This window comes from Neoarius graeffei, chromosome 1 (assembly GCF_027579695.1).
Source record: "Neoarius graeffei isolate fNeoGra1 chromosome 1, fNeoGra1.pri, whole genome shotgun sequence".
NCBI classification, from domain to species: Eukaryota; Metazoa; Chordata; class Actinopteri; order Siluriformes; family Ariidae; genus Neoarius; species Neoarius graeffei.
Genome location: NC_083569.1, coordinates 76,820,610 through 76,871,249, shown reverse-complemented (window position 1 = coordinate 76,871,249; position 50,640 = coordinate 76,820,610). Strand labels below are relative to the sequence as shown.

At 42.2% G+C, this 50,640-nt stretch overlaps 1 protein-coding gene across 2 annotated transcripts; it reads right to left on the bottom strand.

Moving 5' to 3' along the window:
• Window positions 1-8,665: 8,665 nt before the first annotated feature.
• sf1 (splicing factor 1) lies at window positions 8,666-43,425 on the bottom strand. 2 transcript variants are annotated; one of them, XM_060928966.1, is made up of 12 exons: window positions 43,023-43,425; window positions 29,860-29,988; window positions 27,176-27,308; window positions 17,794-17,946; window positions 17,599-17,688; window positions 13,053-13,236; window positions 12,828-12,943; window positions 11,660-11,767; window positions 11,352-11,538; window positions 10,932-11,154; window positions 9,563-9,727; window positions 8,666-9,457 (listed from the first exon to the last, which is right to left on the bottom strand). In XM_060928966.1, the coding sequence occupies exons 1-12, from the start codon at window positions 43,252-43,254 to the stop codon at window positions 9,135-9,137; spliced, it is 2,043 nt and encodes a 680-aa protein (XP_060784949.1). In that variant the 5' UTR covers window positions 43,255-43,425; the 3' UTR covers window positions 8,666-9,134. The 2 variants fall into 2 exon arrangements, with proteins under 2 accessions (XP_060784949.1, XP_060785035.1); XM_060929052.1 differs by lacking the exon at window positions 27,176-27,308 and adding an exon at window positions 27,806-27,881 and having other exon boundaries at window positions 43,023-43,424.
• Between the last annotated feature and the right edge of the window lie 7,215 nt (window positions 43,426-50,640).

Below are 50,640 nucleotides of genomic sequence, written 5' to 3'. Positions count from 1 at the left end.
CATGTCTTTGAATTGTGGGGGAAACCGGAGCACCTGGAGGAAACCCACGCAGACACGGGGAGAACATGCAAACTCCACACAGAACCCTCGCCGGCCGCTGGGTTCGAACCTGGAACCTTCTTGCTGTGAGGCGACCATGCTAACCACTACACCACCGTGCCGCCCAAACTGCAGATGAGCAGCAATGTTCTTTTTGGAGAGCAGTGGCTTTCTCCTTGCAACCCTGCCATACACACTATTGTTGCTCAGTGTTCTCCTGATGGTGGACTCATGAACATTAACATTAGCCAATGTGAGAGAGGCCTTCAGTTGCTTAGAAGTTACCCTGGGGTCCTTTGTGACCTCGCCGACTATTACACGCCTTGCTCTTAGAGTGATCTTTGTTGGTCGACCACTCCTGGGGAGGGTAACAATGGTCTTGAATTTCCTCCATTTGTACACAATCTGTCTGACTGTGGATTGGTGGAGTCCAAACTCTTTAGAGATGGTTTTGTAACCTTTTTCAGCCTGATGAGCATCAACAACGCTTTTTCTGAGGTCCTCAGAAATCTCCTTTGCTCGTGCCATGATACACTTCCACAAACATGTGTTGTGAAGATCAGACTTTGATAGATCCCTGTTCTTTAAATAAAACAGGGTGCCCACTCACACCTGATTGTCATCCCATTGATTGAAAACACCTGACTCTAATTTCACCTTCAAATTAACTGCTAATCCTAGAGGTTCACATACTTTTGCCACTCACAGATATGTAATATTGGATCATTTTCCTCAATAAATAAATGACCAAGTATAATATTTTTTGTCTCATTTGTTTAACTGGGTTCTCTTTATCTACTTTTAGGACTTGTGTGAAAATCTGATGATGTTTTAGGTCATATTTATGCAGAAATATAGAAAATTCTAAAGGGTTCACAAACTTTCAAGCACCATTGTAAGACCACTTTGTAGGTCTATAATAATTAACCGTGGCCTATTTGTTGCTATGGGAAGTTTGTCAGCCTCCCAGAAACCTCCCTCAGAGGTGGTCATCAAAGAATCACTACTGACCAAGCAATAATTTAGATTACATTACAGGCATTTCGCAGACGCTCTTCTACAGATCGATGTCCAACGTACCCAGAGCAGTAAAGGTTAGGCACCTTGCTCAAGGGCACTTCAGCCATTCCTGCTGGCCGAGGGAATCGAACCAGCACCCTTTTGGTCCGAAAGCTGCCTCTCTAGCCATTATAGCTTCATAGATCACAGGGTCCCAGCCATGGGCATATATACTTGATCTCTGTGCAATAGCTTGAACATTTGAGTGATACTTGTCGGAACCACGGTCTTTGATTATTGTTTGTTGTTTATTGCACTGAGGCCCACCTCATGTTGTGATGTATATATGCATAACATGATGTAAGCTGTGAAGTACGTACAGTATATTTTGAAAGCACTTTTCATATTCAAGCTACACACTGTAGGTATCATTGCAAACCAGCAACAACTTCATGGTAGCCTATGCACAAGTATATTTAGTCAGTAAATCTGGTTTAGATGATTATTTACAGCATGAGGATGGCTCATAGTGAACTGACATTGGTGTCTCCTAGTGATTATCCTAGAAACAAGAATCAGTCTGCCAACCCTGGCAGAAAGCATCAATAAGAATTGATTCTACCCTAAAAATAGCTTCAGATCACAAAAATTAATATTCATAGCTACCTGTAGATGCCACTATATAGGGCACTGTTCTAGAGGCGAGTTATTTATAATCACACGATCTGTTATCACCCAAGTGAGGATGGGTTCCCTTTTGAGTCTGGTTCCTCTCAAAGTTTCTTCCTCGTGTGGTCTGAGCGAGTTTTTTCCTTGCCACAGGCTCAGGCAGCATGGTGGTGTAGTGGTTAGCACTGTCTCCTCACAGCAAGAAGGTTCCGGGTTCGAACCCAGCGGCCGGCAAGGGCCTTTCTGTGTAGAGTTTGCATGTTCTCCCCGTGTCTGTGTGGATTTCCTCTGGGTACTCTGGTTTCCCCCACAGTCCAAAGACACCTAGTTAGGTTAACGTGGGGCGGCCTTGGACTGAGGTGCCCTTGAGCAAGGTACCTGACCCCTGACTGCTCCCCAGGTGCTCGAGTGTGGCTGCCCACTGCTCTGGATGTGTGTGTTCACTGCTTCAGATGGGTTAAATGCAGAGGATGAATTTCACTGTGCTTCAAGTGTGCATGTGACAAAGATTTCTTCTTCACTCATCAGGGATAAATTAGCTCATGTTTAACGTCTTTAATTTTCTGTAAAGCTGCTTTGCAACAATATCGGTTGTTAAAAGCGTTGTACAAATAAACTTGATGAATCATCTTTTAAATGAACCTGTACTGAACAGAGTTCAGAATGACTGCTTAGTTGTCAAAGGAACGTGAAGACATTGAAGCTTTTGAGAAATTTTGCTTTTAATCACTTGAAAAGTCAGAACCTTTAATATAAACATAAAAATGTTTGCACAGCAGAGTTCCTGTTGCTACCCCAAAGTGGAACCCACTCCCTGTTGACTGTTCTATATTATTTATTATCTATCATTAGTTATCGACCTCAATAGTGCAGTAATAACCAATGCAATATGCACTTTTTTAGGTACTGTTCTATTTTGTGGTCTTGTGTGGGGTCTTTTTTTTTCCTGTTCTATTTAGGTCATCTTGCACTTCAAGGTGAGCTTTTAATTAAGTTGTATTTATTACAATGACAAATTCTGATTTTTTCGTATAAATGCGGAGGTGATAAGAAAACACACACGCCGATTGAGAAACAGTCCAAATTTTTCGATAACCACCTCGAGCGACTTAGCAAAACGGCAGCCAATCGCTTGGCTACCATAAGTACAAATTATGAAAGAAAATGCTGTTCCGAAAAGCACTAAACATGCTACGAAGTTTGGTCTAAAACTATACAAAGGCAAGGAGGAATTGTGATTTATTTTCAGTTTCAAAAGTATTTGAGAGTCGGCATCGATAAGCAACAAGTCTGTGCGCACCTTTATTTAGTGATGCAGTGCTATGCATTGCAAACTATTGACTCCCATATAGGGAGCAAAGCACAGCAAACTCTTGTTCTTCCGTTTTTCATCTTCCATACAAATTTTGATTTTTAATAACCCAATAACCGTACATCGCACACAAACAATACATCAAAACGTGCGGCTCGATCGGACTTGGTATGCTATTTGTTCAGTATTCTACGATTTTTTCGCGACGTAGTCATGAAAAAATCACGCAAAATTTCCCATTAATTTTCTATGGAATTAATTGAAAAACATCGCATATTTTCAACAGTTTTCAAACATCCTCTGCTCTGGCATGCTTTCACCTAGAGACATGATTCAAACTTTAAAACGGAGACAAACATCTCCTGTGTGGATCTGGCATTCAACTTTTTTGCTAGGTTGTATACTTTTTGATCAGTCACAGATCAATCACCATGATCAATTCTGGAGAAATTCAGACTTTATAATGGGTGTCTATGGCGTTACACACCAGTGGAGCTAATTAAGTTAGAGTATAGAGAGCTTGAAAAAATAGCTCAAACTTTCTAATTTAAACTGTGTTTTCAGCCACAAATTTCACTCTCCACACATAATTTTCTCAAAAGTTGGAGTCACACTTGTCTTGATTCACACAATGTGTCTAACTAACAGATAGGATTTAGTTTTTGAATGAGAAGCCTGAAAGTAACAAGAGGACAGGCGCGCTGCCCCATAGACTCCCATTCAAATCCTGACAGCGCTTTTACTACAAAATCAGAAATGTCACTTGTTTTCAACTCGCTCGAGTGTCCACATTTTTTACACTAGGGACAAAAAATTACATCAATGTGTTAATGAGAGCCTTGTAGTGCTCAATGTGAAGGAATTTTGTGAATAGCTCCTTTCGTTTTCGAGTAAATCGTCGTTGTTCGAGGCCTGTTCCTGAGCAGTGGCGTGCACAGACATTTTGGGGGGCAAGTGCTCTGGGGGGAAAAAGGGCACTTTTTTGCGCATGTGGAACACCTTATTATAAAAGTCTGAGATTTAACCCTCCTCTTGTGTTCGGGTCGCCACTGACCCATTTTAGTTTTCAAGGTGTAAAACAACCACTTAACGTTAATTTATTACATCAAGGCTTTTTGACTTTGCCAGGAATCTCTAGTTGAACAAAATAGAAAAAGAAATTTTTGTTTTCCTAAATCTGAAAATGGGTCTAGCAAAAAATATAATACTTACAGTGGTGCTTGAAAGTTTGTGAACCCTTTAGAATTTTCCATATTTCTACATAAATATGACCTAAAATATCATCAGATTTTCACACAAGTCCTAAAAGTAGATGAAGAGAACCCAGTTAAACAAATTAGAGAAAAATATTATACTTGGTCATTTATTTATTGAGGAAAATGATCCAATATTACATATCTGTGAGTGGCAAAAGTATGTGAACCTTTGCTTTCAGTATCTGGTGTGACCTCCTTGTGCGGCAATAACTGCAACTAAACGTTTCCGGTAACTGTTGATCAGTCCTGCACACCGGCTTGGAGGAATTTTAGCCCATTGCTCCATACAGAACAGCTTCAACTCTGGGATGTTGGTGGGTTTCCTCACATGAACTGCTCACTTCAGGTCCTTCCACAACATTTCCATTGGATTAAGGTCAGGACTTTGACTTGGTCATTCAAAAACATTAACTTTATTCTTCTTTAACCATTCTTTGGTAGAACGACTTGTATGCTTAGGGTCGTTGTCTTGCTGCATGACCCACCTTCTCTTGAGATTCAGTTCATGGACAGATGTCCTGACATTTTCCTTTAGAATTCGCTGGTATAATTCAGAATTCATTGTTCCATTAATGATGGCAAGCTGTCCTGGCCCAGATGCAGCAAAACAGGCCCAAACCATGATACTACCACCACCATGTTTCACAGATGGGATAAGGTTCTTATGCTGGAATGCAGTGTTTTCCTTTCTCCAAACATAACGCTTCTCATTTAAACCAAAAACTTCTATTTTGGTCTCATCTGTCCACAAAACATTTTTCCAATAGCCTTCTGGCTTGTCCACGTGATCTTTAGCAAACTGCAGATGAGCAGCAATGTTCTTTTTGGAGAGCGGTGGCTTTCTCCTTGCAACCCTGCCAAGCACACCATTGTTGTTCAGTGTTTTCCTGATGGTGGACTCATGAACATTAACATTAGCCAATGTGAGAGAGGCCTTCAGTTGCTTAGAAGTTGCCCTGGGGTCCTTTGTGACCTTGCTGACTATTACATGCCTTGCTCTTAGAGTGATCTTTGTTGGTCAGCCACTCCTGGGGAGGGTAACAACGGTCTTGAATTTCCTCCATTTGTACACAATCTGCCTGACTGTGGATTGGTGGAGTCCAAACTCTTTAGAGATGGTTTTGTAACCTTTTCCAGCCTGATGAGCATCAACAACGCTTTTTCTGAGGTCCTCAGTAATCTCCTTTGTTCGTGCCATGATACACTTCCACAAACATGTGCTGTGAAGATCAGATTTTGATAGATCCCTGTTCTTGAAATAAAACAGGGGTGCCCACTCACACCTGATTGTCATCCCATTGATTGAAAACACCTGACTCTAATTTCACCTTCAAATTAACTGCTAATCCTAGAGGTTCACATACTTTTGCCACTCACAGATATGTAATATTGGATCATTTTCCTCAATAAATAAATGACCAAGTATAATATTTTTTGTCTCATTTGTTTAACTGGGTTCTCTTTATCTACTTTTAGGACTCGTGTGAAAATCTGATGACGTTTTAGGTCATATTTATGCAGAAATATAGAAAATTCTAAAGGGTTCACAAACTTTCAAGCACCACTGTATGTGCAGTTGTTTCTGTATGCGACGGACTACTTCACGACAAAATAATTACAGCTTGGGCTGAGAGGGCAAACAATACATTTTCACTCGATTCATGTGTTACCTGGCTGGTGGGGCAGGGGAAGAGCTGACTGACTGCCCAATGTGTTGTCTGCGCTACGACAAGGCCGTGGCTTCCAGGACGCTATGCTGCTGCAACCTCACATTGAATGCACTGCACGCTTGTTCATGTGACAGAGCAAGAGAGACAGAGGTCTGGTGTGCGTGCGGAGGGGGCACACATCGGGACATTATTTTCACACACGCTTTTAATGCCGCGGCTTTTCTAAAAGATCATGTCGACATTGGCCTCAGTAAACTGTAAAAAAAAAAAAAAAATTAAAAAGGGGACTTTTTTGGACAGAGGGCAGAGGGCCAGGTGCTTGAGCACCACCTCGTGTCTATCTGTGCACGCCACTGTTCCTGAGCAAAAAATCAGCAAAAAACTGACAAGATCTTGTGTGACTCAGCACACCTACTCAGGACCATCACCATGCCAACTGGGAGCAGTGAGGGAGCAGAGAGGGGAGGGGCTGCTGTCTCAAGCACACACAATCACAGCATTGTAGCATCATAGCAGGTCACACATTCACAGCTAGCTGACATGAGTGACCAAACTTCAAGATACTTCATATGAGGCCTCAGGGCAAGTCCCCACACATATCCGTCCCCTCATCTGAGACCTGCACTTGTCTTTTTCTTGGTTTTCACACATCCTATTTTCCGTCCATAGGCTTCCATTGATTTTTGGCCCCATTCAAATGAATGGAGTGTTAGCACGCTAGCTGTTAGCATGTTAATATGCTAGCTAGCTGTTAGCATGTTAACTAATTATTAGCTTGTTAACATGCTAGCTAGCATGTTAACTTGTTAGCTAGCATGTTAGCATGCTAACTAGCTGTTAACATGTTAGTTAACTGTTAGCATGCTAGCTAGCTGTTAACATCGCAGCCTCATAGCAAGTCACACATTCACACAGTACAACTCTTGCGATAGCGACTGCTATTCACACTGCATCACTGACTATTTCTCACAGGGGAATTGTTCTCTAGTTACATTTGCATGCCACTTTTGAAGTTTGAAAATTTTAAAATATTCACCTGTGCATTTATACGAAAACAATTATTAGACTCCGTGAATAATAACCTCGACTTCACCATTATTCACTTCACCGACTAACAATTATTGTTTTATTTCTTGTTAACTCGGAAGTGTTTTATTCTTTTTGTACTATAATTTAGTAACATTTTCATGAGCAGTTCTTCAGAATTTTCAGTCAGTCAGGTTCAATGCCCAAACTGATAATCTGCAGCAGCAGCTTTTCTTTGGCTAATCAGACACAAGGTACACCACCACTCTTGCCAGAGCAGTTGGAGGTTAGGTGCCTTGCTCAAGGGCACTTAAGGCAGTCTTGCTGGTCCAGGGAATCAAACCAGCAACCTTTTGGTCCCAAAGCGATTTCTCTAACCATTAGGCTATGACTTCAGGCTTTAAGTTTATCCAAGGTTGTGTAATGTGCAATTTTCACATATCACCACCATAAACAGTCATTCCCTCACCAGCGTCACGGTTTTGCCTCTCAAAAATGGAAACAATGCCATGTTACTGAAACTAAAAAGAAGACATCTGTACTAAAGACTCGGCTTTGGCGCATGCGCGCACAAAAAAAAAAAATAAAAAAAAAAAAAAAACTTTACGGACACTGATACTGGGCACAAATGTGAAACATTATTTCCAGAAAGCTTTAGTACATCACTCTTTTACTTTGCTAAAACACGCATTCTTAATCCATTTATTATTAGACTTCATTACTGAATTATACGGCGTGTCCACCTTAAGTCGCCATGGCTTAGTCGTTACTACAGAAACACATGCATTAATATAAATCCATGACTCCAAAAATTAAACACCACCATCAGATTTAAGAATGCAAGAGCATGGAGGTATAAACAGTTTTATAATCGTGTCTGACCGCATGGATGACTGGAGAGCTTTTTATAGTCGCACTACCATAAGTGGCGCATTCCTGTTGAGATCCTTGACAAAAACCAGGACGCTTAAGGTTACTGCAATGACAATTGGTCTCAGCATATTTATATAGTCGTTATTTTTACTCTACCTTCTTAACTTTTAAAGAGAGATCACCATTGTGTTATTTTAATAGAAATGTATAATCCCCTTTATTTTTTTTTTTTTTAAAGAGTACAGGAACATAACATATATTCACTTTGTCCATTTTGTACTGTACATACAATAAAAATTGCTGAGCACTTCAGGACTGGACAGTTGCACACAACCCCCCCCCCCCCCCCAAAAAAAAAAGCAGACAGGGTTAACAAAAATAATAAATGTAGACACGATCAGATCTCAAGCAAACCCAGCGGACAAGGTTCACACATCCGTGAAGGTGAAAAATCCAAGCATGGGTTTGCAGGAAGAACTCATTCCTCAAAAAGACCCGTAGACTTGTTCAATCATTTCAACACATCTTTATCTGTCCTTTTCTCGAGGTGAAAGTTTTAACAGGCTTTCAGCTAGTTAGAGTTGAGTGGCGCTCCACGAAAGACACTACACTGAGAAAAGTGGGGCACAAGAGTAGGATAATGCAGAAGCAGTCAGGAATACAAATGTAGTTCAACTCCTGTTTAACATCGAGAGAGTGAAGTATTTTATGCACACTTGAAACAGTTATTCTAAAATAAATCTCAAAACTAAAGTTGTGTATTTACAAAAGCACAATAAGCAAGCAATATGCCCACCTGCATTTGTTATGACAAACGTGAGGCCGTTTCAACTTTTATTTAGCTGAAGTTACAAAAATATTCAGACGACATTAACAAAATCTTTTTTTTAAGGATACGAATTAACAAAAGCTTTTGGATGCAATACTTTTCAATTCAAGAGGAAACCATTAATTTTCTAACAAATTAAAAAAAAAAAAAAAAATTGGATGCAACAGAATAACTGACCTGGAATGTCATTTCGCACTGAAATTTGGGCCAACCAATGAAATTAAGGCCCTGCAAATATACTATTCCCTGCACATCAAAAAAAAGAACAAAATAAAACCAAAAAGGAACACCATCTATCAACTGACCAGATACTACAATTTTAAAATCAGAAACAAATTAAGTTAAGCAAATTTACATATTTCAACCATGCCTGCCTTTTTCCTCCTGCATTAACATACATCAGGTAGAACAAAGTCATGTCCTCCAGCTTTGACCATGTGGTTGACTGGGTGTGGGTGTGTTTAATTTTGGGGTGGTGGGGGAGGTGGGGCAGGTGGCATCCCAAATGGAGGCATTCCTGGGATTCCCATCATGGTAACAAAGTTGGGGTCCATGGGTGGAGGAGGTGGAGGGGGTGCATACATCATTCCAGCTGAGCCTGGAGGTGGGGGAGGGGGAGGAGGGGGGGCACCAGGGGGCAGTGGGGGTTGAACTCCTGGAGGAGGGGGCACCATGGAGGGGTTTCCCATCGGTGGAGGGGGTTGGGCAGCAGAGGTTGCTGCTGGCTGGGGTTGCTGCCATGGAGGGAGGTTACCCGTAGCTGGGGTGGAAGTGGTAGTGGTGTCTGTAACAGACAAAATCAATTTAATAAGACTCAAAAATAAGTGTCAAGGATGATGGGACAAAAAACACACTCGTCCAAAATACACTGACCATGGTATGTACTTACTCTGTTGCCATGGCAGTGGTGCACTGGTTGCCATGCTGCTGGTAGGTGGCGGGGGTGGGGCCTGCTGTTGCCAAGGTGGCAGAGGTCCGGATGGGGGCGGGGGTGGCTGGTTGTTTGGTGGAGGTGGAGGCGGCGGCATCATACCCATAGGTGGAGGCAACAAACCTGGAAAGTGAAAGAGTTTTAGAGTTCGAGTCAATAGAGATCTTGCAGTCACGTGACCGGAAAGTACACAGCCGCCATCTTGTCGGTAAAAAACACCGCTGAATACTGCTGCACTCGTGTACAAAATGGATAAATTTCAACCGACGGACTACACGGCTCATTTTTCTCATGAACAGATAACGATGTGTGTCTAAAATAAACGACCTACAGATTAGTGACCCTTATGGCTTACCGGACGGAGTTTTCACGACCGTGTCAGTGGATACTGAACTGCCAGCGGAATACCCAGACGTGTATAATTACCTCATAAACTTTCCCTTGCTGTTCAGTGGTGAAGCACTGCGTGCTTATAAATCTCTAGACAGCCATCTTTACAGAAATTCAGGGTTTGTCAGCCGCCCTCAGATGTGGCATCTTGTAAACAAGAAAATAATCCTCATTGGACAGGTAAGTCACTTAAGTATTACTAGTACTGATACTTGATACATCAGTAGTACCTAGTATAGCACTGACCAGCCGATTATAGAATAGAATAAGGTAATTCCAGCTGTAATTCCAAATCGTCCGTCTTGTTTACATGGATCTGACGTTGGAGAGGTAGAGGCTTGGCAGTGGAGATTTGAGTGGCTGTTTTCTGAGCTTAGTCAACAGGCCGGCTCTGCCTGCAGCCTCGCTTTTGCTTCCTCTCCCGACGCCGCCTCCTTCGCCTGCCAGACCCGATAACAATTCACGGAGACCCCGCTGGTCTCGCTATCTCGTCCGGAATGTTGTGCATGCGATGGAAATCGCTACAAACCGTCATTTTCTGCTGGAAACCAATGTCCAGTAAGTCCATACGGTTGTAGTGGATATTGAAGTCCGGTACAGACGAACAACACGCACAAAACACACAAAACACATAAAAAACGTGCACAGGTAGGGAGAGCTCGTAGCTGCAGCCGTTGTAGTAGAATTGTATATAGTAGGGTTTTCCAGAAGAAAAGGTAGAAGTAGAAAGCGGAAATATGGCGTCTGTTACAATCTGGATCGGCTGTGACGTCACATGCAAGATCTCTATAGTTCAAAAATACAAAATCTGGTGTCTCGAGACCGAAGCGAACGGAAATCTGATTGCTGCATTTCATCATACAATTGTCCCTTCTTTTCAATCCCAAATTTGCTTTCTGCATTAACTTAGAGTGAGTTTATCTAATTTGTAACTCACCCATCGGGTGTCCATGAGGAGCCGGGCCCTGGCCCATGGGTGGAGGGGGTGGCTGCATCCACGGTGGAGGCATTCCATTAGGGTTGGGAGGCATGGGTGGCCCACCCATATTGGGCATGGGAGGGGGGAAACTATGGGGACCTCCATGACCACCTGGGCCACCATGCATGCCATGGAAGTTCCTGTTATCAGAAGGGCCAGAATTCATCCACGGAGGACGGTTCTATACAAGGAGATGGGCGAGAGTAAGGAGAAATATGGGCTGAGCAAGGTAGAGGGGTGTTGGCAGGTCATAACAGAAATGAACAAATCATACAACTTTTAAAATAAGGGATGTGCAGTCCTGCTTCTGAAGATAAAGCTGAGAGCCACACTCATCCTACACCTTTGGAGAAACAGAGCAGAACCTTGTGTACTCACTGGAGGTGGTTGGTTGGTGCTTGGTCCAGTTGCTCGAGGGCCACTGGGTGGGGGGTTGTTGGGGGCACCACCGGAAGCAGGAACTGGAGCCTCTCCCAGCTCGGCCATTAGAGACAGATACTCTTTATCCATACGGGCCTTATCCTGAGCTGACTGGGGAGGATCACCTTGCCTCTGGGTATAAGTACTAAAACAGGACGGGATGCTCAATTGAACGGGCAGCGTTCTCAAAACTGGACATCGTTTTGCAATATAGCAGACATGTAAACTGTTCAAATAAAGAGCAAAGCACAGGTTTGGCCTGTTACCTAGTAAACTTGCAGTCAGAGGCGATATGCCCAGCTCCTCCACACTTTGTGCACAGGGTATTGTTGGTAATGCTACGTGGCTCAGTATTTTGCCAAGGGCGCAGAATCCTGAAGAGGGAAACAAGGTTATGAAAATGTGCTTGTGGACAGAGTCCATGGTAAATTGACTTTTTATTAAAAAAAAAAAAAAAAAAAAAAAAAAGTCATTCACATGCCACTGGGACACATTTGATAGCAAATTAGATTAAAACAAAATGCACAAGTTGCCCAATAGTTTATAACACTAAATATTAAGACCATAGTATCAATAGTTTGAGAATGGTTCACTGAATTGAGGTAAAATCTAGAGTCATTACTCTGTAAACAGGAATCAATGACAACCCTCGCTTCAAGCATTAAATAATATAATAGTAAATAATTAGGTTTAAAAAAAAATATATATATATATATATATATATATATATATATATATATATATATATATATATATATATATATATAAAGGTTCAAAAATAAAACCCAGAAAGGTTTTGGATCATGGTAATGGATCATGGTAATGGATTCTTCTGGCCACCTGCAGATTTTGCAAAATTATGAAACTGTACTGAACAGTGCAATCAGTCAAAAAGTAGAGGAAAAGAAAGAAGGGGGGGGAAAGTGACTGCCCAATTATCACAAGAAAAGAAAGATATTCAAAATGTTCAGGCTTTGGATAAATTGTTTTAAATCAGTTCACACCCCCCCCAAAAAATACATTTTCAACAATTTCTGAAATTCACATTCTAGCAGCTGTCAAAATATTTGTATCAAGGTAAAATGCAGAGCAGATTCTGTGAAACAGGAAGGGAAATGGCAAACATCCAAATAGGCAGGGCATTCCCCCACCAATTCATGTTGCCTATAAATTGGAAAAACAACCCCACAGCACACCCAATCTCTGATCGGGCCTTCAGACGAACTGTTTTTTCGGAAGGTCAACATTAAAAGGAAGACAGCCCCTGGAGTGTTATTTGAATTTTGGACTTAAATCATTTTAAAGCACATCACTAAGGTTTGTACATGCATTTGGGAATTTTTATATTGTAATTCTGTAATAAGAGAAGTTTCAAGGAGTATGATCGTACTTGTAGATCTAGGATTGGTCAATATTAAGCTCAAGGGCTGTTACCTGTTATCGTCCTCTCTCAGAGTGCCATTGAGTCGGGCCAGCTCCCTCAGCTGCATCTTCCTCAGGTCATTCTGATCCTCTGGGGTCTCAATACCCTGCTTCAGGATATTACGGATCTAGAAAGACCCCAAAGAGCAAATTCAGCCATAAGCTTCACAAACACTTGGAAAACAAGGTCACTGTATGGCGACCTAAGAAAGGTCCCATGTGTCGGTCATAACTGACCTGCTCGACAGCCTTCTTGACATTCTCCATGGTGTTTGCAGTGACCAAAGCATGTAGAGGCTCGTCCTCTCCTGGGAGCATCTGTCCATCCTTACGACCCACTTTGCCCTCTTTAACAGAACCCTTCCCACGGATCATGATCTTAGCACAGCACTCTTTCTCAATGTTCTTCAGCGTGTTGCCACTGTGGACCATAGAGGAGTAACACGAAGGCAGTCAGTTAAATCTGCATACACCCCGAGACTGTTGGTTTTGTTTAAATAAGTTGAGAACTTTTTTTGGTAATTTTTTTTTCTTTAAATTGGTGCATGGCATTTTCCTATGTTTCTCAAGAACAAGATCATGCAGAGATGTGATCATTTTGATGTGCTGAGTGTCGTTTTCCTCTGTCCTGAGAGCAAATATCCTCCCTCTTGAGGTAAACAGTACGGCGCTACGGAAACAGCCAAATGCAAGGAGCTTGATCTAATTCGCATGTCTGTGGAACTGGGTCAGACTAAGATGGTGACATGCGGAAAACATCATGACTGCATCGACCTCAGAGAGTTTTGAGTCACAGGTATGCAATTTGTGGTGGACCCTCATGAATGGATCCATGAAACAAGAGCCAAATACACAGTGGCATGCAAAAGTTTGGGCACCCTTGCTGAAAATGTCCGTTACTGTGAATAGTCAAGTGAGCAGAAGATGAACTGATCACCAAAAGCCATAAAGGTAAAGATGTGACATTTTTTTTTAATATTTTCTGCAAGATTAAATTTTTATTTCCATCATTTACAGGTGTAAAATACCAAAAAATGAAAAGGACCTGAAGCAAAAGTTTGGGCACGCGACATGGTTAGTAGCTAGTAACACCCCCTTTGGCAAGTATCACAGCTTGTAAACATTTTTATAGCCAGCAAATAATCTTTCAGTTCTTACCTGGGGGATTTTCACACATTCGTCCTTGCAAAAGGCTTCCAGTTCTACAAGTTTCCTGGGCTGTCCACAGGTTTTCAATGATGTTTAGGTCAGGGGACTGTGAGGGCCAGGGCAAAACCTTCAGCTTGGGCCTCGAGGTATTCCATTGTCGATTTTGAGGTGTGTTTTGGATCATCATCTTATTGTAGGACCCATCCTCTTTTTAACTTCAACTTTTTTTACAGATGGTGTGATGTTTGCTTCCAGAATTTGCTGGTATTTATTCGAATCCATGCTTCCCTCAACCAATGAAATGTGCCCTGTGCCACTGGCTGCAACACAACCCCAAAGCATGATCGATCCACACCCACGCTTCAGAGTTGGAGAGGTGTTCTTTTCCTGGAATTTGGCACCCTTTTTTCTCCAAACATACCTTTGCACATTGTGGCCAAAAAGTTCTATTTTGATTTCATCAGTCCACAGGACTTGTTTCCAAAATACATCAGGCTTATTTAGATGCTTATTTGCAAACTTCAGACGCTGAATTTTGTGGCTGGGACACAGGAATGGTTTTCTTCTGATGACTCTCCCATGAAGGTCATATTTGTTTAGGTGTCGCTGCATAGTAGAACAGTGCACCACCACTCCAGGGTCTGCTAAATCTTTCTGAAGGTCTTTTGCAGTCAAACAGGGGTTTTTATTTGCCTTTCTAGCAATCCAATGAACAGTTCTTTCAGAAAGTTTTCTTCATCTTCCAGACCTCACCTTGACCTCCACTGTTTCTGTTAACTGCCATTTCTTAATAACATTACGATCTGAGGAAACGGCTACCTGAAAACACTTTGCTACGTTCTTGTAGCCTTCTCCTGCTTTGTGAGCATCAATTTTATTATTCAGAACGCAAGGGAGTTGCTTAGAGGAGCCCATGGCTGTTGATTTTAGGGACAAGTTTGACAAGTCAGAGAATTTATACAGCTTTGAAATCTGCATCATCTGACCTTTCATGCCACAGCTCAATAAGCTAATTAAGGACTGGAACCTTGGTAAAAGTTACCTGAGAACTCAAATGTATTGGAGTGCCCAAACTTTTGCATGGTGTTCCTTTTCTTTTTTTGCTCCAATTATACAAAACAAAAACACAAATCTGGCATAAAACGCTGAAAAGAAGTCTCGTCTCTACCTTCATGGCTTTTGGTGATCAGTTCCATCTTCTGATCACTTAACTATTCACAGTAACAGACATTTTCAGCAAGGGGGCCCAAACTTGTGTATGCCACCATCTTCTATTACTGCTTGTGTTTTATCGTTTTTCTCTGCAAAATCAAAACATTAGGAGTACAACTCCATACTCAGACTCACCAACCCAAGCACTGCAAATTCGTCAGATTTCACATCCGTTTCATCCTTTAATCAAGTCCAGCTGTCCCTTCACAAAAATTCTTTGGCAACCTTTTGGTTTCCATCGCTTTTCTGGCACACTTTCTGACTCACCTTCATATTTTCTATTGCCTTTTTGCTGGCAGGAGACCAGAGTCTGCCACGTTTGCCCATGACGATTTGTTCTGGTAAAAAGTAGGTCAAACACACCCCACGCTGGTCACATGATATCATTGCTCACTTGCTTCAGCAATCTCTTGAATTATAATATGCAGGATGCATTTTATCTTGGCAAAACATTTACACATAGGTTACACTGTGTGCACAGCAGCAAAACTCCTCAATTTGAATTCAAAGTCTGCATAAAACATCTCGAAACTCCAATAAAAATAGAAAATTTTTGCCCAGGATTCAACTTTATAGTCAGAACATTAAAGTGCATATATTCTGGACCAATTTTATGTTTTTGTTTAAATATGAAAGTATGTCCCTTTACACACACATCCAGAAGTGTAATTTTGCACAAGGCCATCTGTCTACAGCAGAAAAAAAAACAAACAAAACACGTCTGGAAAAATCCCAAGGGAGTCTGGAGCCAGATTCGTGACGTCACCTGCGGAAGCGCCAGCAGGCTGAGCTTCGCACAGTTTCAGTGCACAGCCTGTGTAGACCAAGCGCTCCCATTTCTCCCTCATTGTCCGGTCTTTTGGGAAACGATGAGTACTAATCCCATCAAGATTGGTGTTGCTACACCCTCCTACGATACATCTGTTAACTATTTTAATAATTACGTGATAACGAAGAAATTTGCAGAAAACCACCAGGTCGTTTTCTCATAAACAAACCAGCGCTGACGTAGGATTCAGAGGGAGGCGTCCCGCACGCGACGTCACGAAAATCAATGTTTGCCGGGAAATCCAAATCCCAAGTTTTTTCAGAGGCGGACCAATTCGCCTCAAATGGCTTGATTTCAACTGAATTTTTCTGGTATTGCGCAAGGTAAAAAAAAAAAAAAAAAAAAAAAAAAAAATGTATATTAGGGATGGCGAAAACTAAAAAATCTTGACTGGCCACCGAGCCTCAGCCAGTTAAAGTCGGTTAACCTACGAGTTTAAACAGGGATGCAAATGGCGCGCCTTTTAGCAGATGCCGCCTTTTCCACGGCTGAATCGTGCAAAGATCCGATTTTTTTTTTTTAGGGGGGGCGTTGGAGTGTCTGAATAATTTCATCAGAGTAAATTCTGTATGCTCAAAGGAAAGCAATCAGATCTGCACGATTCAGCCGTGAAAAAGTCGGCATCTGTGCCTTTAGTTTGTGTGGAGAGATATGATCTGCAATAACATGCATTGTTGGCTACAGACCAAAACATACCTTCAGAACCCACTGGCCAAGGCAGGACTAAACTCCATGTGCCTTCTAATAATAATTAAAAAAAAAAAAATTATTTGTAAGCTAAAGCGCCCGTGTCTACACTTTTTCTTTCGCCGAGTGGCAGCTGTGTTCAACTGGGGCGGGACATGACTGAATGGGTGTTTGATTCGTCAGCTGTCGTCCTTACACCGCATGGCATGCCCCAAGCATTTACAACACAGAATTCCAAGTCCTCCGCTCCAAAATCGGCAGCTTCAAAATGATTGATTTTTTTAACCAACAACCAAAAAAAAAAAAAAAAATGAACTGGTTGACGTTGATTCGGTCAACCACTGGTCAAACGGTCATCGGTTAACATCCCTTTTTATATACATTATATCGCAGAGAACGCAGAATGTGACATATTTGACCAAAGTTTAATATAAAATAGGAGAATTATACTGATCTCGCTCCTGAATTTACCCATGATATGCAATTTAAAAGGTAGACTGCCTTTCAGATTTTAAGTGTAGGTCATAAAAATAATTTTCCCAACACCCAATTATTTTTGTTTACTAAATTCAAATCCCAGCCTTCCAATTTTATTTTATTTTTTTTTATTTGAACAATTAACAAATTTAGGGCCACGTGGCTCTAAATTCTCCATTTTGTCTTGCTTCACCATGACCCAATTCAAGATGCATCATGTATTATCACGAGGTGGGCTTTCCCCGTTCGCACAAGGCATCGTGGGATACAAATTTGAAAGAGGAAAGGGAAATGGAGGACGTGCGCGCATGAATGAAACATGGAAGACTGACCACAGAAAGGCCGTCCACTTTTAAAACAATTCATATAGACCAAGGTTCAATTGTCAATTCTAATCTTGGGTGTATCAGTAGCGTCTGGATGACATACCGTGGCCCAATGAGAAGTCCAACAAAATTAATTTCTGGATACTCGTCCTGTGGGATCATCACTTTATCACTGACTCTGGTGGCTGGAGGCCTGTGACAGACAACCATTAGTAATCGTAAACATGACACAATGGCTCAAAATCTAATGCAGTCAAACTTTATTCTTACCACAAACCGAGAAGTCAAAAACACTTACTTATAGTCTGCAGGGGGCTTAAACTCAGGGTTCAGCCCAACCATCTCAGTGATGAGCGAATGTCTCTCCTCTTCCAATTTTTTGCGGGTGCGGTACTCGCGTGTGTTCAACCTCTTTCCCTCGCTGTTATATAGCGGCTCAGGAGAAGGAGACCTGTTGGGGGGAGAAAAATCAAGAATACAGACAGAAATGTACACAATTTAAAAAAATTTTTTTTTTTTTTAAAAAGGCAAAATCACAAATACTCACTTCCCTAAACCTAACAAAACCCTAATTAATTCCAGTTGTTTAAGGTCACTTTAAAGGTGCACAGGATGCCCCAGAGTCATATCACAGCAGATCAGATTGATATGGGGGAGGAGACTGTAAACCTTGGCAGAGAGAAGGAAAAAAGCTGACACTTTTTCCCCTGGGGAAGATTAGGAATATAACTATGCTCCAATTTTTTTTTTTTTAAAAAGAGATGGCAGCATATGAAGCCTGGCTGGGATACCCAAACATCAAAACAGGTCTTAATATTTTATCTACTGCATCTACAACAGGGACCAAAAAAATAAAATAAAGGGGGGAAAAAAAAGTTAACGTCCACTTCGGACAAATGGGGCAACCAACACAACTTGGGATCACTGTCTCTCTGTGGAAACTGAACTACCCCTTCACAGTGGAACAGGCGGCACTCTGGCACAGGAAGTCTTTGGATGCACGTAGCAGACTTCACACTCCTGAGAAGAGCATTCTAGCTTCGGCTCCAATCGTTACCTTACCCTTGGATGCTGCTGAAAACCTGTTATGCTGCGTTACGAAGCTCTGTGCTTGAAAAAGGTTACGAGAGGGTAATTTAGGTTAGAGAAAATGAATTATGATTAGACAGTCAATCTTTGAGAGGTCTCAAAAAAAAGGAAGAGAGACGACGTTAATAAGTTCATGAGAGACAGCGCAAAAAGAAGAGTGAATCAACCAAAAAAAAAAAAAAAAAACCAAGATTCAAGTCTCTCGCTTTTGGCTTGCAAACTCCAACGCTGGCAACCTGAAAGACCCTCAAAGTTCTTTTTTGCGTAGCGGAAGCGGGGGTGTGATCCTAAATCCTGGAGTGAGCGGATCTTCTCAAACAAACCTCGTTTTTGGCCGTGCTGTGGAAACTTTAGATGAGGATCATGCTGGAGAGACTATGGCAGGAAGAGATAGCTAGCTAGCAAAGAGAGACTCTCGCTTGAGAAACATTAAAATTCCAGCTTTAAAATTAGAGGCTTATGCAAACTATGTGCAAGCCATGAGTCATTAGGGTTATGGTTACATCAGGAAGGACACTGTTCTCCAGAGAGGTCTTCCAGGATGGAAATCTGGCATACTGTAAAGATTCCTGGACAACATGGTGTAATCCCCCTTCATGGAAAATCATTAGTGACCTTCACAAGTCATCAATGCAAAACTGAAGGAGTGCGTTTTATAAGCTGTAAAACTAAGCTATGGATTTTAGTCGGGGCTGTATGGAGCGCTTTATCCGAAATACAGAATAAAAATATGCATTTTAAAAAATGTTCAGCTACCTGTTCAAACCTATGACTAAATAAAGAGGGAAGACATACAGCTACAACTGATTTTCCTCTCATCTACATATTCAAATACCAGGTTCTTTCAGCTATTCTTCAGTGCAGTTATACAAATTTATCTATAACTTCATGCATACAACTGCACCGTGTATACAGTGTCTCGCAAAAGTATTCGTCCTCCTTGGTGTTTGTCCTGTTTTGTCACATTAGAAGCTGGAATTAAATGGATTTTTGGGGAGTTCACACCATTTGATTTATGCAACATGCCGACAACTTTAAAGGTGAAAATTTTTTATATCGTGACAAACATTAAGATGAAAAAAAAATCTGGTGTGCGCACAAGTCAATACTTCGCAAAGCCACTTTCTGCTGCAAGTCTCTTGCGGTATGTCTATTAGCTGAGCACATCTAGCCACTGGGATTTTTGCCCATTCCTCAAGGCAAAACTGCTCCAAGTTAGATGGGTTGCGCTGGTGTCCAGCAATCTTCAAGTTATGCCACAGATTCTCAATTGGATTGAGGTCTGGGCTTTGATTAGGCCATTCCAAGACATTTAAACGTTTCCCTTTAAACCACCCCAGTGTAGCTTTCGCAGTATGTTTAGGGTCATTGTCCTGCGGGAACCTGAACCTTCATCCCAGTCTCAAACCTCTGGCCAACTCAGTTTTTCCTCCAGAATTGCCCTGTATTTAGTGCCATCCAGCTTTCCTTCAGTCCTGACCAGCTTTCCTGTCTCTGCAGATGAAAAACAAACATCCCCACAGCATGATGCTGCCACCACCATGCTTCACCGTAGGAATGGTGTTCTCAGGGTGTTGGGTTTGCGCCACACGTGACGTTTCCCATGATGGCTAAAAAGTTCAATTTTAGCCTCATCTGACTAGAGAATCTTCTTCCATGTGTTTGGGGAGTCTGCCACATGCTGTTGGGCAAACTCCAAACATGCTTGCTTCAAGAAAAAAAAAAAAAAAATTAAAAATGACTCTTCTGGCCACTCTTCCACAAAGCCCCACTCTGTGGAGTGTATGGCTTAAAGTGGTCCTATGGACAGATACTCCCATCTCCACTGTGGATCTTTGCAGCTCCTTCAGTGTCGTCTTTGTTGCATCTCTGATTAATGCCCTCCTTGCCCAGTCTGAGAGTTTTGGTGGGCGGCCTTCTCGTCAGGTTTGTCATGGTTACATTCTTTCCATGTTACTATAATGGATTTAATGGTGCTCCGTGGGATATTCAAAGTTTGGGTTTTTTTTTTTTTATAACCCAACCCTGATCTACACTTCTCCACAACTTTGTCTCTGACCTGTTTGGAGGCTCCTTGGTTTTCATGTTGCTTGCTTAGTAGAGTCAGGGTCCTTCCAGAACAGGTTGATTTACACAGACATCATGTGACAGATCATGTGACACTGATTGCACACAGGTGGATCTTCAATCAATTTATGTGACTTATGAAATGAATTGGTTGAACCAACTCTTATTTAGGGGTTTCATTGGGGGAGGGGGGGAAATACCTATGCACACTCCATTTTTGTTTTTTCATCTTAATTATGGTTTTTCACAATAAAACAATTTGCACATTTAAAGTGGTCGGTGTGACGTGTAAATCAAAATGGTGCGAACCCTCCAAAAACCCATTTTAATTCCAGCTTGTCATGTGGCAAAACCCACAGGGGATGAACACTTTTGCAAGACACTGTACACGGCAATTAAACAACAAGAATCAAAGATTACAAAGTTATATATTACACATCATTCGTCCGATGGGAACCAGCCAAAATGTTAGTGATGTTTTTTTCCTTCAACATTCAATGAAGTACAATATATTAGACATCCACCAGCATTAAGTGCTCCATTAAGACAAATTTAAGCTAAAATTCTACACATGAAAGTTAACACAGTAAACTGTCACATCATCTAAAAATACTATGACTGATTACACACTGGAATTTAATAAACTTGTCGAAATATAGAAATCTACTGTACTATAGAAAAGGAAATAAATTGCTATTAAATGATAGCTGAATAGATAATCAAATCTGGAATGAAGTTTTCCGCCCTGGATTAAAGTAAAGGAAGCATGCGAACAATTCAGATCTCAAACTAAAAACAAAATCTGATGTTTCGAAACGTCAACTGTTGATAAAGTTTAAAAAAAAAAAAAAAAAAAAAAAACCTCATGCGCTCACTTCAACTAAACTACTTTAAAAAAAATAAATAAAATTTAAAAAAGGGGGCGTGCTGGTTGGTTGGGTTAAAACAATATTAAAAAAAAAAATTACACATTTGATGTATTAAAATCTAAACAAGTTTCTAGGACTAAAGGAAAATGTAATGAAATTAATTTGCAATGCCCAAGTGTGAAATGCTTCCTTCACTTTAACACTCACTGCTTGGCTTAAAGGCAAATTCCACCAAAACATCTCCAGCATTTTCATATTTGCCTTGCTGACATTTTAATGATACGGCTTTCCAGTATAGAGAAATATTACCATGTTTTCTGATCAAACCATTACACACGTCTGGAGAGTCAGGAAAATTAAAATACTCCATATACTGGAAAGTGTGCATCTGGTCAAATTCCATTTTCTCAGCATGTCACCGACTGACAAATATGAAAATAATTTTAGGACAGAATTACCCTTCAGACCCAAGCGTTCGTCATGCCTTTGCCTATCCAGATAAAAAGGTGAACTGAAAAGTAGAAAAACCCATTTACTCTGACCACATGTACATATTCATCATAAAAGTGCCAAGGAGTGGTCTAATGTTTAACGGCCTACACATTACCTTAAAACGGGGGAGGGGGAAAAAAAAAAAACCACACAGGAGAAGCAAAGACATGATATCCCCTAACAAAATACCTGGATAATTACCAAATTTAGAATTTGCTTAAATAGACCCCTTGCATTGATGTCACGCTTACGTTAGCAATTGTTGCTAGCCTTGTCCTGGGGGACAAGCGAACTTTCCACATACTGAGGACAAGCGATATTGATCCCTGTAATTTGAAGAAAACCACAGCTTAAAAAAACCTTTACTGACTGATTACTTGGATAATCCAAGTCAGAAAGAAGCAAAGGATAGACATACGCAGAAATGAGTTTATTAGTGGTTATGACCCGTACACAGTTCCTCAAAATGACTGGTGTGAAGCTGTAGATTGGTGGCCAAGCGTTACCTACAAAGATGTTGGAATATACCTTCCCACTGCATTTTCTCCGTTTTAATTTTTTTTTTAATTATATAATGTTTGCTGAGGGTGGCACGGTGGTGTAGTGGTTAGCGCTGTCGCCTCACCGCAAGAAGGTCGGGGTTCGAGCCCCGTGGCCGGCGAGGGCCTTTCTGTGTGGAGTTTGCATGTTCTCCCCGTGTCCGCGTGGGTTTCCTCCGGGTGCTCCGGTTCCCCCCACAGTCCAAAGACATGCAGGTTAGGTTAACTGGTGACTCTAAATTGACCGTAGGTGTGAATGTGAGTGTGAATGGTTGTCTGTGTCTATGTGTCAGCCCTGTGATGACCTGGCGACTTGTCCAGGGTGTACCCCGCCTTTCGCCCGTAGTCAGCTGGGATAGGCTCCAGCTTGCCTGCGGCCCTGTAGAACAGGATAAAGCGGCTAGAGATAATGAGATGAGATGAGATAATGTTTGCTGAAAGAGAAGAGGGGATTGGGAATCAAGCAGCTGTGATTTGTTTACACTTGACACTAATTCTTCCAGTGTCCTAGCAACCACCGCAAAGAGAGAGAGAGAGAGAGAGAGAGGGAAAAAAAGCCCAAAAATTCCTCCTTACCTGGGCAAAAACAATACAGGATTTATCTTGTGTCTTGATCCCCAGATCTTTAACCCAGCCACACATAAAAAGTTGTATGCTTCCACATGCTCAGAAACTAAAAGTATATCAGTGTACCTTCAGGATGACACTGGCTCGTCACTGGGGCAGTACCCTCGAAGGGATTTATTTGTACCCTTTTTAACTGCCATAAAAGGCATTGATGTTTTATTTTTGTAATTTGATATGTTTTGTATTTATACACAATTTATTTTGTGCTAATCTGTTTAAAGTGCTGATGACGCGTTTTTGACATCTTTGGCGATGTTTTATAACAAAGTAATTCCCGATGATCCATATTTTAATTCATGAAGGCGCCTATTTTACAAGTTATGATAAAAAACGCAGCTATTTGGGCAAATTTGACGGGGCTGCAGCACCCAGGAGACGAAAGAGGAGGAGGGGCTATATGACGTCAGCGAAAGAACCTTCCTCCTAACTTACCAGTTTGTTGTTGATGCGGCAGGTGTTCAGTTTATCATTATTAGTATTTTTATTATATATAAAAAAAAGTTATGCCTTCGCATTGTGTTGCTGGCTTTTGCTCCAAAACCTACAAGGATGGGGTAAGTTTATTCAAGTTTCCCAGAGATTCCGAGCTGCATGCGAAGTGGGTGAAGCAAGTCAGGCGCACTCGTGACAAGTGGGAGCCCTCACCAACATCCGTCCTGTGTTCTGAACACTTCGATTTGGATTGTTTTGACACCCTTCCCAGCTTAAAAGAATCTCTTGGGTGTGCAGTTCAGCACAAATGTGTGTTGCTGCCATCAGCAGTGCCTACGGTATTCCGGAGGGGGTCTACTAGTAGCTATGCCGGATCCAGTAGTCGCCTGGGACAAGGCGACTCCTCCAAAGACAGTCCTCCTGTCAGAACGTGTTGTGAAACGACATAAGATAAAGGTACGTAGAGCTATAGAGTGCTCCGACATGATGCTAAAAATAGTAACCATGCGGTCTGCACGGCCATCTTGGAAGTGACTCGCTCCAGAGCGCTCACAGAGTACACATCATAGAGTACACATTCATGATAATCATAAATGTAATCATAAAGTCGGCGTGATATCAGTCATGTATTTGCTTGTGAAAGCTTGCGGCTTTCATGTAACTGCTGCCTAGCAACGAGAGGCAAAGGGTAAAGAGGGTAGACTATCAGATTCTATTCGGAAGAGATCAACACATGATTGCTTAAAAATTAGGTATTTTAACAATTTGCATCTGTTTTGTGATTATCGTGACACTTGTGTGTTATATAGAACTGTATGTCTTATCAGCACATCGAGGATCTTCCACCGGAGGCTTTAGCAAGTACTCGCAGCAACACTACACTTTACCCTTTGCCATGCGTTGTTACGGAACGGTAGCAAGTACCCCGATGACCGACTTCAAGAATATGTAGAAAAAAATTAGAAATTATACTTTCCAAAAGTCATTTGAGCTTAGTGTATTGCATTTCCATTTATATTGTGGGTTCTTGCTGATGTTTTTGCGGAGCTGAATCAGAATCTGCAGAGTTTGTATGTACTAGTTGTGAACATTCACATTATTATCAATCTCATTTATTTAAAATCAGATAAAATCATGCCATCATGATCACTGCTTAAAGTACCAGTATTTGGTTGTTGAAGAGCTAGCACTAGAGAGTTCACCGGCGTTTTCATGCGCCATTTCCATTGAGTAGAACAGCCAGTGAACCGCAGCGTGTTCTTCCGCTGACGTCACAACATGGCCGCGAGCCACGGACCCAGTTTTCTTGCGCTGTGCAATTAAAAAGTTGGATATTCGCGTAACAGCTTCTTTTCACGTAATTATAACAGAAATCTAACATGTTTGCCATGTTGTATAGTTTATTTAAGAAATTGCATAGAGTCATGTTCATGTCATCAGCACTTTAAGTACTAGGTAGGAAACTTGTTCACGGACTGTGTTGCACAGGGACACTTTAGTGATCGCAATATTTTGAAACCATGAAGCCATGCACGAAGCACGAGAGGTTTTTGCTCTGCTTGGGAGATAAAGTTTAAGTTTCTTCAAGAAGTTTCCTTTTGCATTGTCCATTTCCCTGGAGTTTTTTTTTTTGCCCGTTTTCACCCCTCTTGGTTTTGTGCAGCCAGCGAGGTACATTTAACAACGCTATTTTGGGTCATAGCCTGTGATGTGCTTGTATACTGTGATGAGTTTTGCTTAGTTTGACGGTGGATTTAACGATGATGAAGCTCCGACGAATAAATCTATCAGTAAAAGAACTTATGGCGTGGTGTATTTCCTGGAGGGAGTGACACCCTTTACATACCGCCTAGAAACATAAAAAGGTTCCTAAAAATGTACACAGTTACCTTGAGGTCTAATAATGAGCCCCAAGGGGTACATTAGTGTAGATTGTACCATGTAGATTCTACTCGCGGTCGGGTCATACCAAAGACCATCATAAAAATGGTGCCTACTGCTGTCTGGCAAGGCATGCTGCAATACAGATGCGAGTGAGGAGTCAAACACTCACAGTTACCAGAGGACCAACCCCTCACTGTAACCCTAGCTATGTAATGAAGCACTTGCATGTGACGTCACAGCTGATCCAGATTGTGACAGACGCCATTTTGTCGGTCAAACGCCATATTTCCGCCTCCTACTTCTACCTTTTCTTCTGGAAAACCCTACTATATACAATTCTACTACAACGGCTGTGGCTACAAGCTCTCCCTACCTGTGCATGTTTATGTGTTTTGTGTGTATTTCTGCGTGTTGTTCGTCTGTACCGGACTTCAATATCCATTACAACCGTATGGACTTACTGGACATTGGTTTCCAGCAGAAAATGACGGTTTGTAGCGATTTCCATCGCATGCACAACATTCCGGACGAGATAGCGAGACCAGCGGGGTCTCCGTGGATTGTTATCGGAAGCAAAGCGAAGGAGGCGGCGTCGGGAGAGGAAGCAAAAGCGAGGCTGTAGAGCCAGCCTGTTGACTAAGCTCAGAAAACAGCCACTCAAACCTCCACTGCCAAGCCTCTACCTCTCCAACGCCAGATCCATGGTAAACAAGACGGACGATTTGGAATTACAGCTGGAATTACCTTATTCTATAATCGGCTGGTCAGTGCTATACTCAATACTTAAGTGACTTACCCGTCCAATGAGGATTGTTATTTTCTTGTTTACAAGATGCCACATCTGAGTCGCTGACAAATCCTGAATTTCTGTAAAGATAACTGTGCAGAGATTTATAAGCACGCAGTGCTTCACCACTGAACAGCGAGGGAAAGTTAATGAGGTAATTATACACGTCTGGGTATTCCGTTAGCAGTTCAACATCCACTGACACGGTCGTGAAAACTCCGTCCGGTAAGCCATAAGGGTCACTAATCTGTCGATCGTTTATTTTAGACATATCTAGTTATCTGTTCATTAGAAAAATGAGCCGTGTAGTCCGTCGGTTGAAATTTATCCATTCTGTACACGAGTGCAGCAGTATTCAGTGATGTTTTTGACCGACAAGATGGCGGCTGTGTACTTTCCGGTCACGTGACTGCAAGATCTCTATAGGTGAGAGGCCGAGGGCTACGGAAACAGAGATCGGTGCTGCCCTCTGCGCCACATGGTGTGGGAAGGGACTTGACTTGTACCATGGGGTACAGAAATGGACTCCTATTGCCCCCCCACCCTTCTAACATTCTTCCAGATTTTCATCCGTTTGTCCGTGTAGAACAATGCCCGGAGCACCAGGTAGTTTGAGATGTCAGGGAAATTCAACGGATGGATAATTTTTCAAATCCTCAGAAAAAGCGTTCTTTGTTAACGTGTAAAGATCTAGCCCATTACAAAGAGCAACTTTCTGAAGGCATTTGGACTCTGCATTGGCCTCTAAACTGCAAAAATAGACGGTTTCACGAGCTCTATACATACTGGCGGCCAAATCAGTTTACCTGACCACCACTTCATTCACCGGAAGTACACTCGCAAGCAAAAGTCATGTGACTGAATACAACCTATATTCTATTCCAGGTTACTCACTTGCAAAGAGACTGATAAACCTTCAACTCCGTTGATTGTTGGTGGGGGAGGCAAGATGGTGGCCGCACACTGACTGTATGGCAGGCCCTGGAGAGAGCCGTTCTCACATCACATCGTCGTTGTGGGCTCAAAGCTGAAGTCAAACAAAGCGATTCACTAACAGTTACAGATAAAAATAAAAAAAGGCAGACTGGGATTCCCCTCCTCCCGGATCAGAGATATTTCCTTTCTAAAGAAACGTCCAAGTCAAGTTCCTGAGCCACAATCAAAAGTTCAAGACAAAGTTCCCATGGAGATGATGATACCTTTCATCTTTTCCTCCATTTGAACGATTGGAACAACCAAAAACAGCACAAAAATGAGCCATATTTAAGACAGATTCAGCCTTGCTTACAGGAAGGACAGCAGCGTCTGGTTGTCCCCCAGGAGAACTCGCCACGTGATGCGTGACATCACATGCAAGGGGTCTATACTACCATGGCTACATTTCTAAAGACATTACTGAATTACTTTCCTTGTGTGTGTCTATAAAACATCAAGCCATTTTCTTTTAGACTTGGCTTCATAATTGATGACAGAAAAAAGGTAAAGAAGGAGTTACTGTTGTTGGGTTTAAATGGTTATTCCGACCTGTCCTCAGGATTAACAGGGATTCCCAGGTCTCCTGTACGCAGTTTACGAGTCAGGTCTTCAATCTGCAGTTGGACTGGAAGAAATCAGGTTAGGAAAGAAAAAAAAAAAAAAAAGGATGGAGAAAAATGTGGTTAGCAGAAAAACACACCCAAAAACAAAGAGAGCATTTCATTTCTCAGTGGCAGTCTGATAAGTCATAAAAAGAAAAACAGTATGATTAACATGATCAAGTCGTTCAGTGCTACAAAACATTCTGAAACCCTTCCTAACATCTGGAAAGAGCAGACATACAAATTTGTACTAGCAATCATACCTCCTATGCTCCTAGTGAGCCTGTAATGAAAGCAACTTTTCTTAGAAGCAGTATATCCACATTACATACAACACAAGAACAAAAATATATACCGGTATATCAAAAAATGGACGGTTAAAATTTACATTTGTGGGAAGGGTTTCAATTTAATTTTACAAAAAAAAAAAAATCATGAGAAAGTTCACTGAGGCAGGCTTCCAGTGAATGCCACCAATTCTTATTTTACACATATTTACTGTCCGGTTTCACACAACTTTCCTTTTTATTTGGCGCTTCGGTCACTCTGAACAAGTGGTGCCACAAAAAGGAAGTCTGCCAGAGTAAAGCGTAGTTTCTCTGAAAACTGACACGCAATCATTTCTCAAGTTTAGTGATCTGTGCTGCAGTAACACACTTAAATTTCACTGATAGCATGCCAGTTTTATTATCGTGAATGCACCAGGTTTGCATGGTTACCAGGAACAAAGCACAAAGAGAATATTAAGCTGAGGGTAAAGCCTCAGGCTGTGTTAACATTGCTGATGTCTTTCATGGAAACGGACAGAGCTCATGTGCTCACGTACAGGTCTGTAGCGACCTCAAGTCTCGTTTTACATCCAACGAGAAATATGGGTAAAAATGACAAAACATCATATCGATACAAATTCTATAAATCCGGGATACAAGCGGGCTTTGAGAAGGATCGACTGTTATTTGAATCCTCGTCAAAAATTTGTCCCATTAATCAACAGGCCCACTTTAGTCGTGACTTACCAGAAGGAGTGCAAAATATATTCAACTAAATGCATTTTTGAATGGCTTGTGTTTCACATATTGAAATCTTGGCTTGTTTCCAGCAATGTTTAAAAAAAAAAAAAAAAAAAAAAAACTGACCATGGTTAATTAATCTGGAATAATAATTGGGCCATTAAGATCGAGTCTGCCCAGAGAGGTTTGTGCCACAAAACCCATGCATTAAACATATCCAAGTGGAATGGGTTGAGGGAAATATCCATGAAGGGACAGAATAATAAGATTAGTCACATGCGGTTTGGAATAAAACTAAACCACATGCTACCTTAGAGCAAGCACCTGACAGAAATGGAGACACCAAACTTATTGCACAGCACAAAGACACACTGGTGATGAAGATGACTGCAATTCATGTTAGCCCCACTCTGCAGCCAATCGATCAGATTCTGGTTAAAACATCTTCCATGGTTAACATGAGCAGCAATGGTATCTACAGCCATACAACTCACAACAAGCAGCAACATCAGAGAGACTGTGGGGACTTGGACATTACAACAAACAACTCAATCATCGCGCAGAAGCCTGCACAGATTCCATGATTTGAGAAGAGGGGGAAAAAAAAAGCTACCATGATTTGAGGTTGATATAACATGACCCTGTATTCATGTTTTAAATATGCCCAGACATTAAAGAACACCACTGCAAATGTACAGACCTGAACTGCATCTCTCACTACGCTGACCGCGTTCTGGCAGCATGCCTGTTCGTTAATGTCTGAGCAACATGGAGCAAGTCGGTTCAACAACCACGTCCTCTGAATGATGTGCAAGTTGTTATGAAGCAATGGGCACAATCATTTTTTTTTGGTACTGAAAAAGAAATGAACTGAAAAGGAAGCTGTTGGGATGTACAGAGGAAGAGGAGTCTAAACTTTGCAGGATGTCCACCAACAGGACAGATTAAACAATATCAAACTTTCAGTGGAGAAAACAAGTCCCGTAATTACCTATATAAGCTCTCTCCTGTTCACGACTAAGCCCAGGAGGGATGATGGTCGGCATTCCTGGGATAATGGTCTTCTGATCAGGGGTCTCGCTGCTCCAGCGACTCCTTTTCCTCTTCTTCAGACTCATATCTGTCAGAGATGGGGGTTATATCAGTGAACAGCGTCATACCAAACGTGTACGCATTAGAGACTGGTATTAGATTATTCTTCGGCAAATTATACACATACATAAGTCCTGACTACCCTATCTGTTTCTGTAGGACGTAAACCTGCATCCAACCCATTCACTCACTGGTGAAAAGGGACCACCACCAAGTGCATGATGCTGATTCAAACATCAGTTTTGCTGTGTACATTTCTTGGCCACCTGCCTTGGTGTGAAGTTACCGTTGTACCAAAAAAAAAAAACCCAGCCTTCTGGTCAAGGGGAGGGAAAAACAAAAAGAAAAAAAAAAAAAACTCTACTCAGGAGTTACACGGACTTCCTACCATCTAATAATGGGGATACACATGCTCCGATGCCAAAACACCCTGCCATGCAAGTGCCACCACTGCGCTAATAATGGTCCAACAAATCAAACCTGTACATACAGCAGACCTGATCCAGTAATGAAAGATGGGCTGCGATCAGGAATGGTTAACCTGATAAAACTGAATTGGTGCCTAATCAAGAACAGATCCACTGATTGTTGCCATCACTCTTCTACTGTATATAAAATAAAGACGTCTCTGTATACATGTCTCCTACCTCACACATTAAAGGAGAACTAGTCATTTATAAACTTCCTTTATTTCTTAATTAACGTGTTATTCAATTACGTTTTCGGTTTTAGTAACCTTATATCGTGACTTGTATTGGCAACTAATTACAATTAAATATTATACTTATCAGCCGATTCGGTTTTTAGCCGTGCTGAATTTAGTTTGGTCCTCACGAGACTTAGAAATGTGAAGTGTCAGCGCCGCCATTTTGAACAATGTTTTCCAAATGAAATATTACACAAAAACGAGTTTAAATGACGATTACTGCCCACTTTTTTCAAACTTTCCTGATTGCTATCAAAACAAACAAAACTTCCAGCTTGATTATGTCAGCATTCAAAAGAGGAAGCGCGTGTCTTTTGACAATGTTGGCAGATGGTCACTTTGATTTCCGCTGCACTTTAATACTTCCGTCCTACAATGTCTCGCACAGGTCTCAATGAATCTCATTTATGGCCATTGCTTCACATATGGCCCAATAGATTACATAGCATATTTCAAACACTCATAACTTGCTATAGCCGTGACAAAACAGCTGTCAGAAATGCATTCCGATATTTAATAAAATGAGAGAGAATTTTGATTAAAAAAAACTTGCCTTCAGTTCCCCTTTAATAACCTTTGAGTTACACGATAAAATCAGGCAAATCAGAAACTGATACGTCGTTCAGTGGAGGTAACTCTGGATGCAATAATCAATCAACCAATCTAAGCAACTGATTACTTAGATCAGAAAAACGTTTTGTAGCCATAGAAACAAGACTGACTTACTGAGGCACTGATAGATTTTGATTTGTCTGTCCTGAAGAAGGTTGAATTGATAAAGTACAAGTGATCAAGAAACACAAGTCCTCTGCCACACGGATCAATAATCACTGATACAGGCAATCAGTTCAGAGAGGAGTCTCAGTTTACTGTAGGACAAACGCGAGTATATATATATATATATATATATATATATATATATATATATATATATATATATATATATATTTCACATTCAAGAGTGTGGCGTAGCAATACGATTGGAAAATGAAAAGTCAGGAAGCAGAGTTGGTCAAGTGTGATAGGGTAGCTTCAACAGGTGGCGGAAAATAACTGAGCGAGAGCCTTTATTAAAAAAAAAAAAGCATGCGCTTGTGCGAGCAAGGACAAGTTTCAAGGATTTAACTGAAATTAGCCAAAACAATCTGTAAGCATGCCAAACAAATATCTCCATCAGACAGAGCCACTCAAAGGCCCAACTACAGCATGCATATTGCACAATTACACGATGGCACACTCTGAACAAGTACCTTTTAAAACTTTACTATGACTTGTGTATACAGTAAAATACTATCCTTCTTTGAGATCAGCAAAACATGGGAAAATTTCAATGAACCTGCAGTGTTTCTCCCTCAGTTGACGATTTATTTATTGCGGGGCTGCATGAGGATGGTCACCTGCAGGAGCCCTCCCCATGGCTCCTGGAGAGGAGCACTCAGACCTGAACAAACTGTGAAAGCAGGGTCCCTGCTGGCCTTCGTCATTGACGAATATAATCCATTGGTGACGAAGACAAGATTACTAGCAGTCATCACAGTGACGAATGCATTTGTCATCATCATTATAAAGTCATCTTTTATAAAAATCCCTCCATTTGCTGAAATCCAACCCCAGTAAATAGACGGTGGAAAGACGGCGTGTAAACAATGAGCATGTGCTTGTGACCAATAAAAACTACATGCAATGACCAAATGAGCGGCAAGCTTTTGGCCAATCACAGTGCGTCTTAATCAGCCTGGTGTGACGGTGGAATTATCTCTGCGGGAACCAAACAATGGCGCAGCCTAAACTGAGTAAGTGTTTTTGAGCGGATTTCTTGAAGCACTGATTTAAGGGCCGAAACAGCCATGGGGGAGGCATGCTCAGAGCCCCTACTAAATAAAAAATAAACCAAGCTAGGGAGCTACGTTTCAGGGCTACAGCCCCCAAATATTTTCACCTCCTCCCTCCCCCCCCCCCCCCCCCCCCCCAAAAAAAAGGGGGGGGGGGGTGAATTGAAAACAACAGACTTGGCTGTCACCTGGGATTTTCACTCTTGTAAAAGAATAGCTTAGAACTGATGTCTTTGTGGTCCTAAAGGAGAAACATGCGAGTGAGAAATGATATTTTTATGAAACTGATTATTAATTTTACTCAGTTGACACATGCGTCAGTTTCCTGAGACATTATGGATGTTGATGATCGACAGAAACTGAAGTGAATGACACATTTAAAGAGCAGTGCAAAAATCACTAATAAAGATGTCAATCTTTGAATGCATGTGGGTGAAGATATTACTGTGTAAAGTTAGATACAACCTCGTCAACTTTTCAATGCCAATCACCTTTAAAAATTACAAGTCCCAGGAAAACTTGACTGAGCCCCGGGTCTGTTCAATAGCGAGAAGAGAAATGGCCCGTGGCTAACTAACGCATGATATAAAACGCGATGTCATGCAGCATTCAGTTCGTAATTCGACGGGAAAATTGGATTCCTTCGCTGCTGGTTGTTCTCGGATTCTTCTGGACTCTGTTCAATTGTAAATCAAGTTGTGTGTTGAAGTAAAGGCTAAAAGGAGCCCGAATACTGCTTTTGAATAATTTCGTGCTAAAATAACCTGAAATAAGCACAAACTAAAAGAGGTTTATTTTAGCTTGATGAGGCACAGGGCGCCCAAAATCAAGTCTCTCTGTGGCTGGAGTGGAGCCCAAATTGTGTGTAATGGAGATGCCTGTATCTGTTTAATTTAAAATTGCGCTAGTTTGGTTGGTATAAACCTGTATTAAGTCCTTTTCGATAAGTCAGTAACTAAGAAAATGTGAACACTGACTATTTTGTAAGGGAAAAAGTGGAGAATATTTTTCGGAACGCTGTTAAAGGAGTCATACTTAAGTCTTCACATTTATTTTAGAACAAATTTTACAACAGAACCGTACTCCTGTCCTAGCCTGGGAAATCCCATGCTGCTTTGCACAATCGTTCCGATCTGAAAAGACAGCATGGAAACTATGGTCTAAAGGCTCGCCTGAGTTAGGGAGCCAATCAGAGAGTGGGGAGGGGTGGAAAGACGGCGACGCATACTACTCGACAAACGGAAGCTTGTAGTTTATTTGGGACTGTTTACGGATCACATTTAACATGGCTGCGAGCGATACGAACCAAGCTTTCGATCAAGCTTTAGACACTGTTCTGAATAGTTTAGAGCAGTAATCGTTCGGTGCCATTGCTTTCCTATTTTTGTTTTGCCTTCTCTTTCCTTCTCTTCTTCACCTCTTCATCGCTCTAACTACGTCACCGGGTACAACTGCCATGATTGGCCATGGGCTACGTATACGCCAAATGATAGACATTCGCAACGTCCAATAAATGGCCGTTGACAATCGTAAACCACACCTCCCCTACGAGAAACTCAAGAGGCGGATTCCAGACCATATTTCACTTGTGATATGGTCTGGGGTTAACCAGACTACTCCTGTCCCCCCCCCCAGACCTTAAAGTGTGTGTATATTATGATAAAAAAATGATAATGGTCGGGGGAACACTGACTTGTACATGCAGCAAGCAAATATGGTGCCATGGCCTAATGGTTCGAGAAGTAGCTTTAGGACCAAAAGGTTGCTGGATCGAGTCCCTGGACCAGCAGGAATCAGGGGCACTTCATAATTAAAGGCCTGGAATAGCTGCTAGTGGTGTGTCAGGGTGAACATGGCGCTACAGCAGCCTCAGGTTCTGAACAAGGTGGTGGTTTGGGATCAGAGCACTTCATCCAATAGTTGAGACATTTCATCCAAAGCCTCTCTCATACACACTAGATCTGGGCGATAAATCAATTTTATCAATTAATTTGAATTTACAGTTAAGGACGATGTGTTTATGAAAATCGGTTTTCTCTCAGTTTTAACTTCCGCCACCGACGCTCCCCTCTGCGCATGTGCAGAATGGATCGGGCAGTAGGGACGGATCGGGCACTGACACACTCGCCCTCCTCCCGCGAGCTTGCCATAGACACACAAGCATGGCAGCGATTGGGGGGAGGGAGCCACAACTTGTGCCCAAGAAAGGAGTAACTTCCTCCGTGATCTGGAATTGGTTCGGTTTTGTGGCGTCGGACGCAGACCAAACAAGTCCTCGTTGTGCGTTTGAAAACGGTTGCTTCCAAAGGAAGCAGCGCAACGAATTTATTCCAACCCCTTAAACAGAAGCTTGCAGCAGAGCGGGAGAAGTGCTGCTCCCAGCGGAATCAACACAGCCGCAGCACGAGCGCACCATCCACAGCAAAGCAAGCAGCCGTCCCGGACACATTTTCCAACTGTGTGCCTTATGATAAGAATGCCTTCCACCGCGCCCCAATCACAGATGCTATCGTGATCTTTATTGTAAAAGACATGGTGCCCATACATACGGTGGAAAGGTCGGGATTTTTTCCCCTATTGTCAGTTTTATCGAAAAGGACAATTTTATTTATTTTTTTTTTGAGGAGGTATTTATTTATTTTTAAGTTTTAGGGTGCATTGCATCAGTGCCAGTTTGAAACCAAGCTATGTTGGAGAAAGCTTTCTAAAAGTTACTGTATGTTCTCACTGTCTACAATGGCATGGTCTGCCATCTCGTCTACAAGCTTGTTTTTTGGCTTCTTTTTGGTTTCTGGTTGCACTAACCCCAAAGGGGAAATTTAAGTGAAAACAAAATAAAGGTAAAACTTTTGAACCATTTCTTTGTCATCTGTAGTTTGATTTTTCATGGGGGAAAAAAAAAAAAAGATTAAAATCGAAAATCGGATTTTTTGCGAAAAAAATTCAAGACTTTTTTTTTTAGGCCATATCGCCCAGCTCTAATACACACCTATTGTTTTATATGTGGTAACATTACATAGGCACGCTGATGTGCAGGTGAGCCTCATTAACAGTGCGTGACAGCCCGCTCAGCGCACGTGCAGTCCCAGAGCACGCCCGAGTGTCCTTCAGGTGTGCACGCCAAAGCGCGCAGAACTGACACCCACATAATAGTTGGGGCCGCAAAAAAAAAAAAGTATCTGGCAAGTGCGAGTACAGATTTTCAATGTAATTTGGTCTAATAGAAATGATCTCTCCCCACAAGTGGCCCCAGCCAAACACGCCTGAAGTTGATACTCGCCAACTCCCATCATTTCTATTTTTTTCCTTCATTTTGCAATGGCAGCCCCCAACATGCATGAGGAATGAGTTTTTGTCGAATATTTCTTGGATTTTACATGAATACTAGGTAGGAACCCATCGTTTTGACCACAGCCGCCAAGAAAGGTGAGTCTGGGATGATCTTTACTCACCATTAGATTACACAATTCGCATTTGGCGAGTGGTTAAACTACATGCTGCAAACGTGTTCTGCTGCGGTCAAATTCCATTGATAATTCCTCCTTTTTTCAAACAAATACCTGAAATATAAAATAATTGACAGTGCCAAGCCTCAACACTAGGCATTGCCCAAATGCCTGACCAAGACGCTCGGGCAGAAAAATTTTAGCGAGTTAGGCCTGTTCGGGCACACCTATGGTCAGCTTCTTTCAGCACAAATTATTTGAGTGAGTATGTTACAAAAAACAAGATGTATTAACCAGCATCCTCGCCTCCCCTGTGATCACCATTTTGTTTTTTTCTTCCTGATTTGTAATGGCGATTCTGATTGGCTTGCTTCAGATGCACGTGCACATTTGTGCTTTTCATCACTACGAGTGGTCACTGGTGCCCTCTACATTTTCCCAGGTTGACTTCAGGACGTCCACATATATATGCTTTAAAAAAAACCTAAATAAATAAAGCTCGTGGTCAGGATAGTCAACGAATGGAAAGGCATGCTTGTGTCTCTCAAATCGTAAACCACACCCTCGACAGTAAATATATACAAGTTACATATTGAATTATCCCATAGATAAACACATCTTACCCCATTTGTTTAATTTCCTCCTAAACGCAATGGATAAAACCATACTGCAGTAAAGACTGCTGTTTTATTACATTTTTAGTTTTATAATTCATCTTCGCAATATTGCTAGTCATTGTTATAGGCAAAACAAAGCGCGTTTTGTGTCCCAAACTCTATGTATAAAGACGTATTATGTACTCGGACCGCAAGTAGGCCTTGCATATATAATACTGATTTATGGTTCATGTTTTCAGGGCTTGTCTTGCTCTTCTGCTGCAGAAATAAATGTAAAAAAAAAAAAAAAAAAAAAAAAAAAACATACTTTTGTCAAAATAACTCAATTATACCCCTAGAAAACATCAAATCAAATCAAGTTTATTTGTACAGCGCTTTTAACAATAAACATTGTCGCAAAGCAGCTTTACAGAATTTGAACGACTTAAAACATGAGCTAATTTTATCCCTAATCTATCCCCAATGAGCAAGCCTGTGGCGACGGTGGCAAGGAAAAACTCCCTCAGACGACATGAAGAAACCTCGAGAGGAACCAGACTCAAAAGGGAACCCATCCTCATTTGGGCAACAACAGACATCAGTATTGCCTTGAACTGTGTACTTGAAAACTTGCCGAAATACCGCAAAATTTTAGGGCGAAAGGAAATTCAAGAGAGTCCTGAGTGCAGATGAGAAAGGCTTTGGATGAAATGGCGTGTATTCTGTGGTTTAGCCCCCTCGCTCCCTACTCACTATATAGGGCACTATATAGTGTGGACGCCATTTTGTAACACTGTCCAAAACCTTTGTGAGGATTATGTGGGAAATGCGCCCAGTATAATACGCATTTATCACAATAAATACATGCATGTATTTATTATTTTGAAAACCCACCAGCCGCCTGGTCTGGCACGTTTTAATCGTGTGACAGTAATGACGCAAATACCAGCGCGACAGACTCGTCCTTATCCTGTCGTCTTTCCGACTCTCCTCTACTCCACGTTGGTTCCAAGTCATATGGAATAATCTCCATGTCATGTGCGCGAGGGAGGCGCATGCATGTGCAGAAGTATATCGTGAGACAATACATACACAGGCAAACAATCCAAAACAGCAGGCTGGATCAAAAACCAGAATACAGGCAAAAAGGTCAGTTGAGGCACAAACAGTACAAAGGCTAAGCAAGGACAAGAACGAGAAACAGGCACAAGGATCGTGAAACAGGAAATCAAGACAACGGACAGAAAGGCTCGGTAATGTGTAAAGTAATAACTCACGACGAAAATGCATCAGCACAGTCCTTAAAGCAAATATTTAAAATGAAACGAATCTTTAATAAACCCCTTTCACTGACATCACCCGAAACCGGAAGTAAACAGACCCTGCGCCATTTTGGAAGACCAACAAACTCGTGATAAGGGGATAACAGCAGCGGTATGTGAACCCACGAGAATAAAGTGGAGTGGCAAATGACTTAAACAAACAAATTTGAGCTGTTTTATTTATGATTTATTGGCCCAACAGTAGACTTGAAAGAAACCTGTGTGAGACTTGGCAAAAAACTGTGGATATAATGGATAAGTCTGTGCATGATCTGCGGACACTTTGAGGTAAGCAAACGCAAGAAATTCAGATTTAAAACATGCTAAAGTGGCCCCAAGTTGATAACTCTATGAGGAGCAAGCCTCACAGACTTCTACAATTTAATAATAAAGGATGGTTTGGGGCTTGCTCGCTGCTGCCAGGTTGGTTGTTGAGTAGCCTGACTGGTTTTTTTTTTCCTTGTGTGTGGTATCATTGTTGACGCGAGGTTGTTTTTTGAACATGCCAATGCGGACACGATTTCCCCTGATGAGTTATGACTTCAGACACGATGCGTGTGGAGGTGTGGAGTCCGCGTGATATGTGCGCAAGATAGGCTTCTGTGTTTGGAGATCCGCGCTCCGAGACAAGCACAAGCGCACACCCCCAAGGGGAAAAAAGGGGCCCCCCGAAAATATTGGCATAGTTCGAACACAGTGTAGGCACTGGGTGTAAACAACAAATAGTTTACAATGTCTGGGTAGCAAACAGATGGCAGAATTGGTGTCCGGTCCTCCTTATGTTTCCATTCTCCCTTGCCCCGAGTCTTATCATATGGGTCAAACCCATCAATCACAGCCAGTTTCTCCACATACCGTGCCCTGGTAATGTACTCACATAACCAGAATTATCATCCATCGTGTCACTTTACTCTCGCTCGTACTTTTATATTGTGAGTGCATGTACTTGGTCTTCCAATATGGCGCCTAACAAAATCTCGCGGCGCGGTGACGTCATGTGAAAGGGGTCTATACTTTCAGAAAACTGAAACATGGGTTCTAGGTATGGCCATGAGTGTGTGCATCCCCCAGAAGAACCGCCTCCTTCCATTCTGCCATCAACTGATCAAGTTCAAATAATGCTGCTGAAAAAAAATCACTGAACTTGATTTTATACAGTCTATGGACATGACCCTAGTGATTACTGATCGGCTGCCTCAGTGTCACCTGTGAAAAAAAAACCAAATCACGTTTTAGAAAAGAAAAAAAAAACAACATTCATTTTCAACGCCGCTTCATAGTATCGAGAACCTTGATAGAAATGTAGTGGAGTGAAAAGTACGATATTTGTCTTTCAAATGTAGCAAAGTTTCTTAAAAAAAAAAACCCTCAAGTACAGATACTCCGTGTACTTAAAGCATATACGCAGAGCCATGGCCTCACCTTCGTTTATAAATGCCTTGAGACCTCAAGAATGGCACAGGAATAGTTTTAAGCACAAACAATAAATCTAATATAGTAATTTTTACGATTAAAGTGTTTTATATAGGTAGCAGTCTGAGTGAATGACCTTGACGTCCGTAATGTCACAACAGGAAGTCTATCGGCCTCATCGCCATTTCCGCTATACTAAAACACAGAGCTGACTGCAACTCCGATCCTCCATTTTGAGCTAATTTATCGCCACGCCACGTAGATGTGTTGCTGGCCGGTGCAACAACATGACAGAAGGTGGATGTGTGTTGCATTCATGGCCCAAGAATGTTCAAACTGCAAAGATTTGGATGCGTTTTGCGAGTTGTTCACGGGCACGTTGGGCACCTAATGAAGTGGTCTCTCCTCTGCTCTGCACATTTTACTGAAGACTCATACAAGACCTCTGATCTGTTGAGGAGCGTTGGCTATAAGCGTGTACTGAAAAGAGGGTGCAGTACCAAAAATGAAAGAAAAATAAAACTACAAGTATTTATTTATTTTTAAAAGGAAAGCAAGTTCAGTTGCACCAGTCCTCCCGGAGTGAGCCGAGGGTTGTTGCTAAAACCCAGGACGGAACAGGACATATCGCTCAGGCAGTGACCTCCCCGCAGTTGTTACTAAAACCCGCGACATCCCGCTCCGTCCTGGGTTTTAGTAATTGTCTGAGCCCAGCAGTAATGGCGGCGTACACAGTCTGAAGAAAAGTGAATGAGTAGAGCAGCCGTCTTATTTCAGCACTCAGGGCTGGCTGGCTCAGCGGGGCAGCTCAATTGCCAACTTTGCGGTCGATTTTAAGCTTTAAAAATAAAGGTTCTCCTTAAATTGAGCTCAGGTGCGCCTTATTCACAATGCGCACGCCACTCCATCACTGATGAAGCCAGCAAACCTCGAAATTAAATTGGAATGATATGGTGATCCGGCCGCTGTGTAAACACAGTTTTCAAAATGGCAGCGCTGACACTTCACATTTGAAGTCTCGTGAAGATCATGCGGATAAGCGACGCCTGCCGGAGACCAAACGAGCTACATTCAACATGGCTAAAAACCGAAAAGGCCGATAAGTGTAATATAATATGCCAGTACAATTCATAATGTAAGGTGAATAAAACCGAAAACGTAACTGAATAACACGTTAAAGTGCACATCACGGGTAAATTCAGGAGCAAGATCAATGTAATTCTCCTATTTTATATTAAACTTTGGTCAAATATCTGTCACATTTTGCGCAATTTTTGTACCTTGTGCAATACCAGAAAAATTCAGTTCAAATCAAGCCATTTGAGGCGAATTGGTCCGCCTCTGAAAAAACTTGGCATTTGGATTTCCCGGGAAACATTGATTTTCGTGACATCACGTGCGGGACGCCTCCCTCTGAATCCTACGCCAGCGCTGGTTTGTTTATGAGAAAATGACCTGGTGGTTTTCTGCAAATTTCTTCAACATTATCGCGTTAAAACGATACATCTGTTAAAATGGTTAACAGATGTATCGTAGGAGGGTGTACCAACACCAATCTTGATGGGATTAGTACTCATCGTTTCCCAAAAGACCGGACAAAGAGAGAAATGGGAGCGCTTGGTCTACACAGGCTGTGCACTGAAACCGTCTGTCTCCAGACTCGCGTTTTGTTATTTTATTTTATTCTGCTGCAGACAGATGGTTTTGTGCAAAATTACCCTTCTGGATGAGTGTGTAAAGGTCCAGAATATGCACTTTAAGACATAAAGCAAGTTTAAAAATGACTTCAGTTCTCCTTTAAAGGGCTGATGACACGAACATGACTCTATGCAATTTCTTAAATAAACTATACAACATGGCAAACGTTAGATTTCTGTAATAATTACGTGAAAAAAAAGCTGTTGTTATGCAAATATCCAACTTTTAATTGCACAGCGCAAGAAAACTGGGTCCATGGCTCGCGGCCATGTTGTGACGTCAGCGGAAGAACACGCTGCGGTTCACTGGCTGTTCTACTCCGGTTCTACTCAATGGAAATGGCGCATGAAAACACCGGTGAACTCTAGTGCTAGCTCTTCCTCTTCTGGGAGTCTAGAATCGTGTTGATCTCTTCCGAATAGAATCTATGATAGTCTACCCTCTTTACCCTTTGCCTCTCGTTGCTAGGTGGCAGTTACATGAAAGCCGCAAGCTTTCACAAGCAAATACATGACTGATATCACGCCGACTTTATGATTATCATGTAGAATCTATAGCGCTACGTACCTTTATCTTATGTCGTTTCACAACACATGTTCTGACAGGAGGACTGTCTTTGGATCCGGCATAGCTACTAGTAGACCCCCTCCGGAATACTGGCAGTGTTGCCAGATTGGGAGGATTCAAGTGCATTTTGGTGGGGTTTGAACATATTTTGGGCTGGAAAACGTCAGCAGTATCTGACGTTTTCCAGCCCAAAATATGTTCAAAACCCACCAAAATGCACTTGAAACCGCCCAACTGGGCGGGAAACCTCCAAATCTGGCAACACTGTGTAGGCACTGCTGATGGTAGTAACACACGTTTGTGCTGAACTGAACACCCAAGAGATTCTTTTAAGCTGGGAAGGGTGTCAAAACAATCCAAATCGAAGTGTTCAGAGCACAGGACTGATGTTGGTGAGGGCTCCCACTTGTCACGAGTGCGCCTGACTTGCCTCACCCACTTCGCATGCAGCTCGGGATCTCTGGGAAACTTGAATAAACTTACCCCATCCTTGTGGGTTTTGGAGCAAAAGCCGGCAACACAACGCGAAGGCATAATAACTATCTATATAATAATGTATAATAAAAATACTAATCATGACAAACTGAACACCTGTCGCATCAACAACAAACTGGTAAGTTAGGAGGAAGGTTCTTTCGCTGACGTCATATAGCCCCTCCTCCTCCGTCTCCTGGGTGCTGCAGCCCCGTCAAATTTGCCCAAATAGCCGCGTTTTTTATCATAACTTGTAAAATAGGCGCCTTCGTGAATTAATATATGGATCATCGGGAATTACTTTTTATGTTATAAAACATCGCCAAAGATGTCAAAAACGTGTCATCAGCACTTTAAATCTATGCAGCTCAACAGAGCAGTTTCAGAAGACAGTCTAAAGATCCCATTATCGTTCTAAAAATTAAGCTCTGGTTTGCCGGTTCTAATTCGAAGCGATATCGGAATCGTACCGTTTGACGTGAAGAATTGCTCTAGTCTTTAACCTGCACTAATCCTTCCTCCACAGTGCGATGGAAAACCGAAATAAAGCGCTAATTAATATCGAGATTCTGGTGCTCACGGTATTAACTAACTTCGATATGAAATCGACACCACTCGGATTTCGGAGCAAAAAAAACAAATAAAAATATAAGTTTCACTATTCTACTTGTTATATTTTGGGTTTTGCTGATCATAGAAAGAAAGATTACGGTCAAACTTACTTCAGGTCAATTAAATGATGGAGCTAAACCGCTGTAAACCCTGAACAAACACCTGGTGAAGTGCCGAATAACTCGCCAAATATTACCAGCAGAACCTGGTGTGCTAAACAGCTGCAATAAACCGGATGTTTGGGTCTCGTCTCGCGCCTTCCAGCTCAAGTCCCAGAAGGTTCTGGATCAGAGGCCACGCGCGCGTGCGAGCGAGCTAGCTAGCTAGGTAGCTAACTAGCTAGTTCGTTCGTCACATTATTAGCTAATGCTAACGCTACAGCATCCGATACTTTACCTCCGCCTTGAGACTGCGGTCCAGTAATGGGTGGGTTTGGAAATGAACCAGCAGCCCCGGGAAATCCTGGGAAAGCCGCACCCGGCATCTGTTGAAAGTTTTGTAGCGGGAAAGAGGCCGGAGGCCCAGGCGGAGGCATTAAGCCAGCACCGGGCCCCGAGTCGAAGCCCCGCTTAGCGCCGATACTCGGGTGCAGCTTCCCCAGCGGGGTTGCGTTTGCTCCCGTTGCCATTTCCTGGTGTATTAATCTTCCTCTAGTCCGTCGAGTTTCTTCGACTTAAAACTATCTATCACAAACCGAACGTGTTCACCAACATAAACCGGACCACAGTAAACACTGCCCAACCTTCTTGTGTCACCGTATGCTAGGCCAAAATGGCGCCGTTGAGATGGACAAAGAACGTTCGGGGTCGACCGAGACGGCTTCTCATTGGTCAAACTAGCTGTCAATCATTACGTTTTCAAATTCTATTGGATGGGAATCCCGTTACGTTTGCCACCCTGATTTCTTATACTTCACTGCGATTGGATGAATCAATGCTCTAAATATCCCACGCTGAACACGCATGGAGAGCCACAGTCACTCACTGTATGGGTAATAACACATACAGAGAATTCTGAACACCTGTCTGGGGTATGTAGGGTTGACAGGGCAGGGGCGCAGATAGGATTTTTGAACTGAGGGGGACTGAGCTGTCAGCAAATGATTCCATTTTGTGTGTATATATATATATATATATATATATATATATATATATGTGTGTGTGTGTGTGTGTATATACACACACTACCGTTCAAAAGTTTGGGGTCACTTTGAAATGTCCTTATTTTTGAAAGAAAAGCACTGTTCTTTTCAATGAAGATCACTTTAAACTAATCAGAAATCCACTCTATACATCGCTAATGTGGTAAATGACTATTCTAGCTGCAAATGTGTGGTTTTTGGTGCAATATCTCCATAGGTGTATAGAGGCCCATTTCCAGCAACTCTCACTCCAGTGTTCTAATGGTACAATGTGTTTGCTCATTGCCTCAGAAGGCTAATGGATGATTAGAAAACCCTTGTACAATCATGTTAGCACAGCTGAAAACAGTTGAGCTCTTTAGAGAAGCTATAAAACTGACCTTCCTTTGAGCAGATTGAGTTTCTGGAGCATCACATTTGTGGGGTCGATTAAATGCTCAAAATGGCCAGAAAAATGTCTTGACTATATTTTCTATTGATTTTACAACTTATGGTGGGAAATAAAAGTGTGACTTTTCATGGAAAACACAAAATTGTCTGGGTGACCCCAAACTTTTGAACGGTAGTGTGTATACATGTTATTTCACCTCCCTCACTGCCATCACCAGGAACTACCTGCAGGGCAGGACAATGATAACATTTTAACATAGCCTATGGAAATCCAAAGTTTACACATTATCATCACGCACAGAAATTGCAAAACTGCAAAACTAGTTTTAAAACCGCTAAGTTCCAACTGTTAACCATAGCGAGAGGCTGGGCTACGTGTGTGTGTGTAAAGTGTAAACCAGTGCATCCTGACTTTCTAACTATGCCTGTGTGTTGTGTGAGCGGCAGTCAGTCAACAACTCTTTGCAAAGTTTCCTTATGAAACAATATGCTCGCTGAAATTATGGCAGGGAACGCCAGATTAAACATTAAAACTGCCTTCTGAGCACTGTATCTACAGGCTACCACCGAAAGAAGGAGGCTACCAGAAAGGCATCTCTACTCCGTACGATTTTATTTTTACTACGATATTACTTTGAACAGACTATCAAAAAATTGCAAGGTGATATGATAAAGTAAGGCACAGTTTACTTACAGTCGTTTTTTTTTTAAAAACGATGCAATCGTTTTCTGCCTTTTGGCACCCTTCATCATGCCGTGTTGGGGTCCTGAACTAGGAGCTGTCCTCGATATGCCTGTCAAACTTGTTGTGGGTAACCATAGCAACCAAGCTCGAGCTCGCAACCTGTGCAGTCTGCGCAGTTGCAACTATGTATGTACTGCTGTGCACCTCAATAAACCGAATGGTAATTAGTCTTTTGATTTTTCCATGAGGTTTGCCTTATGCAAAGAAAGACAGCATAGACGTTTTTTCCTCCCTATAAGTGTGTGTGTGTGTGTGGGGGGACCGAACGAGGTGAATTTAAATCTGGGTGGGACGAATCCCCCCCGTCCCCCCCTCTATCTGCGCCCGTATGCAACTATGTATGTACTGCTGTGCACCTCAATAAACTGAATGGTAATTAGTCTTTTGATTTTTCCGTGAGGTTTGCCTTATGCAAAGAAAGACAGCATAGACGTTTTTTCCTCCCTTTAAGTGTGTGTGTGTGGGGGGGGGGACCGAACGAGGTGAATTTAAATCTGGGTGGGATGAATCCCCCCCGTCCCCCCCTCTATCTGCGCCCGTGTGATAGGGTGCTATTTCAGACCTGGGGGATGAACAGATCTGAGGTGGTGTAGTGGTTAGCACAGTCGCCTCACAGCAAGAACATACATGTCAACCCCTTTGGGCGTCCACCTGTAGTATCAGAGGAAGAAATCCATAAAATCCTTATAGCCTTCGAATCGCACCAAACTGAATAAATAAATAAGTAAATATAACTTGCCTGAGAACTTCGTCCAGCATGTCGAAAATCGCCTCGCCCGTGCCGATATTGCACACGGGCATGTCTATGATTCTTGACTTCGCCCCTCTGTTTATGTTGAAGATCTGCACCAAAACGGCCAGTCACTTGTCCATCTTTTTGTCATTGGATTCGTCAATCATCAAGGAAAATGGCGACATCCGGCAGTGCTGGATGATCGGTAGTGTAGCTTCGGGGGCCAAGATCTTTTTGATTATTTGCATTGGTTTGGTGCGCCTACAGCTGATAGATTTCGCAATCGTACTGTCCGTGCAAATTCGCGGCAACAGTTCTGTCAGGTGGTCCGCAACGGTTAGCGTCAAATTGTGCTGAGCAATAAAATTACAGATCGTAACTTCTGCTCTTATTACACTTGTTGGTTGATCATTGGTCTTAGGCTTTGCAAACATCATCATTTGCGGCTGATTCTGTTTCTGGTGCAAATTTCACTGATGTAGTTTGGACCTCATGTGTTCCCTCACGTCGTAAACTCCAGACGCCACAACTTTTATATCTCGCACACAAACTGTGCAGTGTGCGTACTCCTCATTTTTCGCCTGAATAATGACACCATTAAATGTCTCCTTCCATTCAGGAAGATACCGCCCGCCGTATCTCATTTTCTTTCTCGGTGTTCCCATTCTTTCACTCAGCAGACGCTATTCAAAATCTCTCAGGTGTAAACAATGTTGCTCTGCACAATGAGAAAATCGTTCGAACAATGACCGTTTGGCGCGTTTAAATGCAGATCGTGCGCATGACTGGAACGAGCGAAGTCTCGCAGTCGCGATACTGCACGAGGCTTGAGGAATAAACATCCGGTTTCACATAGTCTGGGTTATCTGCCCCTGCATGTTCTTTGTCTATAAATCGAGCTTTTGTATGTTTTTGCGACGATCAGCTGACGATGTTCAAGTAAGATACACAAAATAAATTTAGGTCAGAAAATACTGAAAATCCATAAGACTTTGTTTATACGCCCGTACGCCCTTGAAATGAGCTAAAATCCGTATAATTTCCGGACAATCCGTATAGGTTGACATGTATGCAAGAAGGTTCTGGGTTCTAACCCAGTGGCCGGCGAGGGCCTTTCTGTGTGGAGCTTGCATGTTCTCCCTGTGTCTGCGTGGGTTTCCTCCAGGTGCTCCAGTTTCCCCCACAGTCCAAAGACATACAGTTAGGTTAACGTGGGGCGGCCTTGGGCTGAGGTACCTGACCCCTGACTGCTTGTTCCCCGGGTGCTGTAGTATAGCTGCCCACTGCTCTGGGTGTGTGTGTGTGTGTGTGTGTGTTCACTGTTTCAGATGGGTTAAATGCAGAGGATGAATTTCACTGTGCTTGAAGTGTACAGTACATGTGACAAATAAAGGTTTCTTCTTCTTCTGAGCTCGGGTTTCTGTTTGTACAGAGTATCCCATGCTCTCCCCATCTCCACATCTCTATGAGTTTCCTTCCATCTCCAAAAACATGCAGGTAAATGGATTGGCTATGCCAAATTGTCCATCGGATGTGATTGTGTGTGTGCATGGTCCTCAACCATCCAGCACGTATTTCCACCCTGCAGCCAGTGTTCCTGGGATCAGTGTTGTAGTCAAGTCACTAAACCTCAAGTCCGAGTCCAGTCTCGAGTCCCCAGTATTCAAGTCCAGTCCAAGTCATTAAAGAAATTTCAAGTCAAGTCCGAGAACAAGACTCCAACCGCACCATTTGACGGTGGCTGTTTTAACGCCATTAACATTAGTTTGTTCCTGAACATGATGTATGAACAGGTGAATGTGCTTCTCTTTGTCAGGGAGTGCGAAGTATTCTGTCAGAGATGGTTGGGAGACGGATGTAAGTGCAGAAGGTGTGTTTATTAATACAGGTGAAGACAGGTAAACAATCCAGAACAGCAGGCAAAATCGTAAAACGGTGAAACAGGCAACAGGTCGAGCGAGACACAAACAGGCTCGGCAGACTCGGCAGAATCAAAGACGAGAAACAGGAAACCAGGGAGTGGGAAACCAAACAAGGAAATAAGGCTCGGTAATGTGACAGCAACACAACTCAATACTTCGCAAAGTAAGTGTATTTTCACAGTTTTTATATAGGTGCGCTGATTGTGCCTTAATCCTGTGCAAGTGCGAGTCGTTTACAGCGCACATGTGAGAGTCCGCTTGGCGCGCGTGCTGTCCAGAGAGCGCCTGAGAGTCTATCTGATGCATGCGCCAAGGCACGCAGGTGTGACACTCTTGCACAAAATTAGTATAAAAATTAATGTAGATATAAATATCTTCTGCCAAATTATTATGGCATGTTACAAAAATAAAGAAAAAATCAGAGTCCTCGTCTCCAATTTACGAGTCCGAATGCAGTTAACCTCACGAGTCCGAGTCCAAGTCTGAGTCACCAGTGCTCACGTCCAAGTCAAGTCACGAGTCCTTAAAATTAGGGCACGAGTCGGAGTCCAGGAATCAAGTACTACACACCTGCCTGGGATAGGCCCCGGATCCACTGCAGTCCTGACCAGGGTACAGTATTACAGAAGATAAATGATTAATGACTGAATTTCATGTATGTGGGTGTAGAGATAATCATACTTTCAAACGAATCTGTGTTTATGTGCCCTGGTAAGGGTGTAGATGTAGGAGTCGGCACAGAGTGTATGGTCGTGGAAACTCTCTCTCAAGCAAGAATACTCCAAAGTCAAAGAGTTTGCAGAAAAGATAGACTTTTATTAAATCAATAGCAAAAGCTGAGTCAGTCTGCAGAGTGATCCCTTTAACGATGACAGAGTTTCTCGTTTTATACAGTTTTAACACATCCTAGTTCACATCGGTTTTGATATCATCAGTAATCTCATTAGCTGACATTTCACATCAATATTTTCTATTAGACAGTACATCTCTCATCATTCATATAATGTATCCATCAATATTTCCAAGCCATCAACAACATAACACTGATTTAATAGCACATGATTCATGATACTTGGCAAAAAGAGCGTTCAAGTTCATCTTCCAGCTGCTCCCATTAGGGGTCACCACAGCAGAGCTGTTCCACATATTTGATTTGGCATTGGTTTTACACCAGATGCTCTTCTTGACACAACCCTCCCCAATCTACTCAGGCTTGGGATCAGCACTAAGTATGCACTGGCTTGTGCAACCCCAGTGACTGGGTATTTATCTAATCTGCATATCTTTAAACTATGGGAGGAAACCTACAGGGAGAACATGCAAACTCCATACAGAGAGGGCCCCCGTCGGCTGTGAGGTTCGAACCCAGAACCTTATTGCTGTTAGGCGACAGTGCTAACCACTCCACCACCATGCCGCTTGACTTGTTAACTATAAAGTTAAGACCTGTTAATATTAATATAATCATTCTTAATTTATTGCTTTAATACAATTGTCTTTATTTATTCTTAATAAAATCAGCATCGGCGGCACGGTGGTGTAGTGGTTAACGCTGTCGCCTCACAGCAAGAAGGTCCGGGTTCGAGCCCCGTGGCCGGCGAGGGCCTTTCTGTGTGGAGTTTGCATGTTCTCCCCGTGTCCGCGTGGGTTTCCTCCGGGTGCTCCGGTTTCCCCCACAGTCCAAAGACATGCAGGTTAGGTTAACTGGTGACTCTAAATTGACCGTAGGTGTGAATGTGAGTGTGAATGGTTGTCTGTGTCTATGTGTCAGCCCTGTGATGACCTGCGACTTGTCCAGGGTGTACCCCGCCTTTCGCCCAGCCTGTAGTCAGCTGGGATAGGCTCCAGCTTGCCTGTGACCCTGTAGAACAGGATAAAGTGGCTAGAGATAATGAGATGAGATGAGAATCAGCATCATGAATTATAAATCAACTCGCACTTCTCACTTCTCAGACTTCTTATCAATAGCGTTGACCAAACGCTCCAGTACATGACACATGATGAACAATACGTAATTTAGGATGACTTGCAACACTTCATAAAATGTAGTCGGGTCAGCCAAGATCAGATGGACCTTATAGGTTCCAAAATAACAAAAAACCCAAGGTTACCCAAAATGGTCAAAACTGTGATATTATGGGCTTGAACATATTGGGGTCCCATACCTAAAATTTCATGTAGCATTCTCTTTTCGTTTTGAAAATATACCTCATTTTATACATGCCCCATTCTGCTAGGTTGTTGACGTTACGGACACTACATTAAAATATATAACAGGATAGATCCACTTAAAACACCTCAAAAGCAAATGTTGATGGGGCAACGAACTGTTATGCCATAAAGTGCCCTGTCGAATGTTACAATTGAGTATAGTTACATATATTTGCTGGGTCTTCTAGTTATGTGACACGTTATCAGGGACCCCGATATTAGACAGAGAAACACAAAATTTCACAACACTTTATTAAAGCTCCAATTATTGGGCTCATAAAACATCATTTTATGCATAGTATCGGCTTATTATACTAGTTCCTTAATTAATTGACAGTTGGTTGTCCTTTCCATCAAAGATTACATAGCTTGTATACTTGTTGAACAATGTTACACATAACGTTACGGACACTACACCCGTTACGGACACTACATATTGCAAATATATCTATTAATATAATAACTAAAGGGCGGCACGGTGGTGTAGTGGTTAGCGCTGTCGCCTCACAGCAAGAAGGTCCAGGTTCGAGCCCCGTGGCCGGCGAGGGCCTTTCTGTGTGGAGTTTGCATGTTCTCCCCGTGTCCGCGTGGGTTTCCTCCGGGTGCTCCGGTTTCCCCCACAGTCCAAAGACATGCAGGTTAGGTTAACTGGTGACTCTAAATTGACCGTAGGTGTGAATGTGAGTGTGAATGGTTGTCTGTGTCTATGTGTCAGCCCTGTGATGACCTGGCGACTTGTCCAGGGTGTACCCCGCCTTTCGCCCGTAGTCAGCTGGGATAGGCTCCAGCTTGCCTGAGACCCTGTAGAACAGGATAAAGCGGCTAGAGATGATGAGATGAGATGAGATAATAACTAAAGACGTATGAATATG

What these genes read in the sequence shown, in the direction of transcription:
- sf1 (XM_060928966.1), bottom strand. Translation starts at nt 43,254, where the DNA reads ATGGCAACGGGAGCAAACGCAACCCCGCTGGGGAAGCTGCACCCGAGT. An exon ending in CTGAGAGAGGACGATAACAG is followed by an intron (nt 11,768 to 12,827) that starts GTAACAGCCCTT and finishes TTCCCTCTTCAG; the next exon opens with GATTCTGCGCCCTTGGCAAA. An exon ending in ACCACTGCCATGGCAACAGA is followed by an intron (nt 9,458 to 9,562) that starts GTAAGTACATAC and finishes TGTCTGTTACAG; the next exon opens with ACACCACTACCACTTCCACC.